Source organism: Carlito syrichta, unplaced genomic scaffold (genome assembly GCF_000164805.1).
Source record: "Carlito syrichta isolate Samal-C Ts95f unplaced genomic scaffold, Tarsius_syrichta-2.0.1 Scaffold304825, whole genome shotgun sequence".
In the NCBI taxonomy this organism is placed as follows: Eukaryota; Metazoa; Chordata; class Mammalia; order Primates; family Tarsiidae; genus Carlito; species Carlito syrichta.
This window is the reverse complement of record NW_007248921.1, coordinates 300,878-372,966: the sequence shown is the minus strand read 5'-3', so window position 1 is coordinate 372,966 and position 72,089 is coordinate 300,878.

The following is a 72,089-nucleotide window of genomic DNA, read 5'->3' as shown; positions in this document are numbered from 1 at the left end:
GACCCCATTCTCTCTTTTCCTTCTCTTTGTTTTTCTTTTTTGGTCTTTTTTTTTTTTTCCCAGTCCCGTGTTCTTGACCTATTTAACCCATGGTCCAACGCCCAAACACGACTCCTCATAGCATCATCTCATAATTTTAGCAAATTTTATTTTTAAACCTTGTTTTTCAAACAATGAAAGCTCTGGGTCCAATTTAGCTGCTGCCTTGGAGTTAGTATTTGGGAACTCATTTTAAATTGCTTTGTTGCCATAGCTAGGCGTGCTATGTAAATATTTAATTGGATTAGAAAGGAATCTGAAAGGAGAACTCGGTAGGAATAAATCCAGACAATTTATCCTGTGACTTAGAGTGCAATAGTATTCAGAAATTGAGGGAAAAATACAATTTAAGAAGAAAGCCAGTTGTATGATCAGCACTTGGCCTTGATATCTGTTCATAAGGTGAGCTAACAATGGGAAAAATAAAGAGTAGCAACAGACTTAATATTCTGGCAACTCATATTCCACAAAGAAGCAAACTGTGAATACTCGTAGAACATGTAAACCAATAAAGCCCAGATGTCTTGAGCCATATCCCCACATGCTCATAGCTTAGGCTCTTTGCTCTCCGTTCCTCAGTCCTGCCATATCTTCTCACGTTTCTCTGTCTTTTCTCATGCCCTGCCCTCTTTTCTAGATCAAACTTGTCTAAGCCTTTTTTTCCCCTTAAATACCTAGCAAATGTATCATCACTTCTATAGCATTTCAAAAATTCCATATGAATCAATAAGGATGAATCTATCGTCCTCTGTGTTCATGGAACATGTTTTATGCGTCTACTTGGAACATTTTCTTTTTGCTTCACAGCATGACGATGCTGTTATTATTTTTAAAATTTTTCTTCCCGACCCATTAGGCTGTTTAAAAGTAGAGATGACATTTTATTCATCTCTGGAATAGCCTGGCATCCAGCACAAATTCTTGCAGATAGAAAGGTAATCAATAATGTTTGCTGAGTAAAGGAAAGAAATGACAACAGTTACGGGATATGTGATGACAGATATGTGATATGTGATAGAAGCTATCAGTGCACACAGTATCTATGAACTGCCTGACTCTACCTGTCCCGGCTTCCCTTACAGTTATATTAGGGCCATTCGATTATGTAGTTCTAACTAATTGAGTGTGATTGGAAGCGACACGTGTAATTTCTGGTAAAGGGAGTTAAGACCCAGTGTGCCCCTTCATCCCTCCCTTCCCTGCCACAGCATCATGTTTTTTCTGATGGAGTCATGAAAAAGGAAAGAGACACTGCCTGGTTTACTTTGGACTTTGTGTGAGCAAGAAACCACTGTGTGAAGCCTCAGATTCCAGGCTCTGTTTTTTTTCATGAGACCATAGTGTACCCTTTTCTGACCAATACAAGGTATTACTTAATAAGATTATAAATCATAATGGCATCAAAACCCATGAAACACTGAGCTTTGGGCGACGCTCCCATGTGTTCTTAGATCAAAGCTAAAAATACATTCTCATGACCCCAAGATTCATAGAACAGCCTTTTTCACAGATCAAAGTAGGTTGTCTATATGTGTAAACTACACACATTGGACTGGATTTAAGGAAGGACAAAAGACCAAATGTCTCAGTGCCCCCTCGACCTGAGTGAAAACAAAAGTGCACCTGCTACCCAGCAGCAACACACTGTGACTGAGATTGTAGTTGGCTAGCTGCTGTGAGTATGATTGCTGTGACCTGGTTTCATAGAATATACACAGTATAAAAGACATCTCTCCGAATTTATTTCTTGAGTACATCTCTATACGCCACTTTGAAAATGTCTTCTATGGAAGTCTCCCATAGAACGTTGGGGAATGAAAATCTAGTCCAGTTTCACCAAGCATCAAACGGGGAATCAATTGCCTTGGGCATTGCTGTATGTGAACCTTTCAAAAACTGGACAATAGCACAGAGGGCTCTTTCGTAAAAAAAAAAAAAAAAAAAAAGACTTTGGGGGCTTCGAAAGTCTCCAAATGGATTATGTATTAAAATGCTAGTTATTAGAGTGTTTTCCTAATTTTGCATTTTACTAATTATGATTCACAAACTAAATGTAATAGATTCTGAATGTCTTACAGATGCTTTCATCTAAACATTCTGATTATCCTGAATGTATATAAGATTAGACACTTGGATCAAAAGTTCTCATTATAGACTGTAAACTTTTCAGACATTGATCCTATAAACAGTGACTTACAAGTATTTAATACTTAATGAATTATATTAATTGAGTCAATGACATCTGGATGTGTTACCAAGAAACCTAGGCTTTAATGCCTTTTTCTGTACAGCGGTCTTGGGTGGGGCCGTTACCTTCTCTGCGTCCTAGGTATTTACTTTATTTGCAATCACTTCAAGGGTACAGAGATTCACAGAATGTATGCATTATCGTAACAAATGAAGAAGATGCTTCTGTAGAGTTTTTCCTATTAAACTAAAAATAAATGTTTGCTTCTTATATTTTAGAGAGCAGTGCCCATCAATATATGATCATGAATTTACCTGCCTAGTTTTTAATACTTGTGTTATGTGCCACGAGCCTGGAATGTCCATGAGGGTTAGTTATTGTTTGCATAAACGTAATATCTCATAGGTCACAAGAGAGTTGCACACAAAATATTCTCAACTGCAAGCTTCTCAGGAAGTTGGGTTTTCTGCTGCTTTGACTTTATTTCCTTGCTTAAAGTTAAGGCCACATTGTCATTCTGTTTTCCACCCAGGAGCTGTTTTTCTGCTTTCCATCTGCCAGGAATTCCTGTGCTGTTTTGCTGTACAGGTACATTTCAGAGATAACACATTTTCTGTTCTAGACCACTTGAACAAAGCGAATATTGCAATAAAGTGAGCATCACGAATTTGGGGGACTTCCCAGTTCATAATTAAAAATACTTTATTGCTTAAAAAAATGCTAATGGTCACCTGAACTTTCAGTGAGTCTAGAATTTTTTTGGCTGATGGAGGGTCTTCTTGTCTCGATGCTGATGGCAACTGACTGATCCAGGTGGTGGTGGCTGAAGGTTGGGGTGGCTGTGGCAATTTCTCAGAATAAGACAACAATGAAGTTTACGGCATCAACTGACTCTTCCTTCCAAGAAAGTTTTCTCTGTAGCTGTGATGCTGTTTGATAGCATCTCACTCACAGCAGGAACTTCCTTCAAAATTGGAGTCAGTCCTCTCAAACTGTTTTATCAACTGAGTTTATGAAACAGTATAAATCCTCCATTGTCATTTCAACAATGTTCACAGCATCTTCCCCAGAAGATTCTGTCTTAAGAAACCACTTTCTTTGCTCGTCCATAAGAAGCAATTCCTTATCTATTGAGATTTTACAATGAGATTATAGCAATTCAGTCACATCTTCACATCTTCGGGCTCCACTTTTAATTCCAGTCCTTTTTTTTTTTCTATTTCCACCTCAGTAACTTCCTTCCCTGAAGTATTGAACCCCTCAGAGTCATTCATGAGGGTTGAAATCAACTTCTTCCAAACACTTGTTTAATGTTGATATTTTGACCTCCTTCCATGAATCACAAATGATATTTTGACCTCCTTCCATGAATCACAAATGCTTTTAATGGCATCTGGAATGGTGAATCCTTTCCAGAAGGTTTTTAATTTACTTTGCTCAGATTCATCAGAGGAATCACTATCTATGGAAGCTATAGCCTTACAAAATACATTTCTTTCTTTCTTTTTCTTTCTTTCTTTCTTTCTTTCTTTCTTTCTTTCTTTCTTTCTTTCTTTCTTTCTTTTTTTTTTTTTTTTTCTGGAGTCTTACTCTGTTGCCCAGGCTGTAGTGCAGTGGCACGCTCACAGTCACTGCAGCCTCGGCCTGCTGGGATCAGATGATCCTTCCGCCTCAGTTTTCCAAGTAGCTGGAACTACTTGGATAATTTTTTTCTTAACTTATTGTAGAGACAAGGTCTCACTAAGTTGCCCAGGCTGGTCTTGAACACCTGGATTCAGGCAATCTCTCCTTGGCCTTCCAAAGTGATGGAATTATAGTCTTGAGCCACTGCAACATGTATCTTAAATAGTAAAACTTGAAAGTTTAACAGACTCCTTGATCCATGGGTTGCAGAATGAATACTGTATTAACAGGCATAAAAACAGCCTGGGCACAGTGGCTCATGCCTATAATTCCAGCACTTTGAAAGGGCAATGCATAGGATCATTTGAAGGAAGGAGTTTGAGACCAGCCTGGGCAACATAGAGAGAACTTATCTCCAAAACAACAACCACAAATTAAGAAATATCAAAATTAGCCAGGTGTGGTAAGTGGTGGCACATGCTGGTAATCCCAGCTTCTTGGGATGCTGAGGCAGAAGGATCGCCTGAGCTCAGGAGATGGAGTCTGCAGTGAGCCATGACTGTGCCACCGCAATCCAACCTGGGAGACCACGTGAGACCCCCCCCACCTCAAAACAACAAAAATATTCATCTCCTTGTACATCTTCATCAGAGCCCTTGGGTGACTAGGTGCTTTGAAAATAAGCAAGAATATGTCAAAAAAAAAAATTTTTTTTTTCTGAGCAGTAAGTTCTAACAGAGGGCATATTTCCATTTTCTCTCAAATGGAACTGTAAATTGTAAAGCTTAATAAAAATAAAAGATGATAATAAAAGATGATTTTTACACATAACATACATATTGAGGAAATAAGTAGTCCTTCAGAGGTAAAATAATAAAAGCTTATCTCATACTAGTTTTTTAAAGGAAAAAATGGACAGTTGCAAAATCCAGAAATAGTTTTCTATGAAAGGAAAAAAAAGGAAAACCCCCTCGGATCCCCTCCCACTGTGGGAGTTTTTCTGTTCTCTCAATAAATTCCACTTTCTAAAAACAAACAAAAAACAAGCAAAAAAACCCTTCCAGGTGTGGTGGCTTACCCCTGTAATCTCATAACTTCAGAGATCAAGGAGGTAGGATTGCTTGAGCCCAGGAGTTCAAAGTCAGCCTGGTCAACATAACAAGACCTCATCTCTACAGAAAAATAAAAATATGAACTTCTTCACTGACATCTTACTTTAATTAAATTTCTTATTCAGTTGAGACATATACCTTTCATTAAGTATGAGAACTATTTATCACATAAGAGCTAGTTATAAAGTAGTGCATTAAGTTTTTTTCCTCTATAATTCAATCAAATTATAATCTGAGAGTAAAATTCCTCCACCTAACTATTCTAGAGAGAATTTTTTCTCTTTTCCATGCTAGTTACAGGGTCTCTCAAAATTAACGTTCTTTTTATTTGAATGAATTTGTGCTTCCTTTCTTTCTGTTCTAGTAAGAGAGTTATTATTCTTCAATAAAAACCAGTAGAATAAATCAATACAAATGTTATCATGCTCATTGGTTTTGTCTGCTGAATGGGGAGGGATTATCTCTACTCCACAACGTCTAATGCCCCAGCTGGGAAGATCAGAACAGTAGCTTCCAATATCTTCAACCACACTTTTGATCAGACATGTGATCCCACATCTGGAACCTGGGCAGGAACTTTACTTGGGTCTCCTGATTGGTGCACCTAAATATGGCTTCTCTATGTGGCTTGGGATTCTTACAGCATGATGGTTGTTTTTCAAGAGGTAGCATACTGACAGATTGCCTTCCAAGAACCAGGTGGAAGTTGACCTACATTCAGAGATTACTTGTGGCTTAAAACAACACAAATTTAGGAACTCACAGTTCTCTAAGTCGCATTTCTGAATGAATTTGACTGGCTCCTCTGCCCTGAGTCTCAACACCTGGGGGATAATCTGCTTCCAAACTCTTTTGGGTTGCTGGCCAAATTCACACCCTTGCAATTGTGTGGATGAAGGCTGCATTTCCTTGGTAGCTATCAGCTGGGACTCTCTCAGCTTTTTAAGGCATCTTCAAAAATCATAACCTGTAGTGTTCTCATGCTTTAAATCTCACTGTGTCCCTTCTTCTGCTAAACAGAATGCCATAGTCTCAGTGGCTTAAGCAACAAAAATTTATTTCTCAGTTCTGGAAGTCCAAGAGCAGGGTGTAAGCACGATCAGGTTCTTGGTGAGAGTCTTTTTCTGGTTTACAGATGGCCACCTTGCTTGTGTCCTCACCTGGCGAGGAGAGAGCTTGCTAGCCCTCTGGTTTCCTCCTACAAGAGCACTAATCCTATGAGGACTCCACCCTCATGGCCCCATCTAAACTTATCTTCCAAAGTCCCCATCTCCATATACCATCACACTGTAAGTTAGGGGTTCAGCCTATGAATTTTGAGGACATGCAGTTGGTAGCAACAGGACAGCTGGATCAATTCCCATACTGGATCCTTGGTCTCTGAGGACAAATATATTCTAGTAGAAAGGTCAAGTGGAAGCTTCTGAGAGGAACTCACCCTGAGGACTGGCAGTATCTTATCCAGTGATGTTTATCTGAGGCATGATTATTGCTGATTGAAAACTTTCCCCAATACCCTGCCATGACAGCATGTGAAATACAGCTATGTAGCCAGAAGTGGCAATTTTTGACAGTCTCTAAAGAGACTGAATGAAAATGAAAACTACACAAATAATAATAACACAGGGGGGGAAGAGGGAAAAAGCTAAGGTTAGTGCCACTCTTAAAGACCTAAAAAAAGCCAGAATGGTGTTTATGAAATTTTATTGTAATTCACTGAACTCGCTCGCTCTTACAAAACATGAATAGTTTCTGAGAGAGAATTGTAAACTACCACAAGCTCAACCAAGTAGTAGCTCTCATTCCTCCCACCATGCCAGAAATAGTACCTTTGCCAGAGCAGATTAACACAGCCTCAAGTACGTGCATGGAGTCATTGATTGGGCGAATACATTCTTTTCTAAGCCAATCAGAAAGGTCAAGAGAGCCAATTTGCATGCATATGAAAAGTACAAATATATACATTTATACTTTTGCCTCAAGGTGTTGCTGATTCTCCTGTGCTCTCATATGGTCTATATGAGGAGACCTGACCCTCTAGACATCTCACATAACATCATATTGATCCATTACATTGATTATCAGACTGGTTGAGAAAGAGGTGACTGAAATGCTGGAGTTTTTGGCAAGCCACATCAATCCTGTGGGTGGGAGATTGACAGAGTGAAGCTGAAAACACCTTCCATGTTTGAAAAACGTTTAGGAGCCCAATAGTGCAGGGTGGGCCAGGATATCCTCTCCAAGGTAAAAATACATTATCAAATTTTGCATCTCTTACCACGAAAAAGGGAGCATTCCATCTGTTTATCTCTTTGGGTTTTGGAGGCAATACATTTCACACCTACAAATACTTCTCTGGCTCAAAGACTGAAGTATATGAAAGCTGCCATCTTTGAGTCGTGCCCAGAGGAGGACAGGTCCTTGTAGTACTGGTGGCCTTGCTTGCCAAGATACAATCCAACAGGCTCTGCTGTGTTGGTGGTAGCAGAGGTAGTTATGAATATATATCATGAGGGTCTGCGGCAATCCCCAGTGATAGAATCATACTAAAGGTCCTTGGGGCTCAAGACGATGCCATCTGCAACATTATTCTGTACCTTCTGAAAAAATTACTGAGATAAAACGGGGACCAAAGGGAGGCCAAAACTTCACCTGTACGATGCCCACTTGTATACCTAATCCTGAATTGTACCCCACATCTTGAAAATAAAAAAATAAGACCGGGCGCGATGACTCCAACCTGTCATCCTAGCACTTTGGGTGACCGAGACGAGAGGATTGCCTGATCCCGCAGGTGGAGACCAGCCCAGGCAATATGGTGAGACCTCGTCTGTACAATAAATCAAAAAATTAGCCAGGCGTGGTGGTGCACACCTGTAGTTCTAACTACTTGGAAGGGTGAGGCAGAGCGATTGCTGGAGCCCAGCATGTCAATGCTAGGGTGGCCATGTGCATGCCACTGCACTCCAGCCTGGGTGACAATGAAGTGAAACTCTGACAGTAAAATAAATAAAAATTACTGGTTACCGGACCGTGCGAAAGAAAGAATGCCTGGTCATGGGACATAAAATGACCATGACCATGCAGGTAGAATTGTCGGACTTAGCTTGGTCCTGACAACGCCACCAAATGACAAGGTGAGACAAATGCAGCAACCATCTACTGTCAAGTGGCAGAGATGCTTCCGAGATCAAGCACCCTACAGCACCAGAGGGTGCAACCATGTTATGTGCACAGTTGCCTCAGACTCCCATGGCACGCCCACTGTTGCACAAGCCTACTTCCCTCTGCCCACACACGGCCAGCTGAAGTAGTTGAGAGACCAAATTTGCTTGATGACTGGGTCAATTCAGCAAAGACCGCAGCCTTATTCAGGGGTAACCTTCAAAAACCATGATGAGGAAAAACCTGCTCATGGGAAGAGCTCCAGACGGCATATTTCATCATCCACATTGTGGGAATAAAGTTGTGGGGAGTCCAACGTTCGAATACACACAGACTCATGGGCAGTAGCAAATGTCCTGGCTACTGGTCAGAGGTCTGGAAGGAGAAAGATAGGGAGATTGTGGACACCGATGTCTGCAGTATAGGTATACGGATGGACCCAGGGCAGTCGTCATAAAGTGTGAAGATGTTTACAAACCATGTCAATGCCTACCAGATAGCATTTACCACAAAAACATCACAAAATAAGCAAGTACTCAAAGGGGCCAACAGGTTGATGTCAGCCAGCTTCTGTTCTTGGCCACACCAGTGCAGTGATGGTGGACAAGGCAAAAATAGAGGCTATGCATGGGCCCAAAAGCATGGGCTCTGACTTACCAAGGCTGATCTGGGTACTGCTTCTGTCAAGTATTCAATCTGCCAGCAGTCGAGACTGGTGCTAAGGCCTGATGTGGCACCCTTCCTCAAAGAGACCCCGTCAGTGAATTTAATTATGGTGGAGCCAGCATTTCCTTCTCACAGGAATAGACACGAATTTCACACATGGGTTGGTTTTTTCTACACACACAACCTCGTTCAGCAGTATTATCTAAGAGTTTACGGAGTACTTGATCCACTGGTCTGTGATCCCACATAATATCATGTCAAATCAGGGGATGTATTTTTCAGCAAATAAGATGCCCGTGAGGACCGCTGACCATGTCATCTACTTTGATCATGTCATTACACGGAGTGGAGTCCGAGATTTGGGGCCTGGTACAGCATGACAACAGACTTCTGAGGGTATGGTGGAGTGCAGCTCAGAGTCAGCAGTCTGCCAGGGTGGGGTGCCATCTTCCAGAGTGCAGCATGCCCTCTTATGTGGCCCTGGATTGCCAGAGCAAGGAGTAGGTGGGGAGGGGTCCCACCCACCACCACTCCCAGTGACTCACTAGGAAACTTTGAGTTTCTCTCCCTACAACTCTGGGTTCTGCAGCATTAAAGGTTTTGGTTTCCAAATGAGACACACGTCTCCAGGGGCCACAGCGACTATCCCATTGAATGAAGCTGTGACTGCTGCCTGGGCACTTTGGGTTCCTTGTGTCCAGGGACCAAGAAGAGAAACAAGGAATCACTTTTATGGCAAGGTGATTGGCTCCGGTCATCAGGAGGAAGTAGGACTGGTGTCACACACGGAGGGCAGGAAGGAATGAATACTTGTGGAACTCAGGTGACCCACATCTGACCCACTTCGACTGATGGCCCCTTAGCTAATCATGACAGTAAACATGAATGCCAGGCTGAGAAGGGCATGATATCAGGTTCACACCATGATGTAAGACACTAAGGTCAGAAGAGGTGGAGGGTGAAGATGAGAGAAACTGAGAATGTGGAGTGCAGGAGGGAGAAGATCACAGTTTAAGACCAATGGTGGCCCCAAACACTGCAGTGACAGGGCTGTCTGTCACTTGTTTCACTGCCCTCCTGCTCTTAAGATTCATTCTAGCCAGGCCAGGAGCAGTGACTTATGCCTGTAATCCCAGCACTTTGGTTTTTTGTTGCTGTTGTTGTTGTTGTTTGTTTATTTTTAACTTTTAAATTTTTATTTTAAAACTGTGGGATACATTTCAGGGTTAGGTATATAAATATTCACTGTGTGGGTACCCTTGTTGATGAGGTCTGATCCCCTTCCCCAGGCAAATTTCCACTACTATCAATCCCACCTCCCCGCCCTCCCTGCCCTCTGCAGTTTCCTGCTACAGTCAATCCTTTTCTTATAATATTGCGGTGGTTGTGCAAGGTCTACTTATGAGTGAGAACATGTGATACTCAGTTCTTTGTTTCTGTGAAACATCATTCAGTATTATAGACTCTAATTCCATCCAGGTTGCTGTAAAGTTCATGATTTTATTCTTCTTTATGGCTGGGTAATAGTCCATTGTGTATATGTACCACATTTTTTTTTAATCCAGTCCTCTTCTGATGGGCAGCACAGTTGGTTCCATGTTCTTACTATTGTGAGCAATGCTGTGATAAACATACATGTGCAAGTATCTTTTTTTATAATCCCAGCACTTCGGGAGGCAGAGGTGAGAGAATTGCCTGAGTCCAGGGGTTTGAGGTCAGCCTGGGCAACTTGGCAATACCTCGTCTACAATCAATCAAAAAATAAGCTGGGTTTGGTGGCACACGCCAGTGGTTCCAGCTACCTGAAAGACTAAGGCAGAAGAATTGCCTGAGCCCAGCAGGTCGAGGCTGCGGTGGCCATGAACATGCCACTGCACTCTAGCCTGGGCGACAGAGTAAGACTCCGACTCAAAAAAAAAAAAGAAAAGAAAAAGAAAAAGCAAATTAAGATTCTAGCCAGGAAGAAAGGCCCACCAGACCCCTGCTCTACCAGGAGCTGCTGCTTGCACACACATGGGAGGTAGATGTCAGCAGCGGAAAGGGCAAATTGTGATGGACATGAAGATACACCACCCAGATGCCCTTCAAGGAACGGCTTGCTATGAGGAGCACCATAGCAGATGGCCCCTGGGGTTGGCTCTAGCACCCTCTGCCTCAGCTACAGAAAACTGTTTCTCCTGCCTCTAGTGACTGAGCAAGTCAGGGTGGAAAGACTGGTCATCTTGCTCCAACACCGGCCACTTTAGGCAGCCTGGAACTCATGGACCTGTCTATTTAAGGTCAGACTGGCCAAAGGAGCATCCACCGATGCCATGTGGATTACCTGAGTTGCCCCCGAGAGCTCCATACCGATTTTGCCAAGGCTTTGTTGAATCTCCAGAGGGACAGAAACACCAAGACATATATATATACACAGGGCAAAAGGGAATTTATTAGGGAGGATTGGCTCACACGACTACAGGGTGAAGTCCCACATAGGCCACCTACCCGCAAGCCGGGTGATGAGAAAAGCAGATAGCATAGTTTTTAAGTCCGAAAGCCTTAAAACTAGGAAAGTCGACCCTGCAGCCCTCAGGTCTGAGGCTGAAGGCCAGAAAGCCCCCAGGGAGGCCACTGGCTGGTGCAAGTTCCAGGATCCAAAGGCTGAAGAATCCGGAATCTGATGTCCAAGAAAGAGAGGAAGCAAAAAGTTCATCAGGGAAGAGGGAGAGAGGGCAAGGAAACAGCCAGTTGCTGAATCCTCTTCAGTCTGCCTTGTTGTAGCCATGCTGGCAGATGATTAGATGGTTCCGCCCACATTGAGGGTGGGGCTTCATCTCAGTCCGCGGATTTCCTGTTAACCTCCTCAGGAAACAGCCTCAGAAACACCCAGAAACATGCTTTACCAGTCTTCCAGGCCTCCCTGAACTAATATTCTATTTTTTTCTTTTTTTTATTATAAAAATGTGGGGTACAATTCAGGGTTAGGTATACAAACATTGATTATGCAGGTACCCTTGTTGATGAGGTATGTTCCTCGCTCCCCTAGCAGTTTCCCTCAGTTGCCAATCCCATCCTCCCTCCCCTGACAGTTACCCACTACTGCCAATCTCTTTCTTATAGTATTAGAATAATTTTACAAGGTTCTCTTATGAGAAAACATATGGTACTCTGTTCTTTGTTTCTGTGATAGATCACTGAGTATGATCAACTCTATATCCATCCAAGTTGCTGCAAAGTCAGTATGTTTGTTTTTCTTTAAGGTTGCATCATATTCCATGGAGTACATGGGCCACATTTTTTTTTATACAGTCCAGCTTCGATGGGCAACATGGTTGGTTCCATGTTTTTGCTATTGTGAATAGAGCTGCAACAGATATACATGTGCAGGTATCTTTTTTGTAGAATGGTTTGAGTTCCTCCGGGTATATTCCCAATAGGGGAATTGCTGGGTCATATGGAAGATCAATTTCTAGTTCTTTCAGAAATTGCCACACTCTCTTCCAAAGAGGTTGCTCTAGTTTGCCTTCCCACCAGCAGTGTAGAAGCGTTCCTTTTTCTCCACATCCTCACCAGCATCTGTTGTTTGTTTTATTAATGACGGCCATTCTTACTGGGGTTGGTGGTATCTCAATGTGGTTTTGATTAACATTTCTTTTATGATGAGTGAGAGTGAGCACTTTTTCATGTATCTGTTGGCTGTCCGTATATCTTTTTTTGAGAAGTGTCTATTCATGACTTTTGCCCACTTTTTTTTTTTTTTTTTTGAGTTGGCTATTTGTCTTTTTCCTTTTGGCGCATTTGAGTTCCCAGATGTTAGGTCTTTTTCAGATACACAGTTGGCAAATATTTGTTCCCAGTCTGTGGGCTGTCTCCCTGTTCTCTTGATGGTTTGTTTTGCTTTGCAGAAGTTCGTTAGTTTGATGAGGTCGCACCTGTCTATCTAATTTCTTAAGGTAAGGGCATTTAGGGTTCTGAATAGGAATTGGTTGCCAGATCCAATTTCCATGAGGACACCTAGTATTCACCATGGGTCTCCCTCGCATTTTGGTTTCTTCCTCTGCCTGGTCTTGCTTACCCCTCTTCCTTCCTATAAAAAACACTTTATCCACTCAATACAGTGTCATCATTTGCTTCTGGAGAAACCAACCTGTGTCATATCAAGAGAGGAGATAGTGAGTAACTGGGCAGGCAGACAAAGAAGGAGGGTCTGGAGGAGATTTAACACCTGGGGGAACGCCCCTTGTACTACCTCCGTTATACAATTGTTGGCTGAAAATGTGGTTAATGTGATTAAGAGCATTCTCTCAACCGAGGATGTACTGCTAAAAGGAACTTTTTGCTGCTTAAACGCAGGCCCAGTAGCTTAACTAAATGGCCTAACTTGACCTTGGCTTATTATAACATAATTAACATAACATTTGCATTTTGGCTTTACACCCTCAGCCCCCCTCCCCCGGACTTTTCTGTGGTACTTATAGGTAATAGTCAAGATGGAGTAACTTTGGTCAAGGACCTGCATGCACAGTAAAAATTGGGTCTCAGGAAGTAAGGGGCGGATGAGATGTAAATGATAGAAACGCCCCCAGAAAAGATAACATAGAAACCACAAACTCCTAGCATCAATTACCCATTTTGGGCCCCCTCTCTTTTTCTGGATAACTTTGTTGCTGAATAAACTTCTTTCACTCATCCTTTTGGTGTCCACATTCTTAATCTTCTTGGTTGTGGGATAAGAACCTGAGGTTGCTGGTTTAAGTTGCCAGTGGAGTTCAAAACTCCTGCAACAATATCAGTTAGGAAATGAGCAGTGAAATGCAAACCAGGCATAGTTTCTCTCCTTAACTTTCTCTTTAAGTTCCGCATTCAAGACACAGAACTATGTGAAATTCCTTCAAATAAAGAATGTACATTATCATTGAGACAGCAGTTAACAAAGCATCAAGTTAAATATACAATTTTCCGTCACCTTTCTTCTTCTAAACTCTGGTTATCTCTTAATTCACATGCACTAATTTAATGTTGAGTATGTGGATTAAATCACTCACGTGTATGTATTTTTCTGCTTCTGTTAGCACGCTCACGTTTCTAAGTGAATCATGTTTATTTTTAATACTTTTCTATGTGAGCTTTGTGAGGTATTTACTTTTAAAAATATTTATCTTTTGGAGGTAAATACTCTTAGGAATTTTGACAAGTGTGTATATCCCTGTAACCACCACTACAAGCAAGTGGTCAATCCACTAACTCCACCGCCAGCCCTCGGCAACCACTGATTTAGGCTTTTTTACTTTATTTTATCTTATTTTTCTGAGTCAGAGTCTCACTCCGTGGCTCAGGCTGGAATGCAGCGGCACTTACACAGCCATCCCAGCCTCCACCTGCTGGGTTCAGGCGATCCTTCTGCCTCAGCCTTCCAAGTAGCCGGAACTACAGGCGCATGTTACCACACACCTGGTTAATTTTTTTTTATTTATTATAGAGACAAGTTCTCACCAAGTTGCCCAGGCTGGTCTCGAACCCACAGGCTCAGGCAATCCACTTGTCTTGGTCTCCCAAAGTTCTGGGATTACAGGCTGAGTCACCGAGCTCAGCCGGCTTTTGTTTTTGTTTTGTACTGTGTAACTATTTGTTGTTGTTATTGTTACTCAGAAACTTTCTTTTTCTGGACAGTGAATCATCCTTCACCATCATGCCGTGAATATCAGGCTGAGTCCAATTTAGTGATATCAGGACAACCCTCAGGAAATGGCTCTTTTACATGTCCTGGAACATCTTATATTCACCTGAGGAGAGTTTCTGCCGCCACATGACATGATGTGTTAATCTACTTTCCACATTGCCTGGCTCTGGGGCTTTACCTTCTGCCTTTTCCAATCAGTCAAGCTAGCTCTTTCTTTCTCAGAGTTCATTGCTTTAAGGTTCTCAAAGATTCTCTGCTTGAACCGAGTAATCACCGAGAGGCTCCAGGACTCATGAAATCAAATGAATTTATATTTCAACTCTAGTAACTCTAAGTATATCACCTACTTTCTCCTTATAAGTTTTAGATTTAAATGGCTTATTGCTTCATTAAATTGTAAGCCCATTTAACGGGAAACACCTTTACTACTAGAACTTGCACTAAAAAAATTTAGGAAGAATGAAACAAGTTTATTTTTAGATAATGGAAGCTAATCCTAATTCAGGCCCTCACCAGGCTTCACCTGGATGATTAAAACGCTTCTAAATGATTTCCCAATGTCTAATATTATTCCACCTTTGGTATTTTATCCTTTGTAAGGGCATCAGTATTATCTTTCTCCCTCTTAAACTCCTCTAATGAAAATGAAGGGTTAGAAAGTGGAGTAAAGAGAAGCCGCATTAGAAGGTGGTGTCATATTTATTTAAGGTGATATGCAAATTTGTTTAAAGTAATGCCTCTCTACTCTATCCAATGTGATACAATGACTATTCTTCTGGGGAGTACTTTTGAGGAAGAAATAAAGAAAATCATATTTGCTTTTCCTCTGTAGCAACACTTTGTAGTTCATATATCATTTTTTAATCTAGCTGGAAATTATTTTTATAATAGAAGAGAGCAATTTGGAGATTAGGGGAGTCATAGGCTCCTGCACTTTTCCATAGTCTGAAAAGATATTCAAGTATACAATACGATTTTGCCTTATTGAGTCATAACATCCTTCATTAAAAATTTCCTCATGAGAACTAGGGAGGATGATCTATAAAAATTTAGGGCTGAATGAAAGAGTCTGCTACCTATGTCTTAGAAGAAAATCTGCTTTTATAATTGCTATTTATAAGAATAAAGAGCTCATAAACCCATTAGTTCTCAGACCTAACTGATTTCATTAAAATGATTATTCTTAATATATCTTATTTTAATTTTCTAATTTAAAAATGTAATTAGCCTTAATCAGGGCTTCTGATTTATTATTTTGCAGATAAAAATATTTCAGTATTCTGAGTAAACTTTCAAATTAAGCCACCCCATGCCTTCTCTATGCGACATTATTTGAGCATCTCATGAATATTATTTTTTATAATAATTGACAGCTGTTTCTCACAAGTTAAAACTTGAAATGGATGATTAGCTAGTCAATACACATGAAAGTAGAAATACTTGATGGCGATAACATCGGAACACATTTCTCCTGTGACTTTAAGTATAGGGTTTCTTTTATGTTTTTACCATCCAGATCCACAAGTAACCTCAAAAACGGAACCAGATTTAACAAATATTTACTGAGTGTTTATTATTATGTTCAGCAAAACTGGAAACAATAGGCTTTTCATGAGTACTCACTGTGAACCAGGATCTGTGTTACAATTTTGATATACATTTTATTTTGTTCACCTCCATCACAGGTACAAGAAAGATTTTTAGTCCATTTTGCAGGTAAGGAGACTGAGGCATATAAATCTTAAACTCTGTGCTCATGTCACACAGCAAGTAAGTAATATCCAGTCTACTCAAGTCTTTCTGATTCCAAGGATTGTGTTATTACCAAATATGCTGTAGGAATATGCTTTTTCAGTTGCAGACACGAAGATGAATCAGTGATCCTTCCCTCAGAGAACTTCACCAGCTAGTAGATGATCTGGTTAGAACATTTATATAAAAATTATAACTCAAGATGGAAAGAAATAATCAGCACAGGAGTTCAGATTAAGCTAGGGTGGAGGAAGGAATTTCTTTCTGTTGAAGGAATCACGGATGGTGTCCAATAGCAGAGAAAGGTAAGAGTGCAGTGATTAAAAGCATGGACTACTTGGATTCAAATCTCAGTTCTGCTACTAATAGCTACATGATCTTGACCTCTCTTAGGGCTTCAATTTCTCTATCTGTAAAATGTAATAATAATAATAATAGTAATAATTACTTAATAGGTCATTGTGAAAATTAAAAGAGTCAGTGTTTATAAAACAGGTAGAAACATGCCTGGCACATACTGTGTACTATTTATCTATGTTAATTTGGTTTAAAAAACAGAAACTTAAAAGACAGCAGCAAAAGTGGTATTTTACATGAAAAATGAGATAAGAAGAGAAAAAGATTAGCATTTTTTGTGTGTGTGGATGCATTAGCTCCTACAAGCCACTATAGAAGTGCTACCGTGATTTAAATTGTAAAAATTCCATGACTCTGAGAAGTAATAAGTGCACCCAAATTTATAGGACACACGTGACAAAACCCATCACAATTTATAACAACTAGAATTCACAAAACTAAGTTTCTTATACTTAGTGTTGTCTTCGACTAAGCTGTTTTCTTTCTTCATATGTGACTAGTCACGATATCACACCATTTGTACCTCCATAATCTCTCCTGAACTATCTTCTCCTCCCATTTCCAGCTGCATTTTCCTTTTTAAGGATTGCTACTTTGTACTCCCTTTAAAGTATTCCAATAACTTTCTAACATTCTTTCTCTTTCTCTCGGCCTTCCCCTTTCATTTTGATTTTACAGAAGAGATTTGAGTCAGTCACAACACAGATCACATATTTGAAAGCCTCATGAGACCAGAATACAACCCACGCAAAACAAACACCTGTTTCTAATCCCTCACAAAATGATTCTGGCTCTCAGAAGCAAAGCATTCCGCTTAGCACATCCTTGGCTATCCAGATGTATTTGTTGTGCCTTCCTTCTGTTGTCTGGTCAACCTCTTCTCTTGACTGTTTTTATAACGTGATGTAATGGGCCTTTCCAAGTAGCCCCAGAATCCTGGCAAAAAGACTGGATTCATCCGTAAAAGACCTACTACAAAATGGCAGCAAGGACACAGTGACCACAGTTTCAACAGACTACTTAAAAGAAGATAAGACAGTTAATATAGGAACACTCCTAAAGGGAATTTGTAAGCACAAAGGTCATTTTTGTGTTCCCCCTCTCTGATCTTTTGATTGAACACTGTAAGAGTTTTGGGGAGCATCCTTGGGAGATTTTGACGTGAGTTCTCAAATACTTGGGAACGTAGGTGATCATAGAAACATAGAAATACATGCCTACTTCTTGTCTTCAGAAATCTGATGCGGGGGAGCTGGCTAAGATAATTGTAACAGCAGGGAAGAGAGGAATAATGTTAATTTTGGAAGCTGCACATTCACTGGGTAAAGCAAAGATGATGTTCCCCAAAAGTCAATCAGATGCCAAACACTTGGACTTGAGTTGTCTCAAAGAGACCCACTCAAGGAACTCTAGGATTCACCTCCAAGAGACAAGAGCTAAAGAAAGGTAGCAAGAGGTCAGCTTGTGAACTTGCCCACAGCTGGATACTGAGAAAGTTCACTCAGGGCTGCATTAAATGGCACTAAACGCAGGACCTCTCCTTCCTCTCCTCCAATCCCTTCTGTGTCAGTAGCAGAGCAAACAGCAGAGAGGAATGAGTGAAGGAAGCCAGACCAATTACTTCTTTGTCAGAGAAGATCTCCAGGGAAAAAGGGAGGCCTGAATTGGAAGAAGAGAAGAAACTTGAATGTGTATGAGATAAAATGTTTTATAAAAGATACAACTGGACTTCTTAATTCATAAGAATGATGGTAAAGTTGTGGAATTTTCCTGAGATGTCATGAATAAGGAGAAGGCATCTGAAATGGTGAGCTTTAAGGTAGAAATAGCCAGGCATGGTTGCTCACACCTGTAATCCCAGTACTATGGGAGGCCAAGGCAAGAGGATTGCCTGAACCCAGGAGTTCAAAAACAGCCTTGGTAACATAGCAAGATTTTGTCTCTACAAAAAAAAAAAAAAATCAGAAAGTTTGCTGGGCATGGTGACACACACCTGTAGTCCAAGCTACTCCAGAAGCCAAGGTGGAGGGATCACCTGAGGTCAAGGCTGCAGTGAGTCGTGATTGTGCTACTGTACTCCAACCTGGGTGACAGAGTGAGACCTTGACTCATGAAATAAAATAAAGAAAGAAGCAAACCATTTGTGAATACACTCCTTCTCAGCAGCAACTAAACTTGATTAAACCTCTACCACTTAAAAAAAAGAATACAGAACAGGACCAAAAAAGGACCAAGCTGAGGAAAACCCCTCATTAGATCCCACGCTTTTCTTTATAGACTTCATTCTCTCTCTCCCTCGCTTGAGCCACCATGCTGGGCTCATTCTCTTTTTGCAGTGTGACTTTTTGTGGTAGTTTTGTTTGTACAACCCAGCTCCACTACCTCCATCACCAAACTACCTCTGGTTGTGACACTGACCTGATTTTTCAGGTCAGCCTGGGATTTGAGAGTGTCAGCTCAATGGGTCAGCCAACCAAGCCCCAGAGAGGCTTGAGGGTCTGGTTAGCCTAGCCCTGGAAGTGTTGGCTCTAATAGGCTGGCAAGCCAAGCCCCTGGAGTGTTGGCTCTGATGGGTTGGCAAGCCAGGCCCTGAGAGTGTTGCTGCTTCGTGGGCTGGCAAGCCCAGCCCCTGGGTATCTCAGCTTCAGAGTCTCGCCTTCTTCCAGCAGCTCTCCGGTTCAGCTGGCTCTGTTGACTGGCAAGCCCACCTCTGGGGTGCACAGCTCTTCAGCTCAATCTTCTGCAGCTCTTCAGGTTACAACTCTGCAGGGTCAAGGTTCTTGTCTCATGCCCAGGAAAGATGAGGGACATGGACAGCCAGAAAGTGAAAAAGTAGGATTTGTTGAGAGGCCAGAAAAGCTCCCATAGTGGGAGGAAAACTGAAGGGTGCTTATATAGCCCTAAGACTGAGCTGATTGGCTAGCACTAGCTGTGAGCTGATTGGTCCACAATTAGCTGTTCTAAGGAGCAATTGGCAGAGGTAGGGGCCTAATGGTGAGCTGATTGGTTGCTTTTCAATCCCAACAGTGAGTACTTAAGCTCTAGCTTGAGAGGCTGGCAAGAGTTCCCTACCAGAGGACCCACCTGTCTGTCTGCCTAGCCTTTCTCTAGCTATCTCTTGTCTCAGTTGTTCCTCAATTCAATGCATGCCAACTCATTCAACCTTTTCTTTACAGAAGCAACTCTTCATGCCTTTCATTTTTTAATCCAATGGACACTGCTCAGTCATGCTTTATGTGCTGTCTTACTAGTATATGATATTTACAGACTTTCCTTTCTTGAAACTCTCTCTTCCACTGGCTTTTTTGATGCCTTACTCTCCTACTCTTCCCACTTTGTTACCTAGATATTTTCTCCCCCCCCCTTTTTATATTTTATTTTTAAGATGTGTGGTACAATTCAGGATTAGGTGTACAAGTGGTCATTGGTACAGGTAAAGTTTGGGCTTCCCTTGGGTCCCCAGTTTGCCTGGTTTGTGATCACGTATCCTTATTGATGTTGTGTCCTCACTAAGCCCACGCTAGCAGTATCTCACTACTGCTAATTCCTTTCTTATAGTATTATGGTAAATGTTCAGGGTCCGCTTATGAGTGACAACATGTGCTACTCAGTTCTTTGTTTCTGTGATAGATCATTGAGGATGATAGACTCTAAATCCATCCAAGTTGCTGTGAAGTACATATGTGTGTCCTTCTTTATGGCTGTGTAATATTCCATCGTGTATATGTACCATTTAAAAAAATTATTATTCAGTCTGGTTTCAATGGGCAGCATGGTTGGTTCCACGTTTTTGCTATTGTCTACCTAGGCATTTTCAATCCTCTTAAAGCAACATCCTCTTCTACAGGAAGTAAATATAGGCATTTCTTAAGACTTGGTTCTAGAACATTTTTTGATCTCACTTTATATGCTTTTCTTTAGCAATCTTATTTATATCTGCAACCTCAGTTATCTTCCATATGCTGATGGCTGCCCAGGTTACTTACAACTATCTATCTAACAACCTAATTTACAAATCTTAGATGCGTGTTCAATTCAATATGTCCAGAACGAATCCTAAACTCTTCAGCCTCTATTCTGAGTCTTCTCTGGTATTCCATAGCTCTTTAAAGGATAATGCTATTCATCCATCTATTTCTAAAGGCCACACATACTTAAGTATTCCTTGATATTTGCCTCTCCTTCAACCTCCATATTCAATAAATCATTATATCCAGTGGATATTTTTTCTTAAAAATCTCTTTACACAATTTATTTATCCCCAGTGGAATTTTCCCTACTTCATATATATATATATATTTTTTCACCATTGCCACTGAAGCACACTGATTGATTTTTTTGCTTCTATACTTGTCTTCTCTAATCTATTTTCTATATGGCAACCAATTTAAAACACACACACACACACACACACACACACACACACACTAATAATTAGATTATATACTTCCCTGCTTAAGGATTTTTACAGCTTCCTATTTGACTTAGAACAGATGAACTATTAATACATCTTTTACAGAGGTTGCTAATTTTCTACTCATTATCTATTTTTTCCATTTTTCTTAATAGCAAATCCCTTACCTTATTTGAAGTAGCAATATACTCAACTACAAACTATAATTTCTAGTCCTTCTTTCAACTAAAAGATATGATGTGACTGAATTCCTGCCAATGAAATGTAAATGGAAGTTTTTTAGTCTGGGTCTTTGTTGAAGGCTCCTTAGTAGGGTATAGACTTTCTTTGTCCATTCCTCAACCTTCCTTTATCTTCCCTAGAATGTGGATATGGTGGCTGGGACTTAGGGAGTCATCTTGAACCATGAGGTAACCGTAAAGATAGGCCACACCTATCGTTGGAGCTCAGAAAGTGATACACCAAAGTTTGAGAAGACCTCAGAAATAAGGTTTTCTGACCTTCTCCTGTCTTTCTCTTACATCCCTTCCTCCTCTGAAACAAGTTGTAGAAACTAGAATTCCTCTTCTCTGAGGTGGGTCATGGAAATTAGAACTCCTCTCCACAAAGAAGCCATAAAACTAGAAAGTTTACCTTCTGATCTTCCTCCCCTGAAATTAGACCATAAGACCCTCTGTCCAGAGGGCTCCTGCCACATACTGAGGGGAAAGAAATACTACACAGAGAGACCTAGAAGAATCTGGACAAACAGGCTTGCCGAGATCCCCTCCCAGTTTATCACAATTAGACCACAATCCTTTCCATTCAATCCTGTTTCTCTACAACTATCCATTTCTCTCATCAGACTTATCAAAAAAAAACACACAGCTTTTCCTGGGTCTTTGGGTCATCATTTCCGAAGGCTCACGTGTCATGTAAAACTTTAATTAAATACAGTTTTTATGGTTTTTTTTTCTGTCCTGTTTTTTGTTATAGGCATGCCGGCCATAACTCTTATAATGGGTGAGGAAAGATATCAGCTTTTCACTCCTCCACTAAGAATGTTGAGACACAAAGTTAGAATATGTCCATGAAGCTGTCAGAACAGACCAGGACTTTTTAATTTCTGTATATTTCCCTTTTTATGAGAAAAAAAATTAAACCTTTATCATTATAGAGTTCTTATTTCTAACATGCAATACAAGCAGTCAAGTACAATTCCTAATTGATGCTATGATCTTCCCCTACCTATTTATATGCTTAGAATAATTATATATCACTTACCTGGGATACTTCTGAGAGTGAAAAAAGCAACATTAATTAGTAATTGTAATTAATAATTATTTATTTTAAAATGGGATGATTGTAAGATCTGCTATAAATTTTTATACTTTAACATTAATTCTGTATTTTGCCTTTTTTTCTACTCATTCCTCTGTTGATTAATTAATTCAATCGCTGATACTAAATTCCTTTCTGCTTGTCCTCCTGGCTTCATAGTCTATGAGAGTACCCACCACACTCTCCTTGCTCCACCTCAACTGCTTAGCTGGTCCATCTTCACTAATTTCTTGTTTAGCAGGAAGAGCTTGCTTATCTAATAGAAAAATTACAACAAATTTCTTAATGGTGTGTTCTGTTCATCACATTTTTGAAACAGGGTCGTCTAAAATTTTTTGTATCATGGATTGTTTAGCTATCTTTTGAAGCTCCCTTCTCAGATTTAAGTGAATAAAATGAAATGCATTGTACTAGCAGTTAAAACAATTATATTGAAAAACATCTACCCAATATTAAAAATTTTTATATGATAATATATGTATATTTTTATTTACATATTACCTAGACTAACCTAGCAGTAGATCTTATAACTATTATATTCCAGAGCAGTTATGGCCTTAAAATATTTTAATACATTATAATAACTCATTGAATATGATTGCATCTATTATTTTATGAGTGTTAAGGTGATAGGCACTACAACGTCTTATTGGCTTGTAAACAATGCTAATGTTAGTCAGTGATAAGCACAAATTAAAATAATGTTTTAAAATTCAAGTTGACTGACCCATGAATTCTGTCCATGGATCCCAGGTTAACAATTCCTGCTTTTAAGCATGTCCAGTCAACAGCAAGCAGCCGTGCAAAGAATGCATTCATTCCATAAATATTTGTCGTACTCGATATTGTTCTAAGGATGGAAACCTGTGATTGACTCTTGAAGAATTTGTATTCTGGTGAAGATAGACATGTAAACAAAGTATAAAACTAGGTATTAATTAGGTTCTTATACACTATAAGTATAAAACACTCTGTAAGTGACAAGTGGAAGAATTATGCAGTAGCAGAGAATGTTAAGTAGGCAACTATATTAAATATTTCTGACTTGTTTTTTAAGCAGAGACCTTTGGAAGCATCCTAGAGAAAAAAATTATTTGAAGACATGATGCCAATGGTAATGATGATAATGATAATGTGTATTCATGCATTTCAGGAGGAAGTCGAACATGCTGCTAAAGGAGAATTAGGAGGCAAGGATATTGTCAAGACCCCTACTTGGATTCCTGCATAGTGATGCTGTTTGTCAAACTCAGGTGTCTAAGAAATTCTGGTTTAACAAAAACGTTACACACTTCTTTTCACAAATGGAAAGTTAAGGCGTTAGGTGGAAACTTCCAGCAGGCGACTGAAACAGCAGAAAGAAATAAGGATGGTATGGGAATCCATGATATGTAGGTGGTCTTAATCACTAAAAAGGATGAGGTTACCAAGGGAAACAGAGAGAAAGAAAATGGAAGAGAATCAAGAATGGAGCCACAGAACAGATTGACATTTAAGGGCTATCAGAGGAACAGAAATGTCTTAAATAAGTAACTCTCATGGAGGGAGGAGAAAATGGAGACTGATGCCTTGGAAGATTAGGAAATATTTTACTTTGGCTCTTTATGATTGAGTCTACCATGTTATCTCTTCTTTTACCTTCATTCAGGGTTCACATTTTTGGTTGAAAAAGAAGATTTAATATTGTGTATATTTACAGTTACTTCTTTATTACTGAAGAAACTGACAAAAGTTCCACTCACATATTTCTAATTAATTCCATAATTTCTATCCCTTGAAGATAATGATACGCAGGTTTTCATTTTTCCTTACCGCATTGTCTTTTTCTGCTTTGTCTTACCTTTTCTCTGGTCGGTTTTAGACAGCTAGCTTTTGCACAATTATGATCTAAGTTTTCCCTCCAGATGCTTTTAATCACAAAGTTATGGTTCTTTATTCCCCCTCATTCGCTTTCACCCTTAAAAATAATATTGCCGGGCACGGTGGCTCAGGCCTATAATCCCAGCATATTGGGAAGCTAAGGCAAGAGGATTGCCTGAGCTCAGGGGTTCAAGACCAACCTGAGCAACTTGGTGAGACCTCGTCTCTATAATATATCAAAAAATTAGCAGGGCGTGGTAGCACGTAATTGTAGTTTCGGTTACTTGGAAGGCTGAGACAGAAGGATTGCCTGAGCCCAGCAGGTCGAGGCTGAGGTGGCCGTGAGCATGCTACTGCACTCCAACCTGGGCGACAGAGATTCTGACGCTAATAATAATAATAATAATAATAATAATAATGCCATAAATCCTTTTCTTCTGCTTGTTGCTTTACATTTTTCCTCTCATTCTGCTTATCAATACTTATTTTTTATAACAGAAGACAACAATTTTCTTAGGTGTTCTCAGAAATAGGTGTTGCAGGGTCTTCTCACATGATTCTTATTACAAGGAGGTTAATATTAATCAGATTGAGATTTCAAAAACAAAATCAAAAAATTCCATTTCCCAGCTGTGTCGTGTCTTTTTAATTTTTCTTACAACATCTTAAGAGTGTTTCAAATGTTCTATTTGAAGAAGATATTAATTTATTGTTTTGGATTTATCAATTTCCTTTGAAATATTTGGCGTGGAATTTCCTGATTTCCTTCATTTTCTTAATCTTTATACCACTCTTTCAGTTTTTTGTTTAAACATTTGATTTCCAGGGTTGAGTTACTTCCACTAAAATGCTTACCCTTTTAAAATATGACAAGCTAGCCAGGCTCAGTGGCTCAGCCTGTAATCCTATGCCTTTGGGCGGCTGAGGTGAGTGGATTGCCTGAACCCACAGGTTTGAGACCCACCTGGGCAACTTGGCGAGACCTCATCTCTACAATAAACCAAAAAAATTAACCAGGCATGGTAGCACGCGCCTGCAGTTCCAGCTACTTGGAAGGCTGAGGCAGAAGGATCGCCAGAGCCCAGCAGGTCGAGGCTGCGGTGGCTGGGAGTGGCCACTGCACTCCAGTCTGGGTGACAGAGTGAGACTCCAACTCAAATAAATAAATAAATAAATAAAATGTGACAAGCTGCATGTACAGAAAGACACACAAAACATAAATGGATCCAGCATCACATTATTAAAAAGTGAGCAGGAATCAAAGTACCCAGGTCAAGACAGCATTGTGACTCCCCAGAACATTCTCATCTGCCTCGTTCCATTCTTCACTGGCCCTTCCTGACTTTTTGGTGATCACTTCTTTGTCTTGCTCTATATTTCTATATTCCAAAAAATGAATTCCTAAACAGTATCATTTAGTTCTTGCCACTTTAAAATTTCATATAAATTAAATCATGCAGTATGCATTTCCTCTCTGGTTGATTTCTCCTGCCCAGCATTGTTTTAACGATTCTCCAATGATGCTGCAGGCCCATACACATTAAAAAAAAAATCTCGGTTCATTTCATTTTATAAATGAATGAAAATGTGCTTATCTATTTTATTATTGACAGACTTTTAATTTACTTCTACGATGTTGCTATTAGCATGTGTGGGCCCATTCCTAGTGCAGATGGATACAATATTCCCACAGTTTTTACAGCGAATATATAGGAATAGATTTGCCCGTTTTGGGTTTTGCATATTTCTGATGTTATTCAATAATTTCAGACTTTTTTCCAAAGTAACCAAGCCAGTTTACAGTCTTGGGAGGACTGCAGGAATTTTGTGGTGCTCAATATTCTTTCTAACATGATGTCATCTGACATTTTTTTTTAATAATCAATATTTTTTATTATGATATTGTGGGATATAGTTAAGGGTTAGGTATACAAATATGCTTCATTGAGGCACCATTGTGGATAAGAGGTGTCTACCAGTCCCCAGACACATATTTACTACCGTTAGTCCCATCTCCTTCCCCCCGCATAGTTTCCCACCACTCATTCATTTTCTTATAGTATTAGGTTGGATGATCAAAGTCCACTATATGAGTGAGAACATGTGATACTTGGATCTTTGTTTCTGTGAGAGGTCACTCAGTATTATAGACTCTAGTTCCATCCAGGTTGCTGCGAAATTCATGATTTTGTTCTTTTTTATGACTGTATAGTATTCCATCGTGTATATGTACCACATTTTTTTAATCCAGTCCTCTTGTGATGGGCAGCATGGTTGCTTCCAGGTTCTTGCTATTGTGAACAATGCTGCGATAAACATTCAGGTGCAGGTATCTTTTTGATAGAGTGATTTGAGTTCTTCATGGTGTATTCCCAGTAGGGGGATTGCTGGGTCATTTGGGAGGTGGATATTTAGAGCTTTTAGAAATTGCCACACTGCTTTCCGCAGAGGTTGCACTAGTTTACACTCCCACCAACAGTGTAGAAGTGTTCCCTTTTCGCCACACCCTCTCCAGCAACTGTTATTTTTTGAGTTGTTGATAATTGCAATTCTGACTGGAGTTAGGTGGTATCTCAGTGTGGTTTTGATTTGCATCTCCCTGATGATTAGTGAGTTTAAACATTTCTTCATGTGTCTGTTGGCTGCTCGAATGTCTTCCTTTGAGAAGTGTCTGTTCATATCTTTTGCCCATTTTATAATGGGGCTGTTTGTTTTATTCTTTTCAGCATGTTTGAGTTCCTTGTAGATCCAAAATGTTAAGCCTTTGTCAGACCTGGAGTTGGCAAATACTTTTTCCCAGTCTGTAGGCTGTCTCCCTGCTTTCTTGATGGTTTCCTTGGCTTTGCAGAAGCTTGTAAGTTTAATGAGGTCCCACTTGTCTATCTTCTCTCTTATGGCCTGTGGGTTTCAGGTTTTGTTCAGGAATTGGATGCCAGTTCCAATTTCCATGAGAGTATGTCCTTCATTTTCTAAGGTTCTTATGGTTTGAGGTTTTACATTTAGGTCTCTGATCCATTTGGAGTTAATTTTTGTGTATGGTGATAGATAGGGGTCCTGTTTCAATCTTATGCATGTGGTCAGCTAGTTTTTCCAGCACCATTTACTGAATAGGTTCTCCTCTACCCAGTGGTAGGTAGTGGAGATTTTGTTGAAGATGAGTTGGTTGAGAAATTGAGGTTTCACTTCTGAAGTCTAAATTCTATTCCATTGATCTATATGCCTGTTCCCATATCAGTACCAAGTTGTTTTGATGATTGTAGCTTCATAATAAAGTCTGAAGTCTGGTAATGTGATACCGCCTGCTTTGTTGTTGTTTTTTTTTTTTTGCTGAGGATTGTTCTGGCTATTCTTGGTCGTTTGTGTTTCCATATGAATTCCCATGTTGTTTTTTCTACATCTGAGAAGAATGTTGCTGGTAATTTGAAAGATATTGCATTGAATCTGTAGATTGCCATAGGTAAGATGGACATCTACACAATGTTGATTCTTCCAACCCATGAGCATGGGATATTTCTCCACTTGTTTGTGTCATCTTTGATTTCTTTGAGCAGTGTTTTGTAGTTTTCATTGTAAAGGTCTTTCACCTGTCTGGTTAGGAAGATGCCAAGGTATTTCTCTTTTTTGTGGCTATTGTGAATGGAATTGTGCTGTTTATTTAGGTTTCTGATTGTTTATTATTGGTGTAAAGAAATGTGATTGTCTTTTGCACATTTATTTTATATCCTGAGGCTTTGCCAAAGGCCTTTATCAGTGTAAGGAGTTTATTGACAGACTCTCTTGGATTTTCAAGGTACACAATCATATCATCTGCAAAGAGAGATAACTTGACTTCCACTTTTCCTTTTTGGACACCCCTGAGTGCCTTCTCTTCTCTGATTGCTCTAGCCAGGACTTCCAATACTATATTGAACAGGAGGGGTGAGAGTGGGCATCCTTGTGTTATTCCAGTGTTCACAGGAAATGGTTTTTTGTCCATTTAGGAGTATGCTGGTTGTGGGTTTCTTGTAGATGGCTTTTACTATTTTGAGGTATGTTCCCCGTATGCCTAGATGTTCGAGGGTTTTTAAGAAGAAGGGGTGGTGGATTTTATCAAAAGCTTTTTCTGCATCTAATGATATAATCATGTGGTTTTTGTTTTGACATCTGTTGATGTATTTAATTACATTTATGGTTTTATGAATGTTGGACCAGCCTTGCATCCCAGGGATGAAGCGTACTTGGTCATGATGGATGATTTTTGAGATGTGTTGTTGAATCCAGTTTGCTAGGATCTTGTTGAGAATTTTAGCATCTACGTTCATCAAAGATATTGGACTGTAGTTCTCTTTCTTTGTTGGGTCTTTACCTGGCTTGGGTATCAATGTAATGTTAGCTTCGTAAAATGATCTGGGGAGAGTTCCATCTTTCTCAATCGCCTGAAATACCTTCAGTAGATTGGAATCAGCTCCTCCTTAAATGTCTTGTAGAATTCTGCTGGAAAGCCATCTGGTCCAGGGCTTTTTTTTTTTGTAGGTAGTTTTCTTATTACATAGTCAATTTCCTTGATTGTTATTGGTCTACTTAGGGTCTCAATTTCTTCTTGTTTCAACCTAGGCAGGTTGTGTGATGACAGAAAGTCCCCCATTTCCTTGAGGTTTTCAAGTTTGTTTCCATACAAGTATAGATAGTAGTCTCCAATGATCTTTTGTATTTCTTCACGGTCAGATGTGACTTCATCTTTTGTGTTTCTGATTGTGCATATTTGGGTTTTTTCTCTTTTTCTTGGTCAGTCTAGCTAGGGGACCATCAATCTTGTTTATCCTTTTGAAGAACCAGCTTTTTGTTTCATTGATTTTTTTTGTATTATCTTTTTGTCTTCTATGTCCTGGATTTGGGCTTTTATTTTGGAGATCTGGATTCTTCTATTGAAATTAGGTTGTTTGTGGTCTTGCTTTTCCAACTTCCTTGGCTTGTTAGGCTGTTAATTTGTGATCCTTCCATTTTCCTCATGTGCATTTGTAAGGATATAAATTCCCCTCTTACTACAGTTTTCATGGAATCCCAGAGATTTTGGTAAGATGTTTCTTCATTTTCATTTGTTTCCAGGTATCTTTTGATCTCTGTTTTGATTTCATCATTGACCCAGGAGTTGTTTAGCATCATGCTGTGTAGTGTTCATGTCTTTGTGGGTTTTTGGGGTATATTGTTGGTGTTAATGTTTATTTTTATTCCACTGTGATCTGAGAAGTTGCATGGTAGAATTTCGGTCCTTTTAAATTTGCTTATGCTTGATTTATGGCCAATTATGTGGTCGATCTTAGAATACATTCCATGTAGTGATGAGTAGAGTGTGTATTCTGTGGTCTTTGGATGGAGTGTTCTGTAGGTATCAATTAAGTCCATTTGGTCAAGACTCACATTGAGGTTCCGGATCTCATTGGTGATTTTTTGTCCTAATGATCTATATAGGGTTGTGAGTGGGGTATTAAAGTCCCCAGTTATGATGGTGTTAGAGTCAATATCTTTCTTTAGTTTTCCTAGAAGTTGCTTTATGAAAGTTGGCGCACATATGTTAGTTGCATATATGTTTAAGATAGATATTTCTTGTTGATGGAGTGAACATTTTATCATTATGTAGTGGCCCTCTGTATCTTTTTTAATTTTTGATCACTTAAATGGTGTTTTGTCTGAAATACCTCTGTGACTCCTCCTTTCTTTTGTGTTCCATTTGCTTGAAAATTTGTTTCCCATCCTCTTACTTTGAGTCTGTGCATGTCCTTTCTAGTGAGATGGGTCTCTTGTAGGCAGTATATTGTTGCCTGGTGATATTTTATCCATTTTGCTATTCTATGTCTTTTCAGTGGTGCATTTAGTTCATTCACATTCAGGCTAATTATTGAAATATGAGAGTTGATCCCTATCATAGAGTTCTTATAGAGTTGTTGTTCTTCCACTTGTATTTTTGTCTTTCTTTTGGTTTGGGGGTTGGTTCTTGTGTATTTCATTCTTTTCCTGTACTCTTGTGAAGAATGTTGTTCTTTTTTCCTTTTCTTCTGTGTTTAGTACTTTCTTAAGTGTTTCTTGTAGAGGTGGTTTGGTCATAGCATAAGTTCTTAGGGATTGGATATCTGGGAAAGGTTTCAATTCTCCCTTGCTAATGAGCTTAGCTTGGCTGGGTAGGTTATTCTTGGTTGAAATTGTGTAACTTTTAGGACTATGAAGATAGGGCTCCAAGCTCTTCTAGACTGCAGGTTTTCTGTAGGTAAATCTGCTGTTATTCCAATTGGTCTTCCATGGTAGGTGATCTGGCCTGTTTCTCTTGCTGCCTTTAGGATATTTTCTTTTATGCCTACTTTGTTTAGGAGAATTATCATGTGTCTAGGAGTTGGTCTTCTCATTTGTTGTCTTGCAGGGGTTCTCTGAATCTCTTGTGTTGAATTTTTGCATCACTGATTAAATAAGGAAATTTTCTTGAGTGATCTCATGGAAAGTTTGTTCCAGTGTGGTCTCTGTCTCTCTTTCTGCCTCAAGAAGGCCAACTACTCTTAGGTTCAGTCTCTTGAAGTAATTGCTCATCTCTTGAAGGTTTTGTTCTGTCTTTTTGTGCTTGTTTTCTGTGTTTTTAAGAGTTTTGGGTTAGTTCTATATTTTGGTCCTCAAGCTCTGATATTCTTTCTTCTGCTTGGGTACTTCTGCTTTCAGTTTGTTATTTATTTCATTCACAGTATTCTTTATTACTGTTATCTCAGATATCAGCTCCTTCCCAGTTTCTTCTTGTCTCTCCTCAATTCTTTTTAATCTCTCCATTAATGTCTTGATATCTAGGTTTGTAGTTTGGGACCAGTCATTTTGGCGGCTCTTCATTGTTTGCCTTCCAAAGTCAGCTTTCTCAGTGTCTGCCCTCCCAGGGCTCTGGGAGAGACCCATATTCTTCTTTTGGTTTTTCTTTATTGGTGTAGATTTTTCTCCCTCTCCCCCTTTCCCTCCCCTTCTTTAATTCCACTTTTCAGGGAACATGGGGTTGCTTTTGTTTCACTTGTGCAATTTCCTGTTCTTCCTTATGAAGGTCCATTGTCTTTGTTCGCTTTTGAGGTTGAAGTGTGGGCTGCGGGCTGTACTTATTGCAGTTTTGAGGTTGAATTGAGGGGGAGGTTGTGATTCAGAATCTATATGCTGATTCCAGCATCCACCCACAGGTGTATGAGCACACTGGAACCTATTTCCCACTGCCTTACAGTCTGTCTGTGCAGTAGTATATATGTTTGGTCCCTGGATCAGAAGGAGGTACAAAAGAGGAAAATAATGGAGGAAAGGGGGGTCAATAGGAAGTTAGAAAGAGAGGAGAGTGAGAGGGAAAACAGATGTATATACCAACTAACAGGTGAAAAAGAGACACAAGGCTGGTGAGAAGTGAAAAAAAACACATGAGCCAAATTCCCTGAAGGATACTGGTAGCTACACAGAGACAGACCAATAAAATCATAAAACAGATAGTGTAAGTCAGAAAGCAAACAAAAGTGAGCAAAACAAACAGCCAAAGTGATAAAATCAAAAGTCAAATTAAGAGATCAGACTAGTTCTGGAATCTCTCCTGAGTGTCTAAAGTCTCTTCAGCTCTGATCTCCAGCCTCTCCCATTTGTTTTCCTTGCAGGCAGCTAGTTTTACTGGCAGCTTGGGTTTGCTTTTTCTAGCCTGCTGCCTGGGAGGTCTGCGACTTTGCCTTTGTCTGATTCAGCAGGGGAGGGGCTTTGTCTCCTTTTAGCGATATAACTTAGGAACCGAGGTGGAGTCTGTTGATATGGGCGGGGCAATGCAAATCTCTGCCTGGAGAATGGTGGAGGTGGCAGCTTCACTTTCGTGGATCTTTTCTCTCTGCTCATCTGGATCTCTGTGTGTTCTACTGTGATGGACTGTGCTGGAGTGGGAGGCACCAGGGATAAGCTGCACAGCTGGGCACTGGATCCGGCGTGCCACCAGTAGGCTGGGGTGGAGGAGGGGGTCAGAAGTTCCCTCCTCTGCAGCTGAGAGCCTCCGATCAGCACCTCATCATGCGCTGAGTGCCTCAGCCAGGGTAGGCCCAGAGCTCCAGAGCTCCAAAACTCCAAAGGGCAGGCAGTGGGTGGCGAGATTGGCCCTGGTTCCCTCAGGGGTACTTCAGCCAGAAATGGGACCGATATTTCTGAGGGGCTGGTGCCCAGAGCCTCCCTGGGTGACCGGCAGCTTAGTGCTGGGTGCTAGGCGAGATGATGTAGCCAGGGAGGGAGCCGAGACCTGGGACTCCTGCATGGCACTAGTCACATATAATGGAGCAGCAGTAGCCGGGGGCCACAATATCCGGCCCTGCATGGGACTGAAGGTTCCTGAACCTCGGACTCGGCTGGCAGTGGGTGGAGGGGTGGGGGAAGAAAAGTAAGAGTCTTTTTGGGAATTCATTTTCGGAGAATCTCACAAATTCACCTATGCCATCGCCATCTTACCAGAACTGTGTCATCAGACATTTAACAAATCTATTTTGGTGCTTGCATAGTGATATTTCATTATAGATTTTATCTTAATTTCTGTGATATATAATGAGGTTGTTCTTTTCATGTATACATTGGCCAATTACATATTCTCTCTCTCTCTCTCTCTCTCTCTCTCTCTCAGTTTGGGTCTCACTTTGTCACCCAGGCTAGAATTCAGTGGTACAATCACATCTCACTGTAGCCTCAACTTCCTGGGCTTGGGTGATCCTTCTGCCTCAGCCTCCCGAGTAGCTGGGACTACAAGTGAGCACCACCATAGAATGCAAATTTTTTGACTTTTTTTTGTAAAAACCACATCTCACCATGTTGCCTAGACTGGTCTTAAACTCCTGGGCTCCAGCAATCCTGCTTCAGCCTCCCAAACTGCTGGAATTACAGATGTGAGTGATGTGACCACACTCAACCACATACTCTCTTTTGTAAGTTGGAGTTCCTTATCATTCCCATTTTTCCATTGGGTTGACTTTTCTCATCGATTTCTGGCAGTCTACATGCCCTGGATCCAAGATTTTAGCTATTAGATATTCTGTAAATAGCGTCTCTCATTCTTTGATCTGGAATTTTATATCCCTAATGGTGCTTTCAATAAAAGGAAGATCTCAATTTTAATGTAATCCAATTTAGACATCTTTCCTTTATGATTATTTTTGTGTCCTGTTTAATTAATATTTTATGCCCTAAGATTACAAAGATATTCTCCTTTATTGCCTCCTTAAAGCTCTATTATCTACTGCTTTCTCTTCCACATTTACTTCTATAAATATTAGTAGAGTGAGGTAAGGTTCATTTTGTTTTTCCACATGAATGAATACTCAGTTGTCCCAGGACCATTTATTGTCATACTGCTATGTAAAACCATCTTTGTCATATTCCAAGTGTCTACACATCACTGGGTCTGTTACTGGGTCCTCTATCTTACGGATTTATTTCTGTATTCTTGGGCCAGTACCACACTATATAATATTAAATGTCATGAGATATTATTATTATTATTATCTATGATTAGCTTTAAAATCAATGTTCATTTAGATAATAATAAAGCTCTACATTGAAAACCTGTTAAAATGAATTCCTTGTGAATCAAATCTGATGCTTTCTGTTCTCTCAGCTCTTTCCTGCTTCATGAATTTATCATCTGGTGGAATTTCCTTTGGCACCAGTATGCTAGAGGTAAATTCTTTCATTTATGTCTGGCTTGAAAATGTCTTTATTTTAGGTTCATTCTTTAAAAAGATTCTTTTAGATAGAAGATAATTGTTTCCAGCATATTGATAAATTATTCCACAGTCTTTTGACTTCCTTTGTGCTATGGAGGAGAGAGCTGTCAATCTGTTGCTGTTTGTAACTAACTTGTTAGCTCTTTCATCCTCTAAAAATAAGAAAAGAAAAGAAAAAGAAAAAGAATTTGATACATTTTACCCAACTTTAAGATAGTTTTATGTGGATGTTGTGTTCTAAAATACATGGCATGCCAGTATATGGAACTGAACTCTATCTATTCTTTTCCAATGAAACATACATACACTTACAAAAATATATGCACCCGTCATCTTCTTCCTTGATATAAATCAGTAAAATTCCAACCTTATTTTTGTAAGCATTGAAACAAGCAGTGAATTCTTCATGAATTATGCTCATGCCTCCTTCAAATAGTTATAGACATTGATTTTATACTTACAGTAATTTTATCACTAGAAGTATCTATGAATTAGGAAAAACAAATACAGGCTATTATAATTGAAAGATAATTCTTGGTCTAGAGTTCAGACTCTCTAAACTTCTAGCCCATGAATGTTATCATACTTTGAAATCTCTCAGGAACTTGAATTTTGCAAAATGACTCTAGCTACTAACTTTTACCAATATTAAATTAACTTAAATAACTTAAATTAACAAATGAATAAAGTTATAACTCTTATTAGACTATATTTTATCAGGATTGGATTTTAAGAAATATGAATATGAGGAATAGAACATTAAGAATATGTTTTTTAAGAAAGCTGCTAGAAGTAGTAGTTTAAATTTGCCTTCTCTGAAAATTTGCATCATCTTTGTCATGCAACTGACGGACACAAACTGACATTTTTATGAATATTTCTACTAGAAAGTGTGATTCAATTGTAATTTTTGAATTAGGAAAACTGAATTTTCAAAGTAATTTCTTATACTACATCAAATTTTCATGGGAAGTTGTATTTTATTGTATAAAATAAATAAATCTAAACTCTTGAGTGTTAACATGAATCACTTTATAAATGTTTAATAACAAATAGCACGACATTCAAAGTGATCTAAACGGATTTTTCATGTCTACTTATTTCCCAGTGAGTATTTCAGTAAAGGCTAATTTGATGACAATAATAAAGCTCTACATTGAAAACCTGTTAAAATGAATTCCTTGTGAAACAATACTTCTATTTCTATAAGTCTGGCACAATTTTAATTAGTAATACATATAACAACTCATATTTTCTGAGATCATATGGACATATTCATTTTTAAAATACAATATATGGTATGGATTGCCTTTCTTTTGAGAAAACCTAGCATATAAAAAACAATTTTATGTAAGTATTTGTGAAGCATACTACCACAGTTTCCTCACAGAGGAATTATTGCACCTCTTATTCCACTTAAAAATATTAAAGTGTGTTAAAATAGAAGTACACATTTCAATATTTTGATGTAATTAACTTCTTGACACAGTATGGAGAAAAACTTATCTACTATTAGTTATTAGAAATTACTGTCAAGGGAAGTTTAATCATAAATTAAAGTCTTAATTTGTAGTACATATTCGTGAGAAATTAAACCAATTTACAAACATTTGACTGAAATAACTTGCATTAGATAATTTGCTATTACACACTGTGAAATGATACACTGAGAAGGTGGTCAAATGAAGGTTACCACATTGCCAAGTAAATTACTATTAGGAGGTACCAATCATCTTTAGCATAAATTGATGTGTTTCTGATGCTAGTGTTCCAATTATTACCTTCCCCTCCTTTTGTAGAAGTTTAATTTTTTTAGAGTAGTTTTAGTTCCACAGCAAAATAAGAAGGTATAGAGATTTCCAGTACACCCCTCTCTGCACACATGCATAATATCCCCCATTATCAAATACCTCCACCAGAGTGCTGCATTTGTTACAAAATTGATGAGTCTGCATGTGTTATGACTGAGTAAGCAAGAAGTTACGCCAGCAAGTTGAGTCTAATTAATTATGAATTTCTTAAACTCGCGGGTCAAGAGTAGGGAAATGCCAGAAAACCTCTTGGCAAATTGGTGCAATTTGTGACAAGCTTTTATAGGTAAAATTTGCAGCATTGGCTACAGAGCAACTTAGTGACCATAGCAACTATTAACTAATGACTTGGCAACCAAAATGGGAACTTTGATTTATTTGTTAGGGAGCTTTGATTAATTTCATGTCAGGTAGGTATAACCAGTGCTCAGAAAGTTCCTGGAGTTCTGCCATCAAGATATAGTTTAAGGTAGTTACATAGAGATAAGGAAGAAGAATCATTATACAATGGAGTTACCTTGGTTAGGTCACTAACAGAATATAAGAACAAACTATAAAAATGTCAAAGCATAACATTTGATTTTAGTTAACAAAGCATACAATTACATGGAAGCTATGACAAAGGAGTTCTGTAATGGTCAGCAGGCAACAGTCAGCATAACCTGCCCAAAGGAGACAAAGCTGGGGGTCTATGGTCATGGGAAAGTTACTGTAATCACACGTAGGCATTGATTCTAAGGTCAGGCAGGTAACTAATGTGAAAGTTTTAAACAAAATGAAGTAAGCTGGTTAATATTACAACTTTGCTAGCAATTTGTTTTTATTAACTGATTTACCTTATTTCACATGGACACACCAAAATCACTGAATGCCCATAGTTTACCCTTGAACTCAATTTTTTTTGAAGTCGGGGTCTCACAACTTCACCCAGGTGACAGTGCAGTGGTGTGATCACAGCTCACCACAACCTTGACTGCTTCATCTCAGCTGATCATTCCACCTCAGCCTCTTTAGTAGCTGGGACTATAGGCAAGTGCCACCGCACCAGCTAATTTTTAGAATTTTTTGTAGAGACGAGTCTCCCTATAGTGCCCAAGCTGATCTTGAACTCTTAGGCTCAAGTGATCCTCCTACCTTGGTCTCCCAAAGTGCCGGGATTAAAGGTGTGAGCCCCATACCCAACCTGATCTCACTCTTGGTGTTGCACATCTTATGGGTTTGGACAAGTGAATGATGGTGTGTATCCATTATTAGAGTATCCTACACATATTTTCAGTGCCCTAAAAGTCCTCAGTGTTCCTTCTATTCATTCCATGTCTCAACCCCCATCCTCAAGCCTCTCCTGGCAACTAGTAATCTTTATACTACATCCATTATTTTTCCTTTTCCTGAATGCTATATAGTCAACATCATACGGTATACAGCTTTTTCAATGAGGCGTTTTTCACTTAGTAAATACACATTACCTCTTCTTTTAAAATAAATGTTATTCACATAGTAATAAGCCTTTACAAATGTTTAAAATTTGGCTTCGTTCATCCTTTTGTACTTTTACCTACCTTTTACCTACTTTTCTTTTTCTTTTTTCCCCCTTTATCTTAAAGATGTGGGGTACAGTTTAGGGTTAGGCATATTAATGTTTATTATTCAGGTACCCTTGTTGATGAAGTGTGCCCCTCCATCCTCTGGCAGTTTCCCTCAACTACCAATCCCTTTCTTATAGTATTATGATAGTTGTTCAAGGTCCGCTTATGAGTGAGAACATATGGTACTCTGTTCTTGTTTCTGTGATAGCTCACTATGATAGACTCTAAATCCATCCAAGTTGCTGCAAAGTCCTATGTTTGCCCATCTTTATGTCTGCATAATATTCCATGGTGCATATGTACCACATTTTTTTTATCCAGTCCAGCTTCGATGGGCAGCATGGTTGGTTCCATGTTTTTGCTAGTGTGAATAGAGCTGCCACAGACATGCATGTGCAGGTATCTTTTTGGTAGAATGGCTTGAGTTCCTCTGGGTATATTCCCCATGGGGGGATTGCTGGGTCATATGCAAGGTCAATTTCTAGTTCTTTCAGAAATCGCCACACTGCCTTTGACTTTTCTAGACTTTCTATGCATGCTAATTGAACGCCTGCAATCAACTGTCTAGATTTTGATGGTCTACTGTAGAACAAAATGCACAGGATACTCCTGCCCCTGGAGCTTACATTCTAGAAGAAAAATACAAAAGTTCACTTAGTTAACACAAACTTAAATGACTGTTGAAATAAGCAAGAGACAATATGATAGAAATTAAGGGTATATTAGATGTGGGAGGGGAGATAGTTCACATCGGATGACTGGTGAACATTTTCTGAGAAGGAGGTGACATACAATGTGGACATAAGTGGTGAGGCAGATCAAACACTTCAAAGAGTTGAAGGAAAAGTAATCTCTGCTGTTAGAACAGACTGTGAAAGCATTCCAAGTCAGGGATGTGCTTGGGGTATTAAACAGGCTGAGCAAAGCCCAGACCTGGTATGAGTAAGACATATACTATGGTTGAAAGGTAGCTGGCAGAGAGCATGGGAATTGGAAGGTGGTTTGAGAAAACAAGAAGAAAGAAGACAGAGGCTAGCACCTGTAGTGCCCTGGGAACTGTAAGATACAAAATTTTATTTATTTTAAGTTCAATGGCAGCCACTGAAGTACACCAAGCAGTAGCTGCAGTTGGGAAACTGCTTGACATCATACCCCAATCTCTCTCATCACTCAAGTGCATACAAAATTAAAGTGAAAATACACACGTGTGGTGGCACTGTATCTAAAATGTCTTTCTCAACTCTAGCCAATCAGATGACTGCTCTAAGAAACGCTTGTATAAAAATCATAGAGCTATCACTGATAAAAACTGTGAAGAGATTTATATAGGGAAAAAGCTCGCTCTTCTTTCAATTAATATATCATTCCAGGACTATTGTGGATCATGATTATAATGATGTTCAAATGCAAGCAGAAAGTTCAGTACAAGAAAAGGGAACAGCCAGGTGCAGTAACTTATCCCTATAATCCCAGCACTTTGGGAGGATAAGGCTAGAGGGTCAGTTGAGACCAGGAGTTCAAGATTAGCCTGGGCAACATAGCCTATTCAGTAAGCAAAGTTATTTAATAGCTGAATTATGTAAGTGTGTGTGAGATATGTGAGCATTAAGGATGAATCGGCTTGGTACCTGTCCTTGAAGTGTTTTCCTTTTCTGTTTTGTAATTCTTACCTAGCCTCTTACCTACCCTCTATTCAAATCTTCAAACTTTCAGTAAACCTGTCAATCTTTACAGCATGACAGTAACTGTCCTTGGGGGGTAATTAAGAAAGAACATCTTGACCTGTCTTTGAAAACATAAGTATGTGTATTGGCTAGTAGTAGTAGGAGAAGCATAATCATGAGATAGGAAGAGATGGCCAGAGAGAAACTTAGATGAATCAGGTCACTGACAAACAGCGACCAAACATACTTGTTATACATATCCCTGAAAATTCTCAGACAATGTTGGAAAAGATGCACAATAAATGCTGAACTTATCATGTCACATAGAAAAGCTCTGCTGATAAGGGAATGGGTGATTCTCTGAACTCTGGGGGATGAGGAAGGGGGTGGGGTGTGGTGGCATTTGGGTTATACCATATTCTGGGTTATTTGAAAAAAAAGAATACATTAAGAGTTTCATACACAGACTAGTCCTAAATGGACTCTCAAAAAAGAGGGAATAAGAAAAAATCTCAGCCAAAACTGAAAACAAAAAGAGGACACTCACTCAATTTGGACATTCAGTCTAATTCCTTCTGTTTATCACTATTCTGAAACTAATTATACTTGGGCATGCCTTACATTCTTGTTATGTTCTAACTTAGCTAGAAAATCTAATCTAATATTTCTCTTCTATGAAGTTGTTTTTAAAAACAACAACATATTAAAAGCATCTGATGTCTGTTAGACTGCCAAAGCAGTTAACCCGACTTTTATCATGTTCCCTTTTAAGTAACTTTCTCAGAATTATAGACAGACTTTTTAAAAACAGAAAGCGAGCAGTAGTTTTGGTTTTTAAGTCTTAGTGTTATAAATAAGGTAACATTTACTTTTCTTCTCTTGGCCTGCAAATGGGATATACCCCATTGTCTCATCTTTTGCCTCTAATTTCCCACAAACATAACCCATCTCTAACTTGAGAAAGCTTTTGGCACTCCATCTCAAAAGGATCACACTACAGAATTTTTCAATAAATCAAATAGCTGTGGTTTCACTGTCTGATTCTTTAAGAAATTTCAATCCCTCTGTGAAATAGTTTCTAGTTCACTTTATCAGCTCCAGTTTTTGTCTGACGGAGTTAATTTGATTTGGCACCAAGAGTTTAGGCAGGAAATGTTTAATACCTCAGTGAAGAAATCACCCAATTTTTTTCCTTGGTTTTCAAGGTTTAAAGAAAACTGCGTAGAAAACTCCGTATTACATATTGATTTTAGATCATCTTTATTTAGAAAAAAAAAGTAGTATCATGAAACCAGAACGAGTCACCGATATTAAGGATGATGAAGATGCATCTAACTTTGCAGGCAAATAATGTTCAAAACTTCTCAATAAACTTTGTACGTAAGATCCACTTTTCAGTCAGTCATAACAGCAATGTGTCATTGAAGATTATTTTACTTTATAATTAAAGTCATGTAGTAGAAGTGACTGATTTCACCTAGATGACTTGGGAAACACAACTAGCTTTCTCAGTATATATATATATGAACACTGGGGGAAAAAAGCATGCTATACCTAACAAACTACACTTACATAGGTTAAGATATTTTAATTCTTTATGAGTGTTGCCTGCTATGTTTTCATATGCTTCATAGTTTTAAATGATTAAATTCTATTAGATCTAACGTGTTGCAAAATTGCAGGTAAAATGTTATTTATTGTTGCATTAATAAAAAGGATTATACATCTTTTTGATTCACAGATTTGAAGGTTAGTAAGTATCTCCCATCTGATAACTTAGAATTGTCTTTTGAATATATACTGAGAAGTTATATCTTTGGGCCTCTATCGAATGTTATTCTTTCTTTCTTTGTGTAGCTTTAATTTTATTTTATTTTATGGTTTTTTTTAAGTGAGAAAGCAGGATTTATTGAAAGAACAGAAAAGTTCCCACAGTGGGAGGGGACCCGAAGTGGTTGCCCCACTTTAATTTTAAATAAGCTTCACAATGAAGTAAATATCCTTTGGAAGACGTTGTCCATTTGCACAAGTTTCTAATTTTTTTCTCCACAGGAAAACCTTTGGATAATTCAAAGATGGTATTCATTTATCTTTCGTCAAATCTCCTCTTTAAACTGGCAAGTATCTGCTTCTTTGGGCATGTCTTATGACATGATTTTCAAGGTTTTCTCTGGAAACACTCATTTGTAAAGGCTTCTTTAAAATGTGGGGTCCAACTAAGTGTCACTGTCATGCACACTCTACTATAATTTTCTGACCAAGAGCTACGTTGAGCTTGGTGTTATTAGGATCAGGATCATCTTCTGCTTATTAATAAATGTTATTTTAAAAAATAAAATAAAATGTGGGACCCAGAACTGAAGACTGTACACCAGATATCCACAGGCCAGCACAGAGCTGTAGAATTAGTGGCATCATTTTTTTCTTGTCCTGGACTCTATCCTACCCATGCTAGCCACCTCCCCAAGTATATATGAGTGACTTGAAGAAAAAACATAGTATCGTTGACTTTTATGAAGTTGGAATCAACTACGTCTATTTGATTTTCCTTTGCATAAGCTGCTATTATGCTTTACTTCTCTTATGTGATATTTCAGTTGATTTTTCAAACCTAAAATCCCTATGTATTAGTCAATGTTGTTAGATGTAAAAAACAGAACCAACGGATTCCTGTTCCATTAAGCAGGGGAAAAAAGGAATATATTAGAAAGACATTGGGTAGCTCTCAGTGTCTTTTCAAGGGCAAAGAACCAAGTTTGGAGGCTGTGTAGGCTAGAATGCAGTTGTCATTTTTGTGACCCCAAATCTTAGTGAAGCCTGGTTGCAGCTATACATAAGAGAGTACCCAGCTTCTATACTAAAAGATAGTTTCCCAATCTAGGCAACATAGTGAGACCTCATCTTTATAAAAAATCAAAAAATTAGATGGGTGTAGTGGTGTGCACCTGTAGTCCAGCTACCCAGGAAGTTGAGGCAGAAGAATCACCTGAGCACAGGAGGTTGAGGCTGCAGTGAGCTGTGATCATGTCACTGCACTCCAGCCTGGGTGACAGAATGAGACTGCATCTAAAAAAGAAAGAAAAAAAGGAAAAAGATAGTTTCTACCTCTCAACAAAACTCACAAGTTTAGCATGAGGTTTAGAAGATGGATAAGTATGAAAATTAACAATGTACACTACTCTACTTTAAAAGATTAAAATTTATTCTGTGCCTGGTGTGAAGGTTGTGATTGCAGGGAGCCAGTCCCTGCAGAGAGATTTAGGGGGTCCCTGGGAGGTGTGGCAGCATCGGCGATTATTCTGGAGAAATAAAGAGAAAGAAAGAGAAGGGGGGAGAAAGAAAGAGACTGTACTCTGTCTAGTGCAGAAGCCGATTTAATAGGGCAAACTGTAAGCCTTTTATCCTAAAGTTTCACAGGCAAGATCACAAGATTTTCACATGAACACAAAGCCAGGTGGATGAGGGACGTCCCTCCACCCACCAGGTGTTTCCTCAAGCATGAGGAAGGACAATCCCAATATTATTTCACTGTTCCTTATGCTTGGTTAATGTTCCTCACAAACAATACAACAATTCTAACATCATAATATTCTAATAATCAATAACTTCTAAAACTTATGCATACCCAACCCCTAATGACTGACTTAAATCCTAATACCTTTCTATTCTGTGCTAATTTTACCTGTACTATAAAAAACTCTTAATTATAGCTCAAACCAGTTCCTAAAGAATGTGGCCCAGTCCAAAGATCATGCTGGGCCATTTCCAGGAACAATTGATTATAATTTCTTAACAAAATAGCTATTCTAAAATCCTATATATCTATCTTAATTTCTATAAAAGTTTCTAATTCCTAATCCTAATATATAAAGCTGATCATCAGCAATAAAGCTTCTAAAATAAAACCCAAATACAAACTGTAATTGTACTAAAGCCAAAACCACAATTGGTAGAAAGTGGGAACACTGAAATTTCTAAAGTTAACTGTATTCTTATAAAACCTCAAAATATCATATTTGATCATGCTTGAACTAACATAATTCCCTGACATAGCATGACCTAGTCTACAATACTTTCTATGAATAAAATAAATTCAATTTCTATTATAAGTAGGAAAAAACCTACACTAATTGTAACTAAAGAACCCGTTTAAAAGAATGCAGACCAGCCCAAAGTGGATGCTGGACCCTTAGGGATGTGACCTAGTCCAAAGTTCGTGCTGGGCCATTTCTGGTAACTCTAGATAATCATCTATACCATCTAAAGCTGGAAACAGCTCTCTAAATGTATATACTAATTCTACAAATATACTTTTAAATCTTATAAAGAAGCTTGTACCATATAAAAGGCTCCCAAATGTGACTTGAGTTTGAACTGTGTTAAGTTTAAAGCCGAAACCGCAGTCTGTGAGAAACGGGAACAATGGATCCCTACAGTCAGCCATGCCTGTCTTACTCTCAGAACTTCATTTTTAGATCATCAAAGTCCCTGCTAGTGGGTCATGCCAAACAACAAAGAAGGGAGGAGGGAATGGGCCTTCAGCTCTTGAACTCAACCTGGTGGTCTCAGGGTCTGCAGCCCGCCTGGATCCCTAACACTCAGGTGGACCTCCGTGGCCAGCTCCCAACATGTGATGGTTAATTTTATGTGTCAGTTTGACTGGACTAAAGGATGCCCAGATGGTTGGTAAAACATTACTTCTGGATGTGCCCATGAGAGTGTTTTTTGGAAGAGAATAACATTTGAATCATTAGACCAAATAAAGAAGGCCTCACCCATCTGCGTGGGCATCCACTGAGGGCTGAGGAAGGGTGAATTCTCTCCCTCTCTTCCTGGGCTGGAACCTATATTTTCTCTTACCTTCAGACTTTTGGTTTTTTGACCCTTGGACTCAGGGATTTACACTAGTAGCACCTCCTACCCTTGCCCCTTGCCTTGGTTCTCAGGCATTTGACCTCAGACTGGATGTTACACCATTGTGTCTCAGACCTATAAACTCAGGCAAAATTACATCAGCAGCTTCCTGGTTCTCTGGCTTGCAGAAGACATACCATGGGACTTCTTGGCCTCCATAATCCCATGAGCCAATTCTATATTTAATCTTCTCTTATTGGTTTTGCTTCTCTGGAGAACCCTGACTAATATAGAGTCTTTCCTTTTTATTGAAATGATAAACCTACACTATTCTTTACTCTCTGCTTGTGGTCTGTTGTATAACATTGCCTGTTAATGTTAAATATAAAGAAAGATTTGGATTTGCACACATTAACTTTGTAAATTTGTTTATGAACACAATAAAATCATATCAAACTTTGAAAAAGTCTTTCTGTTAGAAACGTTACTGTTTTCAGGCATTACAGCAATGATTTTTATTTTTTTTTTGCTATATCTGAGAATCTGTTACTGTTGTAACAGCACAAAAATTGTAATATATTAGATGCCCTTATATGAAGCCAAGATTACTCAAAGTAGGGACAATAAATTTCTGCATGAAAACTACCAAGAGTATTTGTTCAAATGCATATTTTTGGACTGCACCTCAGACCTGCTCATTTATAATCTGCATTAGGCCCTAAGAATGTGGATTTTTAGCAAAGCACCTGAGTGATGTTGTGAACACTAAAATTTAAGGATCGCAGCATGAAATACTAGTTATCTTGTTACCTAACATTTTGAGCAATTTTTTTCCTCATTGCTGCTATGATTAAAATCAGGCATCTTTGTAACAGATGTACTTTTATATTGAAGACAACAAAATGACAAATTGCTGCCTATTTAAATCTTTTTAACATTCAATTTAAGTTTGAATAAGTAGTACATTCACATGATTTAAAAATAAAAACACTATAAAAATGTATACAGTTAATTTGCTCCCACTTCTGTCTTCATTTTTTTAACCACTTTTATTCATTGAGGATATATTCTGCTAGTGTTTTAATAGAGATATTTTTATTTCTTTTGCCAAAGGCAGCAAGCCATGAACTATTCTTTGTCTCACTTTTTATAACTTAAAAAAATCCTGGATATTTATTCATATTAGTGATGGACACATACCCACCCATTACATATTCTTCATTTGACTTTTTAGCCTAAAAGATTTCCTAAAAGTGTATTAAAGTCACTTTATGGATATTTGATAATGTTTCACATTATATTGCAGCATTAAGAAGAGATTATTAAGGAGTGAATGATCCATTTAAGAGGGTTGACATTCCCTTGCTATTAGTCAATTGTCTTGTTCATGAAATTGATGTTTTTATCCTAATCCAGGCGGAGTGAGGTCCAATGGGAGGCCCAAATTTCACCTATACGTAAACCACCTGTATACCCAGTCCTGACTTGTACCCCACATCTTAAAAATAAAAAATAAAAATTCTATTAATGTTAAAAAATAAATGGCTGCTTTTAGTTTGTGGAGGAGGGAGTACTAAGCTATAAGACAAACAAATAAAAACAAGACTTAGAGGATTTTTTTTTTTTTGGAGTCGAGACCTTGCCCTGTTGCCCAGGCTGGAGTGCAGTGACATGATCACAGCTCACTGCAGCCTTGACCTTCTGAGCTCAAGTGATCCTTCTGCCTCAGTCTCCTGAATAGCTGGGACTACAGGTGTGCACCTTCACTCTCGTCTAATTTTTTATTTTATCTTATTTCTTTTTTTTTTATTTTTTGAATTGGAGTCTCACTCTTGTAGCCCAGGCTGGAATGCAGTGGCATACTCACGACCACCACAGGCTTGAACTGCTGGGCCCAGGCAATCCTTCTGCCTCAGCCTTCCAAGTAGCTGGAACTACAGACGCATACCACTACACCCCTAGTTTTTGTGATTTATTGTAGAGACGAGTTTTCACCAAGTTTCTCAGACTGGTCTTGAATCCCTGGGTTCAGGCAATCCTCTCTCCTCAGCCTCCCAAAGTGCTGGAATTACAGGCTGAGCCACTGCGCCCAGCCTGATTTTTTTAGTTTTATAGAGGACTTTTGTTTTTATCCTGCTATGTTTGCCTGGGCTGGTCTTAAACTCCTGGGTTTATATAATCCTTCCAAAGGATTAGAAATATAGGTGTTAGCCACTTTGCCCGCCTGATTGTTGTCTATTGTAATAATGCAATTTGGAAATGAAAGCAATTTAAATCATCTAAATTACATGAAAATAAAAATTTGAACTGTTTTTATTTCAATATACCATTCGGGTCGATCTACTTAGGCTGCTACAACTAGATCACAATATGGACAGTGTATAAACAAGAAACATTTCTCATAGCTCTGGAGACTGGAATGATTACCCTGGATTATTCAAATGGAGCCAATGTAACCACACAGGTACTTATAAGTGAAAGAGAGGGAGAAGTGGAGAATTGGAGAGATGCTAGTGTATAAAGGATGTGGCCTCTCGTTGCTGACCTTGAAGAGGAAGAAAAGGGGACCAGGTGCCTAGGGATATAAGCAGTTTTCAGAAAATTAAAATTGCAAACACTCCAGGAAGGAACACAGTCCCATTCAACCCTTGAGTTTTGTCTGGTGAGACCCATGTTGGACGATTATCCTAAAGAACTGCACGGTAATATATTTGTGTGGCTTAAGTTGCTAAGCTTTGTGATAATTTGTCACAGCATTAATAGAAAACTAATACAATGCATCAGCAGACATCCAAAAATACTCTAAGAATTACTGACTATAATATTAATGGGAGGAAGAATTAAGTCGCTGCAGTATGTTTAGCCATTGGATAACATATAGCAGCACAAATAAATCATCCAGAGCTACATGAATCACCATGGATGATTGTTGAGCAAAAATGAGAAAATGCAGAATACCATGTACTTTATAATGCCATATAAACCAATATTTAATATGTTCTAAGAATATAAAGAAATGAAAATTACATTCACCAAATTCAGAATAAGAATTACCGTTGTGTTGTGTGAGAAGAATAAGAGTGATACGATCAAGAGAAAATATACATCGGGTATGCTTTACACAGTTTTCCTCTTTGCCTTCGTTATTTGTGTCATACTGCTACATTTGAGCTGGATGAGGAGAGCATGTTCTCAAACAGTGAATGGTCTTTAATCATCCTGCAGGATTTGCGCTGCAATGAGTTTGGAGGTCACACAGAACCATGATGTTCTCTGATGAACGCAAATGCCTGCTATGTTCATATTGTCAGCATTCGGCAAATGATTGGCTTCTCCAGCTGAGAAATGCTAATGTCTTTCTACAGGGCTGTTATTATCCTATCAAAAGTCAAAGATTTATGAGTGAACCAATAAAATATTCAATGCATTTGTTATACAACTTGGTCAACTTGATAATATTTGCTGAAAGGTAAGTATTTAGTGATCTATTTCTTTGTTATAAACATTGTCAAATTTAGATTAAAAAGCATGTATAAGACTTTTGGTCCGATTCGCACTGGAATTGAATTATGTGCACTCTAACAGCTGAAACAATGGACAAAAGTCAGTTTCCTCTAGGGAAAAAAAAGAAAGAAAGACAATTGCTTACCAAGAAGATATCAGCATGAACAGATGATAGTTAAAGATCTGGCTCACTGATTATAAGCACTATTTCCGAAGTCTCATTTCTTCACACGCCCTGTGGCATTATCAGTATTCAAGCTTTTTCATAAACCACACATGTGTGGCTACAGGAAAGAAAAAGTAATTTGATGTCCTGCTGTTTCACATTCACTTTTGATATGATTGGGGACATAAACATTGTAGAGCAATGAAGACAATTTACTGATTCTATCATACCTGTCTTGGTCAGTCTGAGTTTTGATGTTAACACTTTCAGGTTACTTTAAGAGAGATAACAAGTTCGTTAGAAGATATGGCTTAAAATGATAATCTTGTATTATAAATAACGTAGGGATGACCATCTGACTCGAGAGTACATTCTTTTTAAAGAGCCATGTGGCTCTGTCTTAATTTTTTTATACACACCACCTATCCATTTCTGTGACCTCCCTAAACTCCACCTGCTTGACCAGAGACTTGACCACTTATGTAGTCACCCAACTCCAAAGACAAGAGAGAAAAAGTCAGTGTCTTTGACTTTCTAAACAGTTACTCAAAAGCGAAAAAAGAATGGTATGTTACAATATTTGTCAGTTGCATAATAACGTTACCATAGCAACAATAAATATGTAAGGTAGAAGTCAATTTACAACACATAGTCAGCATCAGGATACAAGGATTGTAGTGATAACAACATGACTTATTACTTACAGTGCTGGAACAAAAGTGAACATTGCAACATTCTGACTTGCAACCTCTGTTCCTCATCCAGGAACAACTATCTTTCTGAGCTGCCATTCGTAATTCAGGTTGGCACCAATCAAGTTGGAAGCATATGAATTATACATAACTATTTCTCAGCTATGGGTGGCTATTCTGGTTCTATCTTGCTCAAATGAGTTGTCTCACTCCTTGTTGCTTCCTATGAATATCTCCATCTTATATAATCTTTTGTTTTTATCTGCAAAATAAGTGAGGAAAGGGTGCACTAAAGTCCATCTCCCAAATCAAGAAGAATGTTCTCTCCCATGTTCACACTTTTCCCCTCTTTTTAATGGCTATGACTTTGTCAGTCGTAGTTTTTAAATGAAGGGGAGGTGTTTTTGTTGTTGTTGATTTTATTTTATTTTTTTAGATCTGTAGTAAATAACAACTTAATTTGCCACCACTTCTTCCAGAGGAGACAGGTGTATTTCTAATAGTTTATGAGGCAACAGAGAGCTAAGTATCAAGTTGTAGCTGAGCATTCAAAGAGTCCTGTAGTCCTTACTGATGACCTGCTCAATCAATTGCCTCACTCAATAATCAGCACTGTGTTAGAAAGGGTGTGATACAGCTGAACAAGGGTAGCTTTATACTTATGCCTGTGGATGCTGAAAATCTGAAACTGATCCTGGGCTTGGTATCACTTGGTGCAAGCGTGTTTGCATTATTTAGAGATGTTTAGATGGCTGTTTTACTCTTGGCTTAACCGGTCTCACAGCCTGACTTTGCTTCCATGAGTAGAAGACTATAGATGACCCTGCTGTAAATTTTTGCTTGGCTGGTGGCCTCCACATCCAGAGACTTTTTTGTGCTTATCTTCGTGGTTCATAATTTGAAAACAAAGTGCATTCTATGCGACAGGGCAATAGGATTCTGAGCTGGAGCTCATTGACCATCTGTACTTTCTTTCTGTTGTGGGACCACACCCTTTACTTTTAATAAAGACATATGGGAGTACACCTTAGGGAGACTTTGTCATTTCAATCATCCAATTCCATGTAATCAATGCAAGGACACTCTCTGTAGGGTTCTTTTAAGGGAAGAAGAAGAAGGAAAAACAGCCCATAGCACAATGTTTCCAATTATTGACGTTTGAAATAGTTACTTGGATATGAACACAGGCATAAAATGATTTTATTCACTAAGAAAAGGGTGATAATTGGAGGCTACACTTACCTCCCACTTTGCTTTCTTTGCTATTTGCAGTGTGGCAATAGTATCGTGATTTTTAAAAATGATATATGTATATGAATGACTTAACATATGCAGTGTGTAAATATATGACATTTGTTACATAGCGGTTTCAAAATCCTACTTCTGACATTTACAAGTTGTGGAATCTTAGTCACTTTGTGTTATCTATCTGTGTCTGTTTCCTCATGTGTAAACATGTATAGCAGTAGTAGATTAAATCAGTCCTTGCTCAGTGCATAAGGGCTCAATTGGTACTAACCATTCTTATCATTATCTTCAGGAAAGGCATCACGTGGACAAAAGTATTTTGAACAAAATTAGAAATGCTTTCCATAAATTGCAGTTTCCAGATGAGCAGTAAGGTTTAAAACCAAATTAACTCACACATCTTTATATTTTTATTCAACAATTTTAAGGTTATTATGGAAATCATATTAGCACAAAATGATGCACATAGATATGTTCTTTCACTTGAGAATCTCCTTGCTCCCAGATCATGTGGAATGCTATGTGATAAAGCATGCTGTGAACGCTCAAGCACTGTACAAAAGTCAGTGCTACTATTAATTTGAGTCTAGTGATTGGTTTCAATGCAAAATGGTGTTCTTGTTAAGAACTAGTTATCTTCTACAGAACACCTTTTGAGTAGAGTACAGATGTGCATCACACTGAAACTCCTGCAATGTGATAATCACTGAGACTGGACTAGTTCAACATGTTGATGTTTCGATTTTTTTGATAGATCAATCTCCAAGGTTCAGCTCATTCACAGTGTGAGGCTACTTACCTGTTCAAAGTACATCACTTTTGTGTTCCAGTTTTCACATTGGCTTCCTGTCAAGCTCTGCATTGATTTTAAAGTTTTATTGTTGACGTTTAAAGCACTTAATGGCCTAATACCTTCTTATATTAATGATTTGCTTATCCCCATGGGACAAGAATAAATTTTGAGATCTACTTTTGTTAGCGGGATGTCAGTCCTAAATGTCACCTTGAGATTTAGAGTGCAGAGGCTTTCTGTCTTTTGTTCATGTTCATTTTGAGATCAGATAAAGAAAATAGTATATCCCTTCTAAAGGTCAGTGGGGCATTACAGAAAAATGATATATTGAGACCTTTGATCAATCAAATTAATATATGTTTTCAAAATCTCAATTTAAGATTAAAAATAGGCCAAACTAAAAGCCCAAAACTCCTGGAAAAGTTATAATACAAATATTAAATCCATGACATGCAGAAATTATTAAAATAATACTTTTGTTTTAAAAACTTGGAAAATGAATGCTATGTTCCTGAGTCAAGGAATATTATGCTTATTCACCTCTCAAAGTCAATCTCTCAAGGTGTATTTTTAAAATTTTAAGATATTTATAAATTGAAAAATACTTTAATAATTTTTAGAATCAACCACAGGTAGTCTTTTTTCTGATTTAATGTTTTATTATGACGACTGGGTTATGCTAAGTGTCTTAGACTGCTTCGTTTAATAAAACATGATTTATGCCAAAAGCAGTCTAGTTTTGTAAAATGAAATAACTTCTACATGGGTGTAATGTATTAAAACATAATATAGAAAATCAACTGTTTATGACCCAGTATACTCTATAAAAAAGAATGTAAATTCATGGTATAGACAAACCAATTTTATATGCCCTAGTATCATTGTTAATCAATCAGTCTTAATTCTAATGTAAATATTTTATTTCTACAATACATCTATTGGTCAGGGCACAGTGGCTCACCCCTATAATCCCAGCACTTTGAGAGGCCAAGGCGAGAGGATTGCCTGAGCCCATGGGATCGAGACCAGCCTGGGCAACTTGGTGACATCTCGTCTCTACAATAAATAACACAACTTAGCCAGACGTGGTGGCACACTCCTGTAGTTCCAGCTACTTGGAAGGCTGAGGTGGAAGGATCACCTAAGACCAATAGGTCAAGGCTGCAGTGGCCACGAGCGTGCCACTGCACTCCAGCATGGCTGACAAAGAGTGACACTTCAACTAAAAAAAAAAAAAATCTATCTAATCTGCCTTACTACTTATCCACCTACTAGTTAGTTAGTTTTGTATCCCAGTCCAATGCCTTGTCTACTTCTTGCCATATCAACATTTGATACTTGACAACTTAGCATATGAAGGAAAGCTCTCCTCCACCCCAAAACATAATTATCTTTTGGAGGGTGGGCCCTTTGTAGTACACTTGGAATTTGTTCCTCTGGATATAACTGTCAAAATTTTTATCTGGAAGTCTTGAAAGGGTTGCATCGCAATATACTGAAGAAACATCCCAAGTTGTGGCAAACAGGTGACTGGTTCTTCCACCATGACACCTCACTCTGTCCCACCCCCCTTATTCACCTGATCTCGCCCTGAGTGAAAATTTTTTTTCCCGGATGAAAAAAAGTACTCAAGGGTAACGTTTTGCTGATGTGGAAGAGGTGAAACAAAAAATGGGAGAAGCACTAAAAGGCATCCAAATGGATGAGTTCAAAAACTATTTTGAGCAGTGGAAAAAAACATCTCAATAGGTGTATTATATAAAGAGTGACATTGAATGTGACTGAAGTTTAAATATATAATAATAAATAAACAATTTTGTATAAATAAACTCTGGAGTTTTTTTTTTATACATCAAATTCTCTGCACATATGATAAAGCATAAGAAAGAATTTTGAAAATGTTGAGTTCAGGATAAATAATTTATCACCATAATTTTGTCATTATAATCTTCCGTGAAAGAGTATTTTGCCTATGAAAGTGACTCAAGTGACTTCAGAAATGAGTTGAGTGATTCCTTTCCACTCTGCCATCTCACTCACACCCTATTTTTCTTCCTATACTATGTAATGGGATTTCTTCTTGTAGATTTGGCCAAAGGAAAACTTCAAACTTCTATGATGTGGTAAAAATCATGCAAAATATCTTATCTAGGACATTTAGATCCAGATATTGTAGGCAAAGTTCTTTTTGGTTGATAATTAATCAAAACATGAAAAGTAAAAGATGAATTGTTTTATTTATGGTTAAAAGATAAGTATATATCCTCTCATTTTTTTTTTTTGACTAGAGAATTCAGTAATTGGCATCATGAAGGATAAAGAAGGAAAACTTAACAAGTTTATGAAAACAAAGTAGCCAGAGTAAATCAGTAATCTAAGGGAAACCATTCCATGTTTAATTACTTGTAAGAAATGTATTGATAGGATATCTGTCCAACCTCAAAACAAATAATTTGATGAAGAAATTCATGAAAAGAAACATAAGTACATTTAATCTGTGTGCAATTAATGTAAATATGAAGATATGCTGAATTATATGCCTTCATCTTTTGGGGAGGATTCATAAATTAACAAAAAAATAAAGATTTTTTTTGCCCTTCAGTTTTCTTCTCCTGGAATAGGACTTGGTTTGAAACACTGGCAAATGTATTCATTCTTTCAGGTCCCTGAGAGACCATTAAATGAATTTACTTCTCCTCTGCACTTAATGGAACTAGAGGTTTAAATCATGAAAGTGTGCTCTTATAAGCCTAAATTATGCCCAGGGAATATAGTTTTGTTTCTTCTGGATAAATGAATGAAGGAGTAACTTTGGAAGAATAAGTGAGCCCAGTTCTTGTTGCCCATTTCTTTTAACCACAGTACCCTTTAGGTTTTTATGAGTGGCTTTCAAATAGTTCAATGATGTTTTCCTGGAAGCCATATATAGGACTATTGTATAAAACAGTTTTATTGAGGTTATATTTGACATGCAATACAGTGCACATACTTAAAGTATATAGTTCAATGTTTTGACATATATATGCAACCATAAAATTATTAGCATGATCGAGAAAATGAATATTTAAATCACACTCAAAAGTTTCCTTGAGTTTCTTTGTAATCCTCACCCCTGCCCTTTTTCTTATCCCCAAGAAACCTCTAATCTAATTTCTGTCATTGTAAGTCAGTTTGAATTTTCAAGAATTTTACATAACTGGAACCACACATTATGCACTGTGTTTGTCTTTTTTCTTTCCTTGTCATACTTATTTTCAGATTTATTCACGCTTCTATGTTGGTCACTAATTCATTATTTTTTATTGCTGAAAAGCGTTTTGTTTTGTAGATATACTGCAATTTGTTTATCTGTTCACCTTGTGATGGCATTTGGGTTGCTTCCAACTTGGAACTATTAGGAAATAAAACAAATACATTTGTTTACAGTTCTTTATGTGAAAATTCTGCTATTTCTCTTGGGTAATACCTAGGAATGTAATGGCTATGTTATACGGTTGGTATATGTTTGAACTTCTAATGAAAGTTTTTATATTTATTAAACTTTGTTTTATGGCATAGAATATGGTCTTACTTGATCAATGTTCTGAATGCAGGTCTAACAAACGTATATTTCGCTTTTTGTGGGTGAAGCATGTAATACATATTAAGTACATAAAGTTGGTTGAGTATGCTACTTAAGTCTCCTAAATCCTTACTAATTTCTGTGATTACTTATTATATAAGTTTTTAAGAAAAGAGTGTTGATATTTTCTACTATAATTATGCATATGTCTATTTCTCCTTATGGGCCTATTAGTTTTTGTTTCATTATTTCATTAGGTGTATTCATGTTTAGAATAGTTATATCCCCTGGAGGAATTGACTCACATACCATTTTAAAACATATTTTGTCTGATGTCAAAGCAGATGTTCCAGATTTCTTTTGATTTATGTTAATATGGCATATAGTTTGCATTTCTGCTTTTAATCTAGTTGTACCTTTATATTTAAAGTGAGTGCTTTGCAGGTAATACTTAGATGAATTTTCTAAAAATCCATTTTGATAATCTCTTTTAATTAGTGTGTTTAGATCATTTAAATTTAATGTGATTATTGGTAATATTAAATATGTTTGATTTTTAAAAATTTATCTTATATTTTATTAAATTCATTTTTCTTGCTTATCTGTGTTCTTTGGGTTGAGTATTGCTTATAACTTATTTTATATCCTTCATTGTATGATTAGCTCTTCAAGTGGTTGCTTCAGTGTTATTATATTTTGACCTTGTCATAGCCTTTATTCAAGTTACATTCTTTACCTTTAGCATAGTGACCTTTAAAATTCTATTTTTTGTGGTACATATATACAATGCAATATCATCCAGCTATAAAAAAGGACAAACATATGTACTTCACAGCAACTTGGATAGATTTAGCATAGATCATACTCAGTGATCAATCACAGAAACAAAGAACAGAGTACCATACGTTCTCACTCATAAGTGGACCTTGAACAATTATCATAATACTATCAGAAAGGAATTGGCAGTAGTGGGAAACTGCCAGGGGAGGAGGGGAGGGATTGGCAGTTGAGGGAAACTGCCAGGGGAGGGAAGAGCATACCTCATCAACAAGGGTAGCTGCATAATCAACATTTGTACATCTAACCCTGAATTGTACCCCACATCTTTAAAATTAGAAAAAAAAATTTTAAAGAATAAATTAGCAATGAATGTAAAAAAATAAAATTTTTTTAAAAATTATACTTTTACTATTTTGCTTTCTGACTTGTGTTATAGTTGTCATATATTTTGCTTCCACATGATTGTATCACTTCTCCTTTATACTAATCTTTTAAGAGATATAAATAATAACAAAACATTTTTAAAAATTTTCCCATGTAGTTATCATTTCTGGTGTTCCTTTATCAAGAACCAGATTTTTAATGGTGCCATTTTCCTTCTACCTGAAGGATTTTCTTTGACTTTTTTCTGTACTATAGATGACTGTTTGACTTCCATTTCTATTTAAAATGTTCACTTGTGGATTCCAGTGATAATAGCTGATCGACAGTCCTTTTCCATTAATGCTATCATTTGAGTCACTTATGGGTCTATTTTTATGAGTTGATTTTTCTACTCATGATGGGTCACATTTTCTTGTTTCTCTGCATACCAGGTCTTTTTTTTAATTGGAAGTCAGACATCATAAATTTTATCTTATAGTGTGAAGATATTCCCTATAAATAGTTCTTGAGCTTTTTTACTGGAAGTCACTATCTGGAAGAGTTTAGCCTTCTCAGTTCTTACTTTCAAACTTTGTTAGACAAGACAAGAATGACATTTAATGTAACATTTAGTGTTCTCCTTAATATTCCATATTATAAATTTTCATAATTATAAGGTTCCACAATTGTAAGGCTTTCTATTCTGATAACTGGGAGTAGGAACTTTCCTACTGCAACCTATGGGATATTCAAGGGTTGTTCTCTCAAGTATTTTCTGGTCATTTTTTTTTTGCCAGACTCAGTAGATTCTTCACAGCTAAGCCTCAAAAGGTCCGTCTGCGGATGTCTACACACACTCTCTCTCTCTCTCTCTCTCTCTCTCTATCTATCTATCTCTCTCCCTCCCCATCTCTCCACCTCCCTCCCACCTCCTGCCATGTCCAGGTAGTCTGCTCTGTGAACTCTAGCCTTCTAGCTTTTTTCTTTGTCCTTCCTAGCTTACAACTCTGTCTCCATAATAGAATGACTGCCAGTCTCTGCATAAGTTCCCTTTCTTGAAATGAATCTTCAAATCTCCCTCTTTAGACAATAATTTGGGGCAATCACAGGGTTCACTTCAATCATAGGATTCACTTCAATCATAGGGCTCACCTCAATCATAGGGCTCACCTCAACTGTCTTTTGTGGCTTGATGGCTAATGCTAATGTATTTCAAATGATTGTTTTATACCATTTGTTTGTTCTTTTTTTTAATTTTAAATGTCAGAGTAAATGTAGTCACTGTCATCCACCTTAGTTGGAAACAAAGTTTCTTTCATTATTGCATGATCAAGAAATAATAAACACATGATTCCAAATTTGTCTTAAATAAACATCTTTGAAATACTGAATGATGCTCCACAATGTTGGCAATGGCTACTCCAGAATTGTGGGATTACAGATGATTTTTATTTTTATTTACTTTTTTAAAACGTGCTTAATGAGCTTGTCTTATTTTTATAATAAATATCAAATGTCTTTGTTCAGATTCTGTAGAACAGTAAAAAGTAAAGCCTGGGATTCAAAAGGTGTAGTAGATTCAGGAAAGATAAGTCACATATTTTCTCAACATTATAAGACTAGTTGGGATTTGAGCTATCCTATTCAATTTAACTGATTCATTATTCCTTGACATATCTGCTACATTTAGGACACTTTTATGTGAATGTGTTTGGGCATAAAAAAATAAAGTAATACTGTACTGTTCCATACTATATCTTAGGCTATTTCCCCCTAGAAATAGACCCTGGGACAAGGATTTGAGTTTAAGTGGTTGGGGGAAATTAATGGTGTGGAATCAATTGTGGTGTGGAATCAAGAGAGAGGGAAAGACAGCTAATAAAAATGTGTTATCAAGCTATCCTGCCATGGGGACAAGTGCAGGACTATCTGGGAATAGGCGAGGGACACACTCCTCAGACCTATCTCACCTGAGAGGTGACAGATGACTGACTAGATTGTCACAGCATGAGGGCTGCTCCAAGTGCAAGAATCCTGGCACCTCATGTTTCTGTCTTCCATGGTTTCTAAGGAAGTTTTTGGGCAACAAGATGCAGTCAATGGCAGTGGAACGTCATCTAGAGTCCAATGAAAAATACAATTCAGAGAACCAACAATATCTGTAAGACAGTAATGCAATGGTGACAGTATTTTTGATCAAAGTCAATTATGCATTTGTATAAAGAGAGATAAGCAAATTTTTCTGCACTATATGGCAAAAACAAACAAATATATCATACATGTTTAAATATTAGTGTGTGGGGAAGCATGCAAACTAACTGGATCATATGTCTTTCAGAATCTTTTCTTGTTTAAATCTGAATCAGGGCTTTTAAACCCAGAGCCAATAATTTCTAGCTTTTGTTCTTTCACTTCCGCGTCCTGGGGTCAGATGTGGTGAGGTGAGAGTGGGTGGCTGACTGTTTAAGTCAAACTCAAAAGTGGGTAAAAATGACCATGTGAAATTCTTTTTCTGACAGTAAAAAAATTTTAAGCATGAAAACACAAAAGCTGCTTATCTAAACTCCTAAGTTCTTCAGAGTCCTCCAGGGATTAATTTAAAGTTTCTATCATTAAAAACTGAATTCACCCAGAAGTTCTTTCATTTCCTTAGAAAAGACCTTGGTGGTTTATAAAACAGATGATCTCCAAAACTGACAAAAAGTTCATAACTGATAACTCCACATAACTTACAAATAGCAAAGTACTACATTTACTCTTGGATTGTCTGGTTTATAAATATGTTAAATACAAAATACACATTTTTTCTCTATGAAACTCCCAGGCAAAATTATGCACCTAGTAAGAATTCATGAAATCCTAATTAAAGATGAAGTAGTTATTACCTGCCAATACAAATAAGGCAGAAATTCTTTAAAGAAAATATTTTATTGAAAGAATGATAGAAGTTGGGTCACAGTGGTTCACACCTGTAATCCACCACTTTGGGAGGCCTAGGCAAAGGATTGCCTGTGCCCAGGGGTTCGAGACCAGCCTGGGAAAGTTGGTGAGACTTCTCTACAGTAAATGAAAAACTCAACTAAGTGTGGTGGCATGCGTCTGTAGTTCCAACTACTAGGGAGGCTGACATGGAAGGATCTCCTGAGCACAGTAGGTTGAGGCTGTGAGTGTGCCACTGCACTCCAGCCTGGGCGACAGAATGACTCCAACTCAAAAAAAAAAAGGATATTAGGGAAATGCATTTTATTTTATTTTTTATCTTTATTGAATCATAATAGACAAATAAAAATTGTATATATTCAAGACATGCAAAATGATGTTTTGATCTAACTATACAATATAAAGCGATTAGCACGATCAAGCTAATTAACCATCTTTCATTGTTACCTTTGTTGATGGTGTTGTGAGAATACTTAAGTCTACTCTCTTAGAAAAAATCTCTAGTATACATTACTATCAACTCTAGTCATTATGTGTCCATTAGGTCTCCAGAACATCCTCATTTTACAGTTGGAATGCTGCACCCCATGACCACCATCTTCCTCTTCTCCCCATCTTGTGATGTCTGCTAACTACCCTCTACACTCTGGCTCCACGAGCTTGATTCTTTTAATGATCCACATGTAAGTGAGACCGTGTGGAAGTGGTTATTCTGTGTCTGGCCTATTTCACTTAGCATGATATCTTCCAGGTTCATTCATATTATTGCAAATGGCAGATTTTCAACTTTTTAAAGGTGGAATAACATTCCATTGTGTGTGTGTGTGTGTATATATACATATCTATATATACATATATAGTAATATCACATTTTCTTTATCCATTCATCTGTTGATGGACACTGAGATTGTTTTCATTCTTTGACTATTGTGAATAATGCTACAGCAAACACAATAGTGAGGCTGTCTCTTTGTGATAGTGATTTGATTTCCTTTAAATATATACCCAGAGGTGTGATTACTGGATTATATGATAGTTGCATTTTTAATTTTTTAAGATATCTTCAAATGGTTTTCTATGACTGTTGTACAAATTATATTCCTGTAAACAATGTATAAGGGTTCTCTTTTCTCTACATTTGCTATCTTTTCTTTTCTTTTCCTTCCTTCCTTCCTTCCTTCCTCTTCCTTCCTTCCTTCCTTCCTTCCTTCCTTCCTTCCTTCTCTCTCTCCTCTCTCTCTCCTCTCTCTCTCTCTCTCTCTCTCTCTCTTTCTTTCTTTCTTTCTTTTGAATCAGTGTCTCACTCTGTCACTTAGGCTAGAGTTCGGTGGTGTGATTATAGTTCACCATGGCCTTGACCTTCTGAGCTCAAGAGGTCCTTCTGGAAGCCTCAGTCTCCCAAGTAGCTGAGACAACAGGTGTGCACCATCATGACTGGCTTATTTTTTGTAGAGGCAAGGTCTTGCTGTGTTGCCCAGGCTATTCTCAAACTCCTGGGCTCAAGCAATCCTCCTGCCTCAACCTCCCAAAGTGATGGGGTTATAGGTGTGAGCCACTGTGCCTGGTCTTTTTATTTTTCTTACTTTTTAATAATAGTCATTCTAACTGATATGAAGTGATCACTCATTGTGGTTTTAACTTGCATTTCCCAGACACTGGTGATGCTGAGCAATTTTTCATTTGACATCATTGCATTGAATAACCAAGTGACTCCTTTCTGCAGCTGAGTCATAAAGCCAAATTGTGACATTGGTGAAGAACATAAATTACCATTATTTGTTAATTTTTCTCTTTTCCTTACTGACAGTCCTCTATGCTTCTTACAATATATTCTTCACAGATCATTTAAGTGATTCTTTGTCTAATTGTATATAAACTTTGTCACATTATTGCCTCGTTTCAAACTTTCCAACACCGTATTATTTCCTAGAATAGTACAGGCACACCTTAGAGATGTAAAGGTTCAGTTCTAGGACACCGCAATAAAGTGAATATCACAATAAAGCAAGTCACACACAAATGTTTTGGTTTCCCAGAGCATGTGAAGACCATGTCTACACTATACTTTAGTCAATTATTAAGTCTAAAATAACATTGTGTCCAGAAACACAATGAATTGTTTTGGAAAAAAAAGATTCATGGGCACTGGTAAAGTTTTGGGGAGCCAACAAGTGACAGTCATGGGTAAAACTAGCTTAAGAGTCACCGCAGGTTATGTCAGTAACTATTAGACAAAACTGGTTTCAGTTTATAAAAAGTTGTTTAAGCAGTGGGGCTTGTGGAAAATTTAATTCTTGAAGCAGGTGCTAGGTGTCCTGAGTGCTTTTTCCCAGGGCCCCTGGACTCTAATTTAGTTAGCTATGATAAGAATGACTCCATTTATAAAATCAACTTTCACATTTTTTTGGTGGGGGGGGTGGGATGATCATTTTTTGCTAAGTTCTAAAGCTCTCCAACAAATTCTTTAGTATTGCATGTTTTAGTTATATGACATTTTTTGTGTGTTATTGTTAAACTTCTATGTGCTGTTTGAGATATTCTTCTTTCCATGAATTTTGTTCAGCCTCCAAAATAATTACTGTAACATATTTATAATATTTATTTTAAAGTTTTTGCTAATTCTGACTTCTGAGTTATATGTGAGTCTTCTTCTGTTGAATGGTTTTCCTCTTTTCATAGGTCACATTTGCCAGATAACTTAATTTTATGCCAGGTGTGGTACTTAAAATGACTAGTGGGCACTGAAATACATAGTCTTTTCGGTCAATGAAGGTATTTTCTTTCTGTTAGAGAGCTAGTGTGAGAAGTTAGTCACTTCATTCCAATCAGGAACTGAACTGAACTGAGGCTGGGTTGTGTATTTAGTTGGTTTCTAGTCCGTTCTGATCTAAAATGCCTTGAGCTCTGAGCCTGCATGTGCTACAGATCCCCATTCTGTTAGAAGAACTTTCAGATCCGAACATCAGGATGCTGTGGAGGAAAGTAAAAGTCCCAATGGAGAAATCAATGGATAGCTGGGAAAAGTCAGCTCTGAATTTGGGGCTTTTCATGCTTCCAATCTGTCAGCCACACTCAACAGGTTAGCTATGATAAGAATGACTCCATTTGTAAAATCAACTTTCACATTTTTTTGGTGGGAGAGTGGGCCCACTGTTTTCTTTCCACAGCATTTGGTTCCCATACCTACTAGCCAACTTGGAGAGCACCCCTGATGGCCACAAATCTCTGTTCACCTAGCATGATGTTATTCCTGTTTGATATTGAGCACTTTTAGACTTCATTGTGTCTGAATATGTGTGTGTGTGTGTGTGTGTGTGTGTGTGTGTGTGTGTGTGTGTGTGTGCATATGTACATGGGGTCTGGCAATTAGGTTAGCTAACTCATCCTATAAAAAGTGCTACATACCTGATTGCTGAATGTCACTATGGTCACATCCAAAGTACTCCCCTTGGGAAACTATGCAACTGACACCAGCATCTAGTCCACCTGTCAATGTAATTTTGGAACTCTCTTTCTGGAATGACCATCAGAACTGTCATTGTATTATCCTTGATGTCCTGAATGTCATCAAATGTCTTTCTTTTAATATTTCCTTGATTTTCAGATAAAGAAAAAAGCCATTGGAGACCAGATCAGGTGAGTAGGAGGGGGTGTTCCAATACAGTTATTTGTACAGCACTGCCAATGTAAGTGCACCGTGGTAAGTTCACGAATTTAATTGCAAGTCTTCAACAAATAACGATGTCAGCTCTGATGGCCATTCCAGAAAAAGAGATCCAATGTTGTTTTGATGGGTGGACTAGGCACTGGCATTGGTGCATTTCTTCCCATATGGAGTACTTCAAAGGTGAATGTAGTGGTATTCGGCAAGAATGTATGTGGCACTCTTTCCAGGATGGCTTGTGAAGCTAATTGTAGGACTTCATATCTATAAAATGATATATCTATATATCTATATTTGGTATATCTATATATCTATATCTATATCTATATCTATCTATCTATCCCAAGCCTAGGGATCATATAAGAGACTGACATAATATTTCAGATCAGTAGAGAGGGTTGGTACAAAGATCATATAGATGAAAACGCTAAGTAGAGAATGAGTTGCTGAGATGTTTTTGAGGTTTGGGATTTGATGACCAATTTAATGTGGTATGTAAAGGAAACAATGTGGGGGTCCAGTCCCTGCCGGGTCGTGAGGTTTCCTGAAGGAGAGACGGATAGGCGAAAGATGAAAATATTATACTTGGACACCTGCTTTCTGAACAGATGATGTTTAATGTTGGCTAACAGAAAGCTTTTATACCATTTGTAAAGGGGCAAGACAAAGAAAATTCCTTCACGTACATATCCTTTAAAAGTTACCACCATCAGCCGGGCTCGATGGCTCAGCCTGTAATCCCGCGCCTTTGGGAGGCTGAGGTGAGTGAATTGCCTGAGCCCGTGGGTTCGAGACCCGCCTGGGCAGTGAGACCTCATCTCTACAATAAATCAAAAAATCAGCTGGGTGTGGTGGCGCATGCCTGTAATTCCGGCTACTCGGAAGGCTGAGGCGGAAGGATCGCTGGAGCCCAGCAGGCCGAGGCTGCGGTGGCCGGGAGCGGCCACTGCACTCCAGTCTGGACGACAGAGTGAGACTCCAACTCAAAAAAAAAAAAAATAAAAGTTACCACCATCTAGGGGTCTTAGCAACAAACAAGCCAAGAACCCTATAAACATTCAGACAATGAGTCTTATTCATAAAGCCAAAAATGATAGTTTTAGTCCAAAGTCCTGAATTACAGTCCTTGAAATATCTCAAGAAAGTTTCCAAGTGCACATCTCTCCATGTGTCAGGAGTTTTCCCATCTGGGGCTTCTATGACCTTCTTGTAATCGCTTTGTAATCGCCTTTCTTGTCCAGGTGTCTTCGTTACATTTCTCTTATCCTGCAGTGTTTATTTCTAAAGAAAACTCAAAAGAAGCTGTTAGTGATGTTTCCCAGGCCCCCAAGGTTGCTTTCTGTCTTTAGCTAATTTATCATAAAAGTGTCTGATTAGTATATTATGAGTTCAATGAAAACCCACTCTATAAACATTAACTTAGAGTTTTAACTATTGAATTAAGTAAAAACCTTAACGATTAATCTTCATCCTAAATCTGTGAAAACAGTGTTATAAATCACCTATATAACTCCTAGATAAGTGTTAGAACTTATAATAAATTCATAATAAATTTACTATAAACTTGTGCTTCTAAAAAACCGTATGTTTAAAAACTAAACTACATAATCCTAAATCAAATAAGGAGTGAATATACTTATATCATTTATTACTTAAGCAATATCTAGTAACTTATAACAAAGTGAAGGAAAGCATTCTTGATATGCTTCAGAGTTTAACCCTTGCATATGTTAGAAAAGGCCAAATGGCATAGTGGGAAATGGAAAAATGAACCATGACATTTCCAGGTTCGCTGTGAGTACTTCACATAAACTTGCCATTTTCTTCTTCCACGACTGCACAGAATTCTTCAGCAGTACCAAACAGCAAAGGTGGAAGACAGAAGGGCCTCAGCTTCCCAGGCTCACCCTGTGGCCCAGGGTCTTCAGCCCACCAGACCCTGTCAATCAGGTGGGCCTCCAAGTCTGGCTCCCAACAAAACAAGATGATTCAGGTTATTTAGGATAATGTGTTGGCATATGTAGATGCTGGAAACAATTGTCAAAGGTGTTCAGAGATACTTTTGCCTGGGTTGGTCTTGTAGAGGGGGACAATTACATTGGATTCTGAAGGACAGGTGTATTTCTAAAGCCAGACATTGTGAAAAGGGACAGACACTTCAGTGATTGAGAATCTTTTCACCTCTACTTTTTAATTTCTCTAATTTTCATAAGAGAAAATTTACCTTAGTTTCAGCAGCAAGAAGCGAGAATCTAAGCCTCTCAAAGCTCAAATATTTATTATGATGTTTCAAGAACCAAAGACTGCATCTTTGAGTCACTGTGGCTATAAATATGAAACTCAGAACAATATTTTTTAAATTTAGAGGAAAACATAACTACATAGCAAGATGGAAGGATATACATTTCATTTTCCATGTCTTGGGAACAAAATTTATATTTATCAATGTAAGTATTACACATTTATGCATTTTAATCATTTAAAAAATACTTTATATAGTAAGCAAAGATCCATCATATATTTATAAAAAAGCCAAAGTGACTCTGGCTTTGTTTGTTGCATGCTTACTGCACCTGATGGATATTTTGTATGGTCTTTATCAGCTTTTATGCCTTGAAGTGTCTTAGTAACTTGGTGCTCAATTTTCTCTTTCACTTTTAGTTTAAAAAAAAAAAGACAACCAAATGGCTTTTTCTTTTTTTTTTTTTTTTGAGTTAGAATCTCACTCTGTCGCCCAGAATGGAGTGCAGTGGCCGCTCCCAGACACCGCAGCCTCAACCCGCTGAGCTTCGGCGATCCTTCCGCCTCAGCCTTCCAAGTAGCCGGAACTATAGGCATGCGCTACCATGCCCGGCTAATTTTTTGATTTATTGTAGAGATGAGGTCTCGCTGCCCAGGCGGGTCTCGAACCCGCGGGCTCAGGCAATCCACTCACCTCAGCCTCCCAAAGGTGCGGGATTACAGGCTGAGCCACCAAGCCCGGCTCAAATGGTTTTTTCATATGAAACCACTGAGATTTAAAATGTTTACTATCAATCATTTTAAAAGAAAAATAAGGTAGTGCATTTGGTACTGATTTATAATCAGTCGTGACTTTCTTAAATTTTTTTTGAAAAGTTACCAAAAAAACTACCTTTGTTTATACTACTACTTCATTGCTTTATTTCTGATCTTTTTATACCCCATGACTACTGTTGTATAGTAATGCTTCTAAAATATACCCTTTATAAAATGCAAGCTTGCACGTCAGGCAAGTGAATAACAGCATTTTGCTTTGTTTTTTTCCTAGAAAATGTATTATTTCTGAAGCATATGTAAACCTATAATGCCACTTGCTCTCATTGGTAGATGGAGTTTCTTGTCAGACTTAAGAGAGTTTACACAGGTGTAAGAGTTAAGATTCATGTACAACTTATAGGCTGATGTGCAGTGCCTTTGGGAAAGTAATTACTCTTATATCTTTTCAGTTCAACATTAAGTTTATTTCATAAAGCAGAATGAATAAATCCACAAAGCTTAAGGAAATAGATGTACTCTTTGAATAAACATAGGTTCATTTGTCAAGTGTGGCTTACACAAACTCCTGTAGTTTGGAGCTGAAAATATTGCTATGACCGAAACTTGGACATGTTAAAGCAGTGGTCTTCAAAGTGAACGCCTGATTCACTCAGTAGGACATATCGAAATGCAAATTCCTGAACTCATTCCAGTTCTAGTGAGTCAGATGTCAGTGAGCAGGCCCTAGAATTTGCATTTTGATTAAGCTCTCCAGGTATTTCATTATGACATCTGGAGACAGCAATTTGACACACTTCTCAGGCTTATTTGCCCTCTGTCCTAATATTTTAGCTTAAAAGTGTAAAAACATGTTATTTTGGATAAAAATGTTGGAAAATTATGCTATATATGGTATTTTGATATTTAGAAACTGGGAACTTACTTCTATGGAATGCCCACATGTGGGGTGCTTTGTACATATTACTTAATTTAATTCTAGCCACAGTCGTATGAAGGTAGGTAATATTATATTAATTATGTAATGAGAGAACAGGCTCAAAGGTGTTAAGCAATTTGACCAGTGTTACACAGGTAATAACTGGAAAATCTAGTTAGATCAAACTTTAAAGTTCTTTCCACTATATCAGGCTGCTCGCTTGGATAAGATGCAGGGTGGGGCAGAGGAAGCAATAGCATTTTGAGGCAAATTTTTGCTAGATAGCAAGTATTTGTTCTATCAGTTAATAGAACAATCTAATAAGAAAGAAATTCTTATACTGCCAACTTCACAGATGAGGCTCGAAGAGGTTATATAACCCACTAACAAACACACATCTATTTTGTTATTTATATATTTGTTATTTATTTATTTACATATCAAAGGGTTGCAAAGGTAAGAGGTGAGATTGAACAAAGCATGCCTGGTGTCTGCCCTCATGGAACTCTGAGACAAACACATAAATTGATCAAGATCATAATTTGCAATAATTGCAACAAGAGCAAAAACAAGACACATTTTTTTTTTGAGTTGGAATCTCACTCTGTTGCCCAGGCTGGAGTGCCGTGGCACACTCATGGCCACCCCAGCATCAGCCTGCTGGGCTCCTGCGATCCTCCTGCCTTAGCCTTCCAAGTAGCCGGAACTACAGGTGTGCACTACCACACTGGGCTAATTTTTTATTTATTGTAGAAACGAGGTCTCACCAAGTTGCCTGGGCTAGTCGAGAAATTTAATTTTAATTTGAAGAGTGTCTATGTAGAGAGGTGACCTTTGAACTAAGATATGAAGTACGAGTAAGATTAGCAAAGTCACAGGTGGGGTGGGGGTAAAAGTAATCCAGGTAAAGGGCCTATCCTGTGAAAAGTCTCTGAGGCAGAAAATAGCTTGATCCTATTAGAAAGTGAAAAAAGAAAAGTGTAGCGTGCTCAGAGATCAAATCACAGGCTGATACCACGTTATATTAGGATATCACATGCTATAGTGTCTTCTAATGGACAACAAATGTCCTGAATGCACTTAACACTGGGAAAATCTGTGAGGATAATACTGTGCCCCAGAGACAGATCACGGAGGCCATTGATGCTACAATGAAAGAATCTTGGTGGCCAGGGACAGTGGGTCATGCCTGTAATCCCAGCACTTTGGGATGCCAATGCAGAAGGATTGCCTGAGCCCAGAAACTCAAAGCCAGCCTAGACAACATAGTGAGACCTCACCTCTACTAGAAAATCAAAGAATTAGCCGGGCATGATGACCCACGCCTACATCACAGCTATTTGGAGGGCTGAGACAGAAGGACGTCCTGAGTTCAGGAGGTCTAGGCTGTGGTGAGTCACGATCATGAATGTGCCACTGCACAACAGCTTGAGTGACAGAGTGAGATTCTGACTCAAAAAGAAAAATCTTGAAAATCCCGAAGATGGCGATGGCATAGGTGGACTTGTGAGATTCTCTGAACATGAGTTCCGAAAAAGACTCTTACTTTTCTTCCTGCACCCCCCTGCCCACCGCCAGCCACACTGGTCCCAGGCCCGGGGAACTTCAGTCCCATGCAGGGCCAGATATTGTGGCCCCTGCCTGCTGCTTCTCCACTATACGTGACTCCGGCCCGTGTGGGAGTCTCGGGTCTTGGTTCCCTCCCTGGCTACATCGTCTCACCCAGGACCCAGCACCAAGTAGCTGGTCACCGAGGAAGGCTCTGGGCACCCGCCCCTCAGACATACCGATCCCATTTCTGGCTGAAGTACCCTGTGAGGGGCCCAGGGCCACTCCCACAGCTCACCACCTGCCCTTTGGAGAATTGGAGCTCTGGAGCTCTGGGCTCACCTTGGCTGAGGCACTCAGCGCGCAACCCCATGCTTGTGTAAGGGAACAGCATGTCTTAAGGAGGTGCTGATCAGAGACTTTCAGCTTCAGAGGAGGGAACTCCTGACCTCCTCCTTCACTCCAGCCTGCTGGTGGGACCCTGGATTCAGCGCCCAGTTGTGCAGCTGATCCCTGGTGCCTCCCACACCACCAGAGTCCACCATAGTGGATCAAACAGAGATCCAGATGAATGGAGAGAAAAGATCCATGAAAGTGAAGCTGCCACCTCGGCCATTCTCCAGGCAGAGATATGCATTACCCTGCCCACCTGTCAACAGCCTCAACCTCGGTTCCTAAGGTATCATCGCTAAACAGGAGACAAAGTCCCTCCCCTATGCTGAATCAAACAAGGCAACTAAACGATGCAGACCTCCCAGGCAGCAGGCTAAAAAAACAAACCAAACTACAAGTAAATCTAGTTGCCTGCAATGAAAACAAAGGGGGAGAGGCTGGAGATCAGAGCTGAAGAGACTTTAGACACTCAGGAGAGATTCCAGAGCTAGTCTGATCTTTTATTTTGACTTTTGATTTTTATAATTTTGGCTATTTGTTTTGCTCACTTTTGTTTGCTTTCTGACTTACACTATCTGTTTCATGATTTTATTGGTCTGTAACTACCAGAATTCTTTAGGAAATTTTTCTTGCGTGTTTTTTTCACTTCTCTCCAGCCTGTGTCTCTTTTTCACCTGTTAGTTTGTATGTATGTCTGTTTTCCCTCTCATTCTTCTCTCTTCCTAAATTCCTATTGACCCCTGCTTCCTCTATTATTTTCCTCTTTTGATCCAAGGAACAAACCTACATACCACTACACAGACAGACTGTAAGGCAGTGGGAAATAGGTTCCAGTGTGCTCATACACCTGTTGGTAGATGCTGGAATCAGCATATAGATTCTGAATCACAACTTCTCCCTCAATTAAACCTCAAAACTGCAATAAGTACAGCCCGCAGCCCACACCACAACCTCAAAAGTGAACAAAGCCAGAGGATACACATAAAGAAGAACAGGAGATTGCACAAGAGAAGCAAAAGCAACCCAACATTCCCTGAAAAACAGAATTAAAGAAGGGGAGGGAAAGGGGAAGAGAGAGAAAAGTCTACACAAATGAGGAAAAACCAAAAGAAGAATATGGGTCTCTCCCAGACCCCTGGGAGGGCAGACACTGAGAAAACTGACATCAGAAGGCAAACAATGAAGAGCCCCCAGAATGACTGGTCTCAAACTACAAACATAGATATCAGCACATTAATGGAGAGATTAAAAAGAATTGAGGAGAGACAAGAAGAAACTGGGAAGTAGCTGATATCTGAGATAACAGTAATAAAGAATACTGTGAATGAAATAAATAACAAATTGATAAACATGAAAAGCAGAATTACCAAAGCAGAAGAAAGAATCTCAGAGCTTGAGGACCAAAATATAGAACTAACCTCTTCAAACTCTTAAAAACACAGAAAACAAGCTCAAAAAGACAGAACAAAACCTTCAAGAGATGAGCGATTACTTCAAGAGACCAAACCTAAGAGTAATTGGTCTTACTGAGGCAGAAAGAGAGACAGAGACCACACTGGAACAAACTTTCCATGAGATCATTCAAGAAAACTTCCCTTATCTAAACAGAGATGCAAATCAAGCACAAGAGATTCAGAGAACCCCTGCAAGACAAAAAATGAGAAGACCAACTCCTAGAAAAATAATAATTTGCCTGAACAAAGTAGGCATAAAAGAAAAAATCTTAAAGACAGCAAGAGAAAAAGGCCAGGTCACCTACAATGGAAGACCAATTAGAATAGCACCAGATTTATCTACAGAAACACTGCAGGCTAGGAGAGCTTGGAGCCCTATCTTCAAAGTCCTAAAAGATAAACAATTTCAACCAAGAATAACCTACCCAGCCAAGTTAAGCTTCATCAGCAAGGGAGAATTGAAATCTTTCACAGATATCCAATCCCTAAGAACTTATGCTACCACCAAACCACCTCTACATGAAACGCTTAAAAAAGTACTAAACACAGAACAAAAGGAAAAAAGAACAATGCTCTTCACAAGAGTACAGAAAAAGAATAAGATACACATGAACCAGCCCCAAAACCAAAAGAAAGACAAAAAACCAAGTGGAAGAAAAACAACTCTATAAGAACTTTATGATAAAGATGAACTCTCACATTTCAATAATTAGCATGAATGTGAATGGACTAAATGCACCACTGAAAAGACATAGAATGGCAAAATGGATAAAATAGCATCAGGCATCAATATACTACCTTCAAGAGATCCATCTCACTAGAAAGGACATGCAGAGACTCAAAGTAAGAGGATGGGAAACAAATTTTAAGGCGAATGAAGCACAAAAGAAAGGAGGAGTCACGATCCTACTTTCAGACAAAATACCATTTAAGCTATCAAAAATTTAAAAAGATACAAAGGGCCACTACATAATGATAATAGGTTCACTCCACCAGCAAGAAATATCTATCCTAAACATATATGCACCCAACATAGGTGTGCCAACTTTCATAAAGCAACTTCTGGGAAAACTAAAGAAAGATAATGACTCTAACACCATCATAGTTGGGGACTTTAATACCCCACTCACAACCCTAGACAGATCATCAGGACAAAAAATCAGCAATGAGATCTGGAAACTCAATGTGAGTCTCGACCAAATGAACTTAATTGATACCTACAGAATTCTCCATCCAAAGACCACAGGATACACACTCAACTCATCACCGCATGGAATGTATTCTAAGATCGGTCACATACTTGGCCATAAATCAAGCATAAGCAAATTTAAAAGGACTGAAATTTTACCATGCACCTTTTCAGACCACAGTGGAATAAAAATAAACATTAACACCAACAAGGTCTCCCCAAAACCGACAAAGACATGGACACTAAAAAGCATGATGCTAAACAACTCCTGGGTCAATGAAGAAATCAAAACAGAGATCAAAAGATACCTGGAAACAAATGAAAATGAAGAAATATCTTACCAAAATCTCTGGGACTCCGTGAAAGCTGTAGTAAGAGGGGAATTTATATGCCTACAAATGCACATGAAGAAAATGGAAGGATCACAAATTAACAGCCTAACAAGACATCTAAGGAAGCTGGAAAAGCAAGACCACAAACACCCTAATTTCAGCAGAAGAATCCAGATCACCAAAATAAAAGTCCAAATCCAGGACATAGAAGACAAAAAGATAATACAAAAAAAGTCAATGCAGCAAAAAGCTGGTTCTTCAAATAGATAAACAAGATCGATGGTCCCCTAGCTAGACTGACTAAGAAAAAGAGAGAAAAAACCCAAATAAGCACAATCAGAAACACAAAATATGAAGTCACATCTGACCGTGAAGAAATACAAAAGATCATTGGAGACTACGATCTATACTTGTATGGAAACAAACTTGAAAACCTCAAGGAAATGGAGGACTTTCTGTCATCACACAACCTGCCTAGGTTGAAACAAGAAGTAATTGAGACCCTAAATAGGCCAATAACAATCAAGGAAATTGACTATGTAATAAGAAAACTACCTACAAAAAAAAGCCTTGGACCAGATGGTTTTCCAGCAAAATTATACAAGACATTTAAGGAGGAGCTGATTCCAATCTACTGAAGGTATTTCAGGCGATTGAGAAAGATGGAACTCTCCCCAGATCATTTTACGAAGCTAACATCACATTGATACCCAAGCCAGGTAAAGACCCAACAAAGAAAGAGAACTACCGGCCAATATCTTTGATGAACGTAGATGCTAAAATTCTCAACAAGATCCTAGCAAACCGGATTCAACAACACATCTCAAAAATCATCCATCATGACCAAGTAGGCATCATACCTGGGAGGCAAGGCTGGTCCAGCATTTGTAAAACCATAAATGTAATTAAATACATCAGTAGATGTCAAAACAAAAACCACATGATTATATTATTAGATGCAGAAAAGGCTTTTGATAAAATCCACCACCCCTTCTTGATAAAAACCCTTGAACATCTAGGCATATAGGGAACATACCTCAAAATAGTAAATGCCATCTATGAGAAACCCACAGCCAGCATACTCCTAAATGGACAAAAATTGGAACCATTTCCCCTGAAAACTGGAACAAGACAAGAATGCCCACTCTCACCCCTCCTGATCAATATAGTATTGGAAGTCTTGGCTAGAGCAATCAGAGAAGAGAAGGCAATTGGGGTATCCAAATAGGAAAAGAGGAAGTCAAGCTCTCTTTGCAGATGATATGATTGTGTACCTTGAAAACCCAAGAGAATCTGTCAAAAACCTCCTTACACTGATAAAGGCCTTTGGCAAAGTCTCAAGGTATAAAATAAATGTGCAAAAGACAATCACATTTCTTTACACCAATAATAAACAAACAGAAATCCAAATAAAAAGCACAATTCCATTCACAATAGCAAAAAAAAAAAGAAAAGAAAAGAAATACCTTGGCATCTTCCTAATCAGACATGTGAAAGACCTTTACAATGAAAACTACAAAACACTGCTCAAAGAAATCAAAGATGACACAAACAAGTGGATAAATATCCCATGCTCATGGATTGGAAGAACCAACATTGTGAAGATGTCCATATTACCTAAGGCAATCTACAGATTCAATGCAATACCCATCAAATTACCAGCAACATTCTTCTCAGACCTAGAAAAAACAACAGAGGAATTCATATGGAAACACAAATGACCAAGAATAGC